The 63,470-nt window shown below is 38.6% G+C and overlaps 3 long non-coding RNA genes across 3 annotated transcripts; all 3 read right to left on the bottom strand.

Annotated features, from left to right (window-relative positions):
• Positions 1-13,766: 13,766 nt before the first annotated feature.
• LOC134163421 (uncharacterized) lies at positions 13,767-22,117 on the bottom strand. Its single transcript, XR_009964732.1, has 3 exons — positions 21,976-22,117; positions 21,739-21,834; positions 13,767-14,163 (listed from the first exon to the last, which is right to left on the bottom strand). It is a non-coding gene; the product is annotated as an uncharacterized LOC134163421 (long non-coding RNA).
• A 9,477-nt stretch (positions 22,118-31,594) lies between these two features.
• LOC134163388 (uncharacterized) lies at positions 31,595-34,430 on the bottom strand. The gene is made up of 2 exons (XR_009964713.1): positions 33,553-34,430; positions 31,595-33,259 (listed from the first exon to the last, which is right to left on the bottom strand). It is a non-coding gene; the product is annotated as an uncharacterized LOC134163388 (long non-coding RNA).
• A 17,452-nt stretch (positions 34,431-51,882) lies between these two features.
• Positions 51,883-52,703, bottom strand: LOC134163420 (uncharacterized). The gene is made up of 2 exons (XR_009964731.1): positions 52,387-52,703; positions 51,883-52,215 (listed from the first exon to the last, which is right to left on the bottom strand). It is a non-coding gene; the product is annotated as an uncharacterized LOC134163420 (long non-coding RNA).
• Positions 52,704-63,470: the final 10,767 nt, after the last annotated feature.

Genomic DNA, 63,470 nt, shown 5'->3' with positions numbered 1-63,470 from the left:
CTGAAGTACAAATATGGGGAGATGTCATGGTTTTCTGTTACCTTGTTGATCACATCTGTGGGGATCTGGCGACATCCATCTTGCCATTTAATTCCCCAAAACTGATTCTCCTGTGCAGGTCCCTTGACCTTACTCTGTTTTATGGCAAAACCGACTTTTAACAGAATTTGGATTATTTTCCTCCCTTTCTCAAAAAAATCTGCTGTATGTTGAGTACTTAAATTTTTCCCAAGATCTTAAGTAGATGATATCTTGGGGCATAGACAGGTAGCAGTTGTGGATTTGGACTTTTTGTGTACTTTTCTTCTGGATAAAAATTCTCACTGCTTTTTCAGGCATTTAAATAATTTGTTTTAAAGGCTATTTAGAAGGAAACGAAAACCTGAAAAAGTAGCCATGTTTTTGACTAGCCAGGATTGACTTGTAATTTGGTGCTACAATCGCTGAATGCATTCTTTATAAAACCCTCTGTTCTGGAAAACTAATTTGCTCTTTTGTTTTTTCAGCTAGTACATGTTGGAGTACATCCAGCAGCCTGGAGGCACATAGCGTTACTTTTCAGATAAAATGAGTAGGCCTGTTCCCTTTGCTAACAACAAAACAGGATTGCCTCAAGAAACCTGACAGATCTTGGTGACAGGGACTGCAGGAAGACTTAAGGTATGTGTAAAATGTTACGGAGGCTGCTGAAATTCTTGTTGTTGGGTTTCTTACAGTAAGTAGAGTTACTGCACAGTGTGCCCTCATCTGTGAGGCTAGTCCTGTGGGATTAGAAGTTTCATCTCCCAGCAACAAGGAATGAAGGTCAGGCCCTGTGTTCACCTCAGGAGGGGTCTGGTCTACGTACAAGGCAATTGGGTGAGGAGCGGAGAGCAGCATTCCAAAATCCTTGTGGCTTTAAGTGGGCTGTTTCTATTTGCTCTTACAAAGCCTTTTGCACGATTAGTTCCATGCCTCAATGCTTGATAAAGATCAAGCAGTAAAAGAATGCATTTCTAGACTACCTCTTAATAGAGAAATTACTTAACAGTGTAGCTAGAGAAACAAAGGGGCTAACACACATTGTTGCTGATATGAAATTATACATTTTTTAATGAAGATAATCTAGAAAACTTTTGATGTAAACATGCAACTACCAAAGAAATGTAGCTAACCAGCTACATTTTTATCTAGTAATAAAATAAAAACAAGCTGTGTTGTTCACCACCCAGAGGTGAAATCTAGGGTGTCTTTTGGACGAGCCCTTGTGGCACTGCACTATTGAAGTGTTATTCCTGGATATGTTACTGATTGTAGGTTGTTGTAACTGCAACTTGATAATGATAGTTTTGGGGAACGTGTTTGAAAGTAGGAATGGTTCTATTTCAAATTTCGTGTTAGTTTTGCCCAGCTTAATATGCAACACTATAATTACTCTACCATGGATAAGGATAATGTTAAACTAGTTAGGGGTTTGTGTTTTGTTTTTTTGTTGTTGTTGTTTTTCTGTGTTTTTGTTTTTGTTTTTAATTGCAAATAATGAATTTAACAGCATGCTCCCTGCAATTTGTTGCAGGCCAATGAAAGCAATTTATCTGTACGTCTGGTAAGGAAAATAATGGTTCCCCTTGTTTGCTCTGTATCATAGACATTTTCATATCATAACTGTAAACGCAGCTAATAGGCATTAATAAAAGTGTGATTTGGAGAAGAAGCAGTGTTTAAATGAGTGAACTAAATGCATTAATCTGCTCCTGCAAGCACAATGATGTGAAGATTGGATAGCATATTTAGATCCAAGTCCTCCAATATTGGAATAATATTGCACACATTTTTGCAGCAGTCTGTTTGGTTTAGGTTAGCTTGTTCTGCTTGGTGTTTGTTTTCTTTATTTCATAGTAATCCAGAGGAGCAATAGTCCAAAAGTCACACAATTCTCTTTCTCAAAAGTGGAATTATGGGCATTATGACTCTGACATAAAATATCTGAGGTTAAGCACTGACGTAAATAGAAGAAGAAATATTATTTTCTTCTTAGAACTTAAACCTTGGGTTGAAATACATCGTTTTGTGTTTTCTACTCTAGAACTCTTATTCCATATTCTTAAATTATGATGCTTGCTTATATTTGGAGGGGTTTTTGGTTTATTTTTTTGTTGTTGTTTTTCTTTTTCTTTTTTTTGATAACTTCTTTGTTTTTACAAGTAAAAACATTCATTTTTCACTTAAAACTAGTTTTTATTAAATGGATGAAAGGCAATATTTTAGCTGCTGTACTGGAATCTGTCATTCTTTCTGCTGAATGCTCATATTAAAGGACACCAGATTCCAGCTAGGAGAGCATGAATGTTCAGAGGTAAAAGTGAATAGTTTGAGGAGGCATTGCAAGTTTGCTCTGTGGCTTTTAGTTCTGTGGTTTCCCCACAATGGAAATCATTGTTAGTATGTTCAAGTAAGGGCATCTGGGTGGTATTGAGGTTCCACTAAATTAATCAGTCAGTAGAGGGAGCACGAGTCCACCCGCGAAAATACCCGAGTGGCACTTCAGTTAATTTGACAATCCACATTAATATATATTGTATTTTAATCAGGATAGGCTCACATGCACATATGTGTTCATGTTCACATGCGCGAATATGTTCATCAGCAGTGAGAACATCACTGTAACATTCACATCAGGTGCGTGTTGCAATTGTCTTAAAAATAATTCAACCCCCCCTACAAGTACATCATCTATAGAAACATTGATTAAATCCTTGAATTACAACAGACCAGTCATAAGGCAAGTGTTCAGGTACTTGGTCCTTGAGGCTAAACTTTATTTCCACTAATTCCAAGTGGGGTTGGGGGTTGTTTTTTGTTTGGTTGGTTGTTGTCTTGTTTTGTGGGTTTTGTGGGGGGCTTTTTTGTTTGTTCGTTTGGTTTGGTTTTGGTTTGGTTTTGGTTTAGTTTTGGGTTTGTTTTGTTTTGTTTTGTTGTTGTTTTTTTTTCTGTTTGTTTTGTTTTGTTTGCTTGGGTTTTTTTCCCCCAAGAAAGAATATATTCATCTAAACATTGAGGATGAGCTTTTTGGTACAGTTTTAGTCAAAGTGAGGTTCACTGTTCAGAGCTATAATTGTACTGAGAACTGAAAGTAAACTGTGCAAGCTTTGTGGTTTTGTCACATATCAATTGGTCATGCTGGTGGCGTCTGCTCTTTATTACCACAGGCTTAATAGTTCAGTATTGAACTAAGTGAGCTTCTCTTGGGGTTACAAAGCATGATGTGACATCAAAAAAAGGTTTTCCTTCTTCATATCTCTTGTGAGAGGTTAACCTTCAAAGAAATATTATTGCCAAATAAAACACAGGAAATTTAACTAAATCTCTGTCTCTATCCTGAAGAACTGACTCAAACTGCTACTGTCAGATCTCTTCAGCTGTTAGTCAGGTAACTGTCAGCCTGTTGTGTCTCACTGCATTAGTTAATTGCTGCTCAAGGACTTTACAGCCTCCTGGCCTGCACTACAGCCCCATGCTAACAGGCAGTGGGGCATCTACTAGGGTTTGGCTGCTTTGAGTCTGTGCTATTGGATCCTCCCAGTGCTTTGGCTGAAGCTCTAGAACAACTTGAAAGAAAGTTGACTGGGAGCCAAGCAATTGTGGAGAGGAAGCAAAATTATTGTGATTTCTATTTGGGTTAAGCAAAGTTAAGCTGGCACTTCGCTTCTCTTTTAGGAAAAAAAAAAAAAAAAGTATTTTTTTGCCTTCTGGTGAGCTTATTTAAATTAGAAACAAGCCAGAAGGGGAAAATGTGATCAACAAGCAATGCTTAAAGAGAGCCTTAGGCAGCAGACAAGTGGATCGTAAAGTTTACTTCCCGTTTCTCCCTGCAGACATTTTGCAGCCAGTGCTACAGGGCCTTGCTCTAGAATAGGTTGGTTAATTCAGACTCTGACTTCCCTCTGATCAGCCAAGATGCTGCCTGTAGAAACTTCTTTCTGCAGCCTATGAAGTGCACTAGAAACACACACCTTGCTCTCAGGAGGGGGTTTCTGAGCTCCAGTGGAGCCATTAACATGCTCTTTTCTGTTCTTGTTAAGTGTGCTTTGCTTCGTGCTCTCCTAAATGGCCTTTGTTGCTTTGAGGTGGCTCTTGCATCACTCTTCATGCTTCACAGTTCTGTGGCTTTTTTCTTAAAAACGATAGCAGTTTCAGTGCGTTACCGATTAAATCTTTGATTTCGGACGTGCAGAACCATGGTTCGCCAGAAGATGTCATCTGAGCTTTGCAAGAGGTCGACCTGTGTTGTGAACCTCTTCTGTATTGTTTATGTGGTGTTTATAGCTTAAATTTCAGGTGCTGCTGAAAATTTGAGTTTCAAAACCCCACAAATCACCTACACACATCTTAAAAATTCTATGTGATTTATTAGTACTCCCGATTTTGGTACTGTGTCTTCCACACACAGCACTGAGGGAATTCTCTCGTGGCAAGACGTGCTTTCAGCTGGGGGCATATGTGGGTGATCCTACAGTGCTATAAAAAAGCTTTTTCCAGCAATACAGTACAGCACAGCAAATAACAAAACTTCTGGAGTGCTGGGTGATACAGAGCGATTGCTTTGTCCTCATTGTTAACACAGGTAAGTGATGTAACCTCCTCGTATAACAACTTTACCTTTTAATCCCAAAATTCAGCCTATGTTTGAGTCTCTGTTTCTAAGCCACTGTCTATGAAAATGAAATAATCAGACAGTACTGGCAACTCAACTGAAAGATTAGAATGATAGGTGGTAGTGGGGCAGAATAAAGCTGATGTGTTTGTGTTACAGAGCTGATCCTCCATGGACCTTCTTCACACATGGGCTTGGGTCAGGTTCTGATTTCAAACCCATCTGTTATATTTGCTAATCAAATCGTTGCTGATCTATTAAATGTGAAATGTAGTCATCTGGCTGGATTTTCAGAGAAACTAGGTCATGAATAAAATCTTCCAGGGTTGGGGCTCACATTGCATCAGTTTTTTCAGACAAAACAGAATTGTCATGTCTTGCTGTTCTCAAGCACATGTAAAGCAGATAAAAGCTCTGCATCCATCCCCTGTTCTGATGGTGCCATGCTTTAAGAAACAGTGGCTTTCCCTGCTGTGCTATCCCCTGTGAACTCCTATGGCATGCATGTAGGTCCTCTCTCTCACTTGCAGAGCTATGGTTTTAAGTACAACATAATTCTGTACTTTCCAGACGGTGATAATAGTAGAGAGTAAATCCTGAATGACACTGCTCCTTTTTAAAAAACCCGTGTCTAACAGTGCTGAAAAGGTTAGTTTATTTTTACTATGACTTTGCTTACAGCAAGCCCTGTGTCTTTGGAATCTTTGGCTACAGCACAGCAGATTGCAGTAGTGAATAGCCTGAAAGTTTCCTTGGTGACTTGATGCAGAAGAGAATGCAAAACCCTCTGTAAAACCAGCAAAAAACTATGTACCATTGCTGCCCTTTGACATCCATGTTACTAAAAGCAAAAGGGGTTTCAATTTCATTTTGACATTTTTCCATGTAGTTTTCCAACCACCCAACATAAAAGTAGGTGTACTCAGGTATCTTCATTCCCTTTTCTGGAGTGCAAGTTAATTTTCTATTCTATTTTTTCCAGTCAGGCTTTTAGAAGCATTCTAGTGTCGTTTTCAGTGAATGCTGGTAATAAATATTTCTACCTTATTCACCTGCCAACTCATCTTTTATTCATCCTGCTGATGAAAACAATCTCCCATGAAACTTCCATTGCCAAAAGAGTTCAAAAACTTACCAACTATGAAAGTAATGGATCCTTTAGCAGCTTAGTGTGAATATTCTATGACCTTGTTACATACTTTTGAAGTTAGGAATTGTGAAGTTCTGATGTTAAAGCAAGAGAAAGTATGGAACATGGTCAATGTAGCGACATTTGAACCTGTTCTTACTACAGGGTATTATGTTCTTATTGCAAAAATGCCAACATTGTACCAAAATAAAGACTTGGCTGTTCTTCTACCCTTCTAACTTCAGAGGTGTGGATTGGTGCAGCTGGACCTCAAGTCCTTAGTCAACAGATGCTGGTGCTCTTGCTTTATGGCAGTGGAACCACACATGGCTACTTGTGAAGTTTTGTGTCTTGGGAATTGGAGCTGAGAATAAATTAATTGGCAGTGTTTATTAATGGAAAAAAGGAAGCACCCACAATACTGACTCTCTTCTTTCCGTCTAGGGTAAGAGTATGTTTATGTAGGAGCTTGGCGAGATGGACAACACTACTCAGTGGCATCCAGCACAATCAAGCAGAAAATTCAGTGGAAATTTAGCTAAGTGGTAATTCTTTCTTTACACTTGAGTGGAAATTGCTAGTTTATGCAAGCTATTGACAGCATGATCTCAGCTTTAATTGCCATACCTCTTTATTTAGGAACTAGCACATAACTTTTCTGTAATTCAAAAAAATCTTCCTTCAGTTGTATTTTGCAAATATGTTTTGTAAAAACTGTAAATTGTTGCAGGATTCTACATATCTACATAAAAATTTAACAACATTACCAAATACATCCGAAACAGGCTTTGAACCAGACCAACTCATTTATGCAGCTTTATACATTCTATATAAATGTATCTAAAAACCATCATTTGGCCTACATATGAAAAGCAGGAACTGTAGGCAAACTACTGTCCTGGAGAGTCATGAGTACAAGGATCCTGCTACTTTAAGCATATGTGTGTGATATGAAGATGTGATTTTTATGTTTTGTGAAGAGAAAGGAGAAGTATGAATATGCATCCAGTTAAACTTCTATCTGAAAAAGTTCTTTATACTTGACTAGATGAAAGTTCAGCTGCTTCAAGAGCTCTCCCATGACCTTAATCAGAGGCATGACTGCATGTTTCTGACACGTTCCTCAGGAACACGTCAAAGTCTGTCTCTGATTTTCAAGATAGTGTTGAATTAAAACCAATCATGTCAATGATGTAGCATTGCCTCTGAAGTCAGATCTCTAGGGGCACTGGTCAATAGGAACATTATCCTCTGAGTTCTGGCAGTGGATTAAAATGGTAGAGTAGAAAATAAGCAAATGTCCACCTCTGAAAAATTATGGAACATCTGATTCAGTGGCCTGGAATAGGAAATACACTGTCATGTTTTCCTTGAGCTCAAGTAAGTTTTCACTACCATAACATCCTGGGACTCAGTCCAGAGGCAATTGACCTGTCCTTGAAAACTTGGAAGGAGCAGAGACTGTGAACCCCTGGACGTGTACATTCTAATTGCAAATGAGATGCAGTTTTAGATGTGCAATGCCATGGCTGATGATTACAGATCTGTGTTCTTATAGCTGTGCAGGAGTATTTTGTCTATTAGCTGATACAGTGTATTTTGTTTATTGCTGACCAGTTTTTGAACTTTGCTCTTTGTTTCTGTAGCAGAAATAGGTTAGATCAATAACCTATTAATAACCTATTCAAGCTCAAAGTTCTATTCATCCTCACTGTCCAAACAAGAGGTATTTCCATTGTTCATTATTATGTGCCATTTCCATTTCAACCCCAACCTCATAAATCATAAATGAGCTTGAAGTATTCATTTCCCTCTTTCAGCGCTACCTTCATCTAGTATTTGCTGACATGGCTTGTTACAACTTATTTTATAGCACAGTCAGGCCTTGTTTTCTGAACAGATGAATTCGTTGTTGGACAGGACTCTAAAAATAGACTTTAGGGGCCACCAAAATGAGAAATTCCAGCTCATTAGGATCTCATCTGGAACAATGTGATCTGGTATAGAGAAGTTTTGAGCTGATGAAACAAAAGCAAAGACCTAGCTAATTGGTTCTAAACCTTTACATTATGAAAGGGTTATTTTTGTATTTCTGTTAAGGGTGATAGAAACCATCTGGAAAAGAGATTAAAGGCAGCATACATTGGAAAGAAAGGAGAAAAACTAGGGTAGTTAAAGAAAATATATGAAATGTATACATTGGGTAAACAAATGACTTCTGGTATCTTCTGGTATTCTGAGCTACCTTCTTCAGATAAAAATTAAAATCTTGTCAACCTCCACTATCTGGTTCATATGTAAGAGGCAGATGTGTCTCCTCTACCAGCACTTGATGCTGAAGTGGTGAAGTTAATTTATGGGTGTGCAACTCTATTTCAATATCTCAAGTAGAATTACTAATGGAAAATGCGTGAATCCTCAAACTATCTAGTGTCATGGAAGACTGAAGGCTTACTGCCTCAGCCAGAAATATGTCCTCTGAGAACACTGACAGTAACTGTGTGCATGTTCTGCTCTGAGTGTCTGGCATACCGTGCCTTTTGGAAGCTGGAACTCTGGTGTTGGGACATGCATGAAGACTTTGCCCTAATTCTTCCCTCAGTGGCGGGCTTCAAACGTGGTTGGATGCCAAGCTAAGTCAGTTTGTTTTGTTATCATGAAATAACATCCTAACTAATGTCTTTGCTTCCTCCTTCCTTACTGAGGAGCAAAGTACACTAGGTAGGAGAAGACGCTATGTGAGACACACTAAGTAACTTCGAAGTAGCTGTGGACAGTTTTTCTAGGATATTTGTTCTAGATATTTATTTATTTCACTATTTTCTACAGTTCTCCCAGGACACATTAATTTTAGATTTTTTTACTGTGTACTGAAACCAGTTGAGTTCATGTGTTGCCTCTAGAACCAACAGTTTATCACAGAAATTAATGGCATTATTTTCTTAATAACTTACATGTTTAAAATTATTGTGCTTTAAATAAGAAGCCTGTGAAATATAATGTTAGTGGATTAAATATAATAACACACATCCTTAAAAAGTATATACTGTGCTCACTGTCTCTAATCTAAGCTGCCAATCACCATTAGTTCATAATTTGATGTATTGATGTTGACCTGCCTCATTAGTTACCAGCAGTCGATATTGGGCTACCATTTGACTCATCCTGTGTTTAACTGCATACTGATGGATGAGTGGACTGTTTGAGATATAATAAGAAACTGCTTACAGATGTTGTTGTGTTGAACTAGGCCCTTTCACTTTGTGAACAAGCCTTGCTGACAAGTGTGATGCTGCACGGTCTAGGTGAAAGCACAGCTCTTTCCCAATGCATTACCAGAAGGCCTGTGCCCTTGTGAGTTGGCTAATCTCAAAGCCACACCAAAACAACTTGGTGCACATGAGACAAACACCAAGGGTAGCACTAACTATCTCTGGTCATGCAGTCGTTAACAGGGACAAGCTAGTGAGCCAATTTTAAGAAACTGTTATGTTTCATAGTCTTAAATCTTTTAGAAATGATGATTCACAACCTTTATTCATTAATGGGCATCTGATTCATAGCTGGTTACAGTGGAAATAGATTGTTATACTGTGGGATAATTGTTCATACTCCTTTGTAGAGACTGCAATTATTTCTATTATTGATGTCTACTTGGAGAATTTATAGCTTGTCTGTAAAAACCTATAACCTGTTAAGCTACAGCATTAGAGCACTCTCTAGATGAAGTGATTTAAAGTGGTCATTTTTAATTTATGAAAAGGTTTTCCTTAAAGATAAAGAAAAGGTTTCAAAGCATTCACAGCCTTTTCAGTAGCATATAGAACTATAGCTTTTATTTAAAAATAAAAAATTCAATAATTTTGTGTTCATTTAGATAAATGGAAAGGTTTTGTAGTCCCACATTTCAGCTTCACACACTAATTTTCACTCTATAAAAATCAGAATATTTGGAGGTAATCAACAAATTTTACAGGAAAATAAACCCTGTAATTATTTTTATTTTCCTCAGGGAAGGGATGAAAACTCTCAATTTCTATGAAAAAGCAATTCAGAACTTCCCTCAGCACTTTTTAAAGTTAGATGACTTATTCAGGGCCAGCTTAGATGAAATGAAGTATTAATTTATGAAGTTTCACAGTCTATAACTTAAGACCAGATTGAATCATGACAACACAATGCCATTAGTCTTTAAGGCCACGTTTGTTCCTTCTTACTTTGTGAAGAGCCTTGCTGCTTGTGCCCTAATTGGGTATGAAATGTGCTGCTTCCTTCCTGCACAGGAGAAGTTTGGTTCATTCCATATGGAAAGGTTGCTCACTTCAAATCCCTTTACGAATGGTCCCTAGTAGGTAATAGTGAGGGGGTTTGTGGGGAGACTGTTGTGGGGTTTTATGTGTTAGTGCCCATTTTACTGAATTGCCTGAGAATTCCAGGGGTCCGGCATAATGCTGAGAGAGCTGAGCTGATGAGTGGTGTCAGATTGTGAATGTTCTTCATCATCTCAAGCTTAGAGAAGCTGACTCAATTTGGGAAATTTTTATTCATAATAAGAAAACTGATAGTAAAAGCAAATCTGACATTTAGCACTTGTTATTCCCATAATTTGGTCCAAAATGCATTGTTAACTTTCAGGTAGTCTTTGGCAAGCAGGAACTATCAGTTCTCCTTTACTGAACAAACCTCTTTTGGAGACTGTGACTGCTGAGACAGATCTTAGCAATTTTGCAGAAGTCACTCTGTTCTTAGCTGATGGAATTTATACCAATGATACTGTGAAGTATTTATCTAAGAACAGATTTGTCCTGGTCACTAGGGCAGAAAGCTTTCCCTGTTGATATGAAATGATTGTTAGAAATTACTGTTTCTTCTTAGTTGCAATGTGTCGGAAGTGGGTGAAAAAACAATGTTAAAACATGGAATTTTTGTGGGTAAAAGTAAATCCATTATAAGCTTTCAGATACCGTGTCTTCAGGATGCACTTCTGTCCAAAGGCCATACAGTCAAGCTTAAAAAGTAGGTTATTCCCATCCTATTGTTGTAACCCTTAATACATAGTTACTTTAGCAGTAACTATGCCAGTAACTATGCAGTTACATCTTTCTAACTTTTTTCTCACAATCTTTTCTGCATTTCTTTTTATTTTATGTAAATACAGCTAATTGATATGAGATATTTCACCTTTCATTATTGTCTTCTGAAACAGTAATTGCTGTCAAGATGAAAGTGTTAGGAGGGTAGGAAAGAAAACAGGCTCATCTCTATTTATAAATATATATATATGTATTTTAAGCTATCTTTTATTGTTTGTCTTTGAATTGAGGCATTGTTTTCTCTGAGGACTCTGAAATGTTTACCGAAAAAGTTAGAGGGTAACGGGAGCAGTGAGTAGAACAAGACTGTTTTCTACCACACTTTAGACTGACCAAAAAGAACTGTTCTTATGTTTGTGTCCAGCTGGAACACACAGAATGTGAAGATCCCTGGTTTTAATTTGTACTTTACAGATGCTTTGGCAGTAAGCACAGCTTTGCTCCAATACTCTTAATATCAGACACCATTTACCAGCTGCTTTATTTCTGTGTTCTTTTATGGAGTGTTTCAGCTTCTTAGAGGGAGCACAACAGGATTAATGAGATAATCTTATCTTTTACAAGGTATTGGCAATGGCAAAGTAATAAGATGTACTAATAGTGCCTGTAACCTAATGTACAAATGATTTTAAACCTTAATTCTATAATAGGTTTTGGGTTGTTCTCATTATATTTAACTCAAAACTCAGTTTCAAATCAACAGGTGTCCAGAAAAAGTCAGGGAAAGGGAACAAACAGAAGATAATTTGTTTACAGTTCAGAAGGTATGTTTCAGTTAAAACCACAACTGGATGCATACAAACTTGTACTGATACAAAAAGGAACCATGTAAGTTATGGGTAGAGTCTCTAGGCTCTATGTGCTAATCAAAGGAAGAAAGCTGCACTGTCTGGGAACAAATGCATCTTTCCAGGTTTTAGCTTCAGGAAACAAGCAGGTTGCTTTGCCTCACAGCTCAGAGCATTTGGGCAAGAGAACTTGTTTGAAATGTGATGCTGAGCATTGTTTGCTTTACAGTAAAAATATCACAGCTCTTCCAGAAAAGAAGCGGTAAATCTACTACTACTGTTGAAATCTGGATGTAAGAGGAGCAGAGTTACTGTATTCAGAGATGTTTGTTACCAAGAAAAGCTAAAAATATTCTGGGTTTGCACCCTTTGCTGACAGTGTATAGGGCTTTATCTGCAGGACTTCTCTTGGCTGTTAGCAAGGGAAAACAAGGAAGGAGCCTTAATGAGAACTTTAACCAAAAATGTGTTTCTAGTGCATCTAATTTTTTTAGTACAGATTCTTTAGACTTTTATAGTACAGATACTTTCTGACTAAGGAAATACTTTAAACTGGGGAAGTTCACTGTGATTCCAGTCCTTATCTTGTGTGTTTAGAAATCTGCTAATCTCAACTGCATCCATGTCTGCTGAGAAGTCTATTTATGTCTGTTTCTGGAAAGGGAGGGTTTTTCTTCTGTGAGCTGAGAAAAGGTGAATGTCTTAAAGAGACCCCACCCACCTCTGACTGACAGCTGGTGTGCATATTACACAGATGACAAGAACTATTCAGCTCTCGGTAAACCGCCGAGCTATCTGCCTCTCACCAAATGGTAATTACACAAATGTCTGTGTCCGTCAAGTGTTCATGTTGGGATTGTAGAGCATTTGACTCAATGCTAGATGTGTACTTTATCTGGCCTGCTGTCAGCAGAGTCCTCATTTCCACCTAGCACATCAAACTGGGGATGAGAAAAGCCTCCCTAAGGATTATGTGCTTGACAATTTGCATGGGACAGTGGTGCTCGCATTTGACATCAAGGGTTTTAAAAAAATCTTAGAAGTAAACCAACAACATTTCTGGATAAAAACAGTCTAATATTGTCCTATGGTCTTTATAATTGATAGTTGTTTTGATTCTTCACCTTTAAAGACTAAATTACAAGGAGATTTCAGACATTAATTATGAGTTGCCTGTAGTTTGCATAATGGCATTCCCCCTTTTTGGCATTATTTCAGGCTTGAAATGAATTCAGAACAATTCCCCTCTACCTGGTAACATGCTGTCAACTGCAAGCTGTGTGCGTTGTTCTAATATTCTTACTGCTTATCTAACTCAGGCTGAGTAATGTAATCATAAACCTTATGTGTTTAAGATACGCAAATAGTGTTTCTAGTTAAAAACAGACAACCAAGCCAGTAGAAAAAGAAAAGAATTAAGGCTTTGACCTGTTGTTTGGGGATCAGTCTGGAAAATCCTTGGTATCACTGATCCACACAAGTGTAATGTGCAGCAGGTTATAACATCCTTTAAAGTGAGCATGTAGGCAGGTAAGCCAATAGTAAGATGAGTAGTTGTCTGAACTGAGTTTGTTTACAAAGTATATTACTGCACATCAACGGTAGGCATTGCCTGCTGGCTATTTTGCTATGGACAGTTCTACAATTAAAGGTGTTGTGCAGTGGAATACAACACCATTCACTGAATAATATATATACTAAACAAGTGACCAGCTCTGACTCCAAAGACAGCAAACAGTTACTGGAGTGCAATGCTGCTGCTTAGTTAAAAAAACTGTTGTTGGGACCTTTGTATAGTGCTGTGTTGGTATGACTGCTTGACTTTGTTTCTGGACAGAGCTTGCTGAAGGAGGTCTGCACCACCTTTCATTTTAAGGGGAAGGCAAAAAACTGTTTCTAATGCATCTGTTTCTTAGTACAGATTCTTTAGGGGAAGGCATCTTTTCAGCTGAGAGCGTCCTTGTCCATATGTATTGATTTTTCTTTTGGAAGTGTTTGCACACAGGAGGTAGTGAAAAATGGTAAGAAGTAATATTTCCTTACCCTGGCTTAGTGGTCATACTGTAGACAAGCCTCTTAGTCACTCCTCAGTCTGTCCTAGAAGAGCTCAACAAGACAGTTTTATCATACTTAAATTTTATAACTTTCAGATTTTATAAAAATGAGAGAGATCTGGTGTATGATAATGCAGCTCCTTTCTGATAATGACTGCATCTCTCAAGCTGTAATACTTAGTAGTATTTTAGCTTTTTTCTAATAGGTGTCAGAATTAAAAATCACTGTTACATTTCTAAGGTAAAGGAAGGGAACATTTTCCTACATAAAAGCAGCTAATTATTTTACTATATATTTTTCTGATGTCAGTATTCTGGTGGACAAGGTAAGTTATGACTCTTTATTAATTTTATTTGAGCCTGTTTTGTGTTGTTTTCTCAAATAAAGCAGTCTGGCAGATAAGGTATGAGAAAATGCATGTTCTTCCATGGGCTGTTTCCTGTAGTCAGACCTGGCTGTGGATACCTGAAAAAGGCCAAGAAGATATTGCTAAAGCATAGGTATATAGACATAAGCATTGTATGACAGCTTTTAGAAATAAACCTCACTTTTTTCACTTGCATCATCTAAAAGCATAGTAACTTGTCAATCCTTTTGTTTTCTTTTGTTCTTTTCATTTTAGTGTTTATAAGGAAAGCTTTCCATGGGAGCTTGTAGTCTCTCTTGCAGCATCTGAAATGGTCAAATGCTAAAGGAGAGGGATATTATGTACAGGGGGAGAAGAACAATTTACTAGTTGGATAAACATTAATGAATAAATTCATTAGCATGCCTTAGAGAGGAAAGTCTAAGGGACTGAATTTTTACTTAATGACTAGTGGATATCAACATCAGTGAGCAACTAAGCTAGATAGGTCTGTATTCAGCTGTAGCAATTGCTGCCCCGGCTTTGAATCTAATCTGGTCAGCTTTCAATCCTTTCAAAGTAATTGTGAAATGAATTGCCTTCAGTAGTCTTAAAAAGTGTACCTTGAGTATGCCATGCTAAAATAGGACAAGTTGGAATCATCCTACTTGCAGGCTTAAGCAGCCTTAATGCACTGGTATTTAGGACCATATTTATTTGCAGAAGAAATAAGTCTCTATTCACAGATTTCTTGTGAAATTATCTTTTAAAATTATTTCAAATATTGATAAAGTGCCCATGCACTGATTCCCCCTCCCCTCCCCTCCCCCCCCCCCATACTTTTATTACATAGATTTGCTGTTAAGTCACATTGACGAAAAAGGGAGCAGGAGCAAGAAACTTCAATGGAAATAAAGCATTAAAAGGAGATCTGGGGATCTGTTCCATTTTTTTTTTTTTGGATGATGGGCCATGGATTTGTTTTTATCTTCCCACTATTTATCTGGCCTGAATGATGCATAGGGACTTCTCTCTTCTAGTACAAGGGCTAGAGGCTGAACTGCAGGCATGAAAGAGTAGCAAACCATACCAGTAACTTGCACTACAGCTGAGTCTGAAGGCAAGATGAAAGCAAATCTTCAGTCCCATAGAACTGAAGCAGTGCTGAAATGGGACCTCATAAAACTTGGAATTTCTGACACAATTTAAAAAAGTGTTTGTTGGAAATCACCAGGTTTGGCAACCAACAGGTTTTAACAACAAAGGAACTACCGTAAGGCTGATGAGGGTCTTTGCCAGCTGAATTCATGGCCTTGGAGATTTTCAATCCTCTCTGGGTAATCTCTTACTTTTGTTAACCACCCTTGCTGTAAAGAATATTTGTCTTATGCCTTTCCCTTGTTGCAACCTGTGACTGCTGCTTTTTATGCTTTTGTGGCATTCCTTTGGATATAGTCTGTCACCATCTTCTGTATAAGCCCCACCTTTAGACAGCAGAAGACAACTCTTAAATTCCCTTATGGCCTTCTTTTCTCCAAGCTGAACAAACTCCATTCCATCACCCTCTTCTTACACATTATGTGTTCAAGGCCCAAAACTGGACACAATATGCCAGATATGGCTCCTCACACAGCTTCTTCTCTCTCTTCAAGTTGTCCTTCCACAGTGTCTACTTGTTTCTATCTCCCTGTATTATGTTTTCCTAGGTAAAAGTTGATAGTCTGGGCCTGTATTTAGTCAGCTGCAAATGACACCATTATCATGAAAATGGTAATGATTGTTTGAAAAATCCTACCAGTGATATTAAGATTTATAAGGATGGGAAAATTAAATTACCTTCCAGATTCTGTATGTACTGTGGTAAACTAGGTCTAATTTGTGAAGCATTTTTTAAGCTACAGAACATTTAGTAGCAATACACATTTCCCTGAGATTTGGCTCTGAGTACAATAGTAAATATCAGAAACACAATTCACTATAATGTTGATAGCAATGACAAAATTGGGTGGTGCTGCCAAAATGTTACTGTTCTGTTATGTAGTTGTACTGAATGATGTGAGGTAAAATAACAGGAGCTCTGCCTACACACTAGCTTCTGGCGCTGTTTATGGCTGGTAAAGTTGTGTTAGTGGGAAATCATGACTTGAAAAAAAAATGTTTGGATAAGCACATCTTCAATCTGCACTATGAATAAATAGCGAGCTTCTATCTGCCAGAGGGTGAATTTGGCATCTGCCATTAGTACCACATTTTCTTATTAAAATAAATAAATATATAACTTTTCTCCAGGTCATTAAATGAGGAAATGTATCAGAGTCATCCTATGGTTACATTTCACTTCTAGTTAATTCAATTAAAATTATTTTCAGTATCAGACCATCAGACATCTTAGAACTTCTTGAAGTGACAAGTCCTTAATACCCCTGCAATGATTTGGAGAACCTCACAGGATAACTCAGTCTCTATTTTCTAGGTCAGCTGTTCCTTTAGTGAGTACAAGTAGCCAGTAGAATAAACATATTCCCCTATCTCTAAGAAAAAACACAAGTCCTCTGACAGCACCTGAGCTATGTGCAAAAGTAGTCATGCAGGCTAAAGATCATCAAAGTTTCTCCAAGCCTCTGTGCCAAAAATAGCAAATGTTTGGTATCTTAAATCAAAGGGTTGCTATAAAAAGATGCTTCTAAGCCTGTGGAGTATCCATGTCATTCGACAGGATGGTTTATTTTTGGCATGAGCGTTGACACAGTCACTTACAATCAAGGCAGATAGAAAGTCACTGAACCGTGAGCTCTAGGAGCAACGTTGCACAAAGAGCACTGTGACTCTCACGTGAGGAAAGCCAGGGAACATCACTGTCTGTGAGCTGTGTATCTTAGAGGAGAAATTACAATTATATAACACAGAACTGTATCGTTGTTGCTGTAGTCTTCTAAGATCTGTGCTTCCCAAAACAGCTCAAAGGCCCTGCATGTGGTGACCCTTTCTGTAGGCTAAAAGGGAAAGATGCTGCATTGTTTATCAGTCAGCAGCGGCTGTTTAAGTGTCAGAAGACATGTTCATTACCCAAGAGGAGAGCTGGAAGGCTCTCTGTTATCACAGCCCTTTTTGACCCCCATACTTGAACTCTGGGACAGTTGTTTTTTTTTGATAGTTGAAGTAGAAAGCTCTGTTTCCAAAAAAAGTTGCCCACTTTTCTGCTCCTCAGTACTATTGTATTTGAGGGCTTTGCAATCTTACCCTCAAGAACCCCTGCAAATATTTTTCAGGCACATACAAGCCAATAACTTGTTCAAGGTCGCAGAAGAAATCCCTCATGGTGCAGGATGTGAAAGCAGATTTCCTAAGCGTGTCTGTCTCCTGCAGGACTGTCAGCGTCTGACAAAGGGTATCCTTTGGTAGAAGATTTTCTTCTGGCAGACAGGCCGAGTCAATTTATTTTACTGGACTTCTGTAGTGCAGTTGTACCCAAATGCCACCTTTTGGCCAGCACATGCTGCAAATGGCAAGATGCCATACCAGTGTGCTGGGGAAAAAGACCAAATGCTGCAAGAGAGCAGATTGCAGGCTGGCAGCTCAGACAGCAGTTCTTCCTGAGCACTGCTGCTTGCTGTGCTGCCTGGCAGAGTGTGCCTTGTAGGAAAGGACTTGTGGTGATCCCCAGTCCCTAATTTGCACAGGTGTAGTATGAGTTAGGATCTACACCTTAGTCCTTTTCTTCTTAATTGAAATTAATGAATTATCCAGCTTCAAATTCCAATTTCTTGCTGAGGCTAAGAAATGGCAAAACCCAGCTGATGTTGTTACAACAAATTCTTGGTCTTGCATATTAGCTGTATATATTCTGCTTTCAGGATACATAGTTGAATATAGTATTTGCGAAGTTTCATGACTTAATTTTATACACATTCTTGGGATCTCAGAGAGATTTGAGTCTTCTCATTAATTTACTGAGGCTATTTTCAGCTTCTGCAGGTAGTAATAAGTAACTCTGCTCCTGCTCTTTTTTTAATCTTCATAAGTTTTTTAAAAAGACTCTTTCCTAAAATAAGGCTTTCCCTGCTCCCATGTTTTTCCACTGGATACAGCATTCTGTGTCATTCAATGCATCTTTTCCGGACGCATGGTTTGATCTGGCAGCAGAAGTTGAAGAGCCTCCTGTTGATTACACAGACTGCCTGGGGGTCCTGCAAAGATCTTCAGTGGTTGGTCATGTTCAAGTTTCACCTCACTGTTTCTGGCAACAAGCCCATCATGCACAGACATTGTTGACAGGATGGAGGCTAAGGAAAACGTCAGAAAAATGTCAAGAAATGAAGCATGTGTATGACTTCCCTCTTTCCCGCAGATTATTAGAAGTAGAGGCATAGCTCTATGATCGAGTCCTGTCTTTCTGTAGGGTTCTGTTTCCATTTACAGCCACAATTCTATTGCTTCTGTTCCTCCAGGTTACATAAAATCCTTTTTAAACACTGGAAACATTTGCATCTGGTCCTTGCGTATATTACTCTGTGCTTGCCTCCAGTCTTGATGTTATCATCTTCAAAATTACATTAAAAGCTCAGTTTTTTTCCTTACAAAATGATTAAACAGACTAAAATGTATCTTAGTAGTGTGAATACAGCCTAATTCTAGTGCAAATGTGAAGTACCTGTACCGAAGTTAGTGACTTAAATGAATTAAAAATCAATTTACTCAAAGCAAAATTAGACAAATTTTCTGTTACAGGTTGGTAACAAATCTCCTTCTGCAGAAACACTGAAAAAAAATAAGCTTAAACCCAATACCATTAATTTGCCCCTGAATTCTTGTAAAATGAAAGCCCTGCCAAGTTTCCAGGGAATGTGTTTGATAAGGACTGGGCATTGCTGTGACCTTACTAAATGCTCTCCTAGTGTGGGAATATATCTTACACACTGTGCCCAGTAAGAATAGTAACATTGCTAACTTTGCAACAGATAGCTAAAACCAGACTACTTCACACTTTGTGTAAATTATTCCAGTATCTATGTGGATGATGTGCAAAAACTAACATGTGAGACCCAAGGTTTGATTTAAAACTGAAAGGGTATGAGAAGAGAGAGCTCAAATGATGACTTGGGTAATTAAAACTGTCTAATCTGGCTCCTTTCTGATTCTAGAGTTACGCATGAAGGTTTACATTGCGATTCACCCCATTAATGATGAATAATTGGATAGACAACTGTGGAGCTCACATCACCTTCTTTCCATGGTTTGTTGATGGAAAAATAGCACTTCAGTGGTTGAAATTCGAGTGACATGAGAAGTATAGGTGATATCACTAATGCTCTTCCACAGCACACTGGGGTCCAGAGATACCCCCCTCTCTTCTCTCCCTTCTTCCTATTTATTTTATGTTTTTAAGGGACTGAAACGCTGCAGAATCTGATACATAGGTAGAGGCCTGAATGCTGTGTTAACAAAGGCAACAGCATTATTACTTTGTTGACCTCCAGTTTCTAAGGGACTTTTGAAGGTAAGCTATTTAATTCTGGTTGAATAAACTCTGCTTTGTAACACATTAAACGCACTCCATAAAACTGCACAGTTAAGCCTAGGTATACTGCTCATTTAATCTATTTTTGAAGAAAACTTTGCAGACTTTCTCTATAGGTGTATTTTATTGTTATGTTCAATTTATAACAGGGCTTGGCAATTGTGTAGTAAACTAAAACATATATTGAAAGAGTACAGTGTGTTTTGGGATTGATTAGCTAGCCAGCACACCAGTTACCAGAGTTTAGAGTGAATCTGCTGTCTAAAATAGACTGGGACATCCAATCAATACATCCATTTTTCAAAACAGGGCAAGACTGTGAAGTCTGACAGAATGCACTGGCATGGAAGTGGTCCGTGCTGTTTGTATTTTTGAATAGTGTTAACACAAAGCTATGTATTTATTTGATGTTTCAATGAAAACCTGCTATGACTTGGTGATAATAAACTTTGTAATAACTTTATGAGTCTTCTTTGTTTAGCCATATTTTCAGAATGGCTATTACTGAGTCTGACTTTCAGAAATTCCTGTTCCATGCTTTAGGAGGGGTAACTCCTTTGAAAATTTAGAATAAACTTTGCCAGTTGGCCTATTTCAAAGTGTAAGACTACTTTAAGTTCACATGACGTATGAGGTGGGAGAAACTAAATAGATGCAGGTGTTTACAGTGTATTTGCACTCTATGTTCAATGATATATGTATTTTACTTCTATATCTGCGTGGCCTTCTGCTATGTTGTTTTTCTTAAATGTCTCTGAATATTTCCAGTTCCAATACTTATTTGTATTGGGAAATAATTTATTATTTGGCATTCTCAACATGAAAATTTAAGAAATTCATAATGTTTGCATCAAAAACCAAACTTTCACTGAAAGCTTCTATCCCATGTCTGAATGGATAGAAAAATACTGTATTCTGTCACAATTTTGAGAAGAAATTGACATTAAACTGTTAGAATTCAGATATTCTTGTCATACATTCCTTCATATTTTCTAAAATATATACTCTCTGAAACATCATAAAAATTTCACTTTTCAGCCAAGTGAACTATCTACCTTGGCTTTTCAGGCTTTTTCTATGCGATTACTGTTTCGTTTTTTTAAAAGATGAAGTTAATCAAAATGATTTGGCAAACAAAATCAAATGAATTGTAACTACCCTTTATTACCATGCTGTATCTTTCCAAATTTATCCCAGCTTTTCTGCAAGATGCTCATTTTGCTAACAATGAGATTTTAAAAATATTGCTTTATGCACTCTGTGCTCTGCAGATCTAATTTTCAACTAGAGTCTGCAGTGTTCTGGGAATCCTTGCATAATCTGGAATGTGCTATAAATAGAACATGCACTCAAAGGAAGGAAAGCGTGACTTATTTTGTAACTATATGCTTGCCACAGATCCAGCTTTCATCCAAAGTCAAATTGCTCTTGTCAGGGCTGCCAAGTTGTCAGTTAGGCAGAGAAATTTCCTGCAATGTGCAAGGTGACTTTTCAGACTAAAGGGAGTGGGGGAGGAAGGAGGTTTCCCTTCTGCTGAGTAACTGGTTTCAGTCCTTTTACTAGGCTGTTTATATCTTCAGTTGAAGATACTCACCCACAGTGAGATCAGACTGACTGTTCAAGAAGGTCTATGAGACACTGAGTTATGGTCTGTATTGGGTCCCTGTTGGTACCAGCAGATCTACTACTGAAAAGAGCTGAACATTTGCAACACGAAGTAATGAGGACATAAGTGAGAAATTGTACCTTCATCCCATTTCTGTTTGCCATTCACAGCTGCTGATCTGACAGAAGAGGTGGTTAGGTCTTCCACAGGAAGAAGCCATATGGAGACCACTGCAGCCCTCTTAAGACACTAGCTCTTAACAGGAGGTGCAGCTTGCAGTAAAGGGACTTCATTCCAGGAAGAGAGAGAAAACAGCAATGCAAGAATCAGTGTCTGAGTTCAGATTTCTGTCTGGTTGATTGCTTGCTTACTTGTGTGCCAATGTTTGAAGGGCACTCTGGAGGAAGAAGGTGGCTCTTACTCACTTTCTCAAATCTGTGATCTTACCATGTTTTGTGTCTTCCTTAGGTCTGTTCCTTTGAATCTTTCTGAATCCAGATGAACAACGTGATTTTGCTGTAACTATGGAAAGCTCTGAAATACATACCTATTTTGTGTCTTTCTACTCACTCTGTCTGTGAAAATCTATTCCTTCTTCTAATTGTATTCTGTGAATGCTCCTCAGTCAGGTCATCAAATAATTGCAACGACTCCATTCCCAATAAGCTGAAATGAAAAAATCAGTCTGTCTTATCCAATTTCCCCAAAACTCCAATATATCAAACTACCTAATCTTAAACACTGCAGAAATATTAATAAAATTGGAGGATGATAAAGAGATGGAAAAGCAGAAACTCATTCCTGTACCTTGGATTTCTGCGTATGTCACTGAAATGATTGAATTTTGAAATGGAGAAAAAGCAGATGGTGGTAATTTAGGGTTTCTGTCATCCTCATTGAATAAGGTAAAATGTTACTTTGTAGCTAAACCACTCCTACAAAACAGCCACTCTTGATGACTTAAGAAGTAATGGTGAGATCATCACAGCAGAGGGAATCCTCATGAGCCTGAAATTCACATTGCAGCTCCAGTGGACCCCTCTTCTTTCCTGCCAGGAAAATTTTGTGTGGCTACACCACTTGTCTTAACAATTTCTATTTATAATAACCCTCTTGGGTTTACTGACAGTTGGCATTACTGAAAGCAAACTTTACCCTACTGCACCCTGTGCTTGGGTGCACTTGGGCAATGTCCCACTCCAGAGTGAAGACCTTTTCTGTAAAGCTGCTCAGATGTGAGCCAGACTACAGTGACATTCTCGAATGATGTTACAAGATACGGGTAAACTCCGTTAAGTATGTTTGGGAACAGTTTCCAGGCACATGGTTCCGACTAGGAAGAATTTTGGTATTTTTCACAGCTTGGTGTTGTTTTGATCATGTGCACAGAGAATCAGCCACCAATTTCAAATGAAATCCCACCTCTAGAAGGAAGACCTTGTGTGTAAATCACCATTCTAAGCTACTAGGAAAGAGTCACTGTAGTGAAAGATGGAAAAGTTTGTCCCTAAATTGAGCATGATTTACAGTTTAAAATAAGAAATCAGTGAAATACTTGATGACTTTGAGGGTTTGGAAACCCCAAGAAACATTTGTTGAGCCATTATTAGGATTGTCAGCCCTGTTCTTTAAATCTAGCCTGTTCAAATCAGGAAATCCTAGTGGTCTTGCATTATCCCATTCTGTGTGGTCATAAAGTTAGCATAAAATATAACCTCAAACAAGCTATGTTATTGGAACTTCTTATTTTTCTTTTCTTACTAATTCTAGTAATTTTCTGCCACTTGCATTAAAAAAAAAATAAATTAAATCAGATGGGGACTCTGGTGTCAGAAACTTTTCTTCTTTTGCTTTTGGTAAGTGACTAGGAAGATTACTCTGTTTCTTAGTCATTGGTATTATGCTTTGAATTTGATCCAAAGTAACAAGGAGGAAAAATGTTGAGGTGTTCTAATAATGGAATTTGTGGTTCCAACTAAACTTTGAAAAGAGTATTATCTGAATTGCAGAGGAGCTCTAATGTTTTCAGTTCCCTTCACTGTTCTGAAACCTCATATATGGTAGCACTTTGCACAGCTGGACCTTTCCAGTGAATCTTCTTTGATGAGCTCATGCCCTCTCAGAAGTATCACAGCCTCTTTGGGAGGCAGGAAAACATTCCCATTGTACAAAAAGGGCAGGCTGAGGTACCGAGAAGGGAAATTCCCTGGTTGTGCACAGTAAGCCTCAGCTGCCTGGACTTCCATTCTACCTACAAAACATACCTGAAACAAAACTGGAAAGGCTTGTGAGAGCCCCTGGCATACTGTGTATTGCATTGAATCACGTAATGAAAAATGACTTCCTGTGAGGCTGAAGAGAAGGAATATGATATTAATGTGCAGCTTGGGTCATTCAGGGGATTAGAAAAAGTAAGTCATAAAACCGTTTAAGAAGAGATAAGAACAAAGTCTGTTTGAAGTTATGAAAGTAAGATACCAGGTAGGACACAAATGCTAATTGTAGGAGACATTTTTGAGGAGTCCAGTAAAAATAGCAGACAACAGGCGCTTGTTTGAGACTTGATAGTGTCAGGTACTATTCATTTTTTATATCTAACCAAACATTTTCTGGGGACTTTTAATCTGTTTTCTCACCTTTTACCAAGGAAAGGTAGAAAAGAAAAAAAGAACATGAGCTGGATCCAGAAAATCTTCACCAGGCCTTCCCACGGTACACACTGAACTTTTCCCTTCCATCTGTCTTTAGCTGGTGCCTCTGGAAAATCTACAGACAGCAGAAACATCTTACACTCAGAAGGTCACTGTCTCTGGAATCTGTTAGGCAAGGTGGTAAAAATGCTGTCTTTGAGGACAGTGACTTAAATCACTGGATATTCTCAGCCAAGGAAAGAAATGAGGCTACTGATGCTCTCCCAGATTTGCCTTCTGAGAGGAGGAATCAGATGAAGTGCTTGAACTCCACTGAGCACAGAGAAGTTCTAATCACAGCAGGTTTTGTCCATTCAGAATGTAGTTCCCATAATCAAACACCCAGTAAGTAAGTAAGTAAATAAATACATAAAATGGTGAGAACTACTCCCTTAGCCTGTTTCCTGTGCTCTCTGCCCACATCCCTGCTTTTTCCTTGTCTTCACAGACACTCTGAAGTTACTTCTGTTTTATGTTTGTTTAGAACTCCATGCTAAAGCAGATTCTTATATTCTGATGGTACAGAAGATTTATGCTTACAAGTCATTGGTATAAATATCACTAACTTCTGAAAAGCAGTGCCAGATTTATTCTGGGAAACAACTTTCTCCTAAAAGCACATTTCTTTAATGCTGACAATAATTTTCTTTATATCTTACCTTCTTATGAAAATGAGATGTACACCATCATCTTATTAGCAATTACACAGTCTTATGTCCCTGACAATGTTTTAAAACCCCTGGGATAATTTTAGCCAAATTTGACAAAACAAAACAAAACAAAACAACCAAAACCAACCAACCAAAAAAAGTCTAATTCATTATTAAGTTTCAATAAAACTGAAGTCTGTATAGAAGAGAAAATCTGCGCTAGTGCCCATCACTGAGGGAAGCAGAGGTGCACACACTCTGTGTAGCAGAGGCCAGCTAACCAATCTACAGGCAAGTGCTGTCTGAGGATGTTTCAGACATGCAGGGAGAGAAACTGTTAATACACTGATGTGTATTTGTAAGTATTTGTGGAGATGAAGAACACAAATTGATAGAAAGCAGGCCTCTCATTATTTCCAGCGCTCACACAAGAACTTGTCTTTGATCAGCAGAGTCTTATGAAGTTTGGAGACCTGGAAAGATGCTGGAATTCTTCCCTAGTGTTGTGCTTTGAGTTTTAGCAATAAATTAATATGGTCAAACAATAAAATGAAAAACTGCTTTTGAAACTTTGACCCCAAAGTTCATCCTTAGTAATTTAGGTTTTACTTCAGCAAGGCACATACATATATCCCGAAGTAAAACAAGCAGTAAACAATTGTTTAAGTACCTTGCTGAACTATATCCAAACATTATAAAAAGGCACACATAATATTCTTCACTAAAAAATAATTAACCTACTAAACGACTATAATCTTGATTCAAGTACCTTTACAGTAACAGTTTTTTAAGACCTTGGTAGAAAAACTGAAGTCCTTTTAACTCATATAAAGCTGTAGTCTTGAAAGAAGCCAATATCTTGACTTGACTTGGAATATTGGAAGTGTGATTCCCAAAATAGCATATGGCTGACAACAGGCTGTTATCTAAGTAGAACATACACTTTTCCATTTTATCCTGTGTATAATATTAAATGTGGTCAGTTGGTTGCTGTAACCACAAGAGAGATTTCCCACATGAAGCAGAAATGGACACTAAAAATTCATCAGTGCTAAAAGAGATAAGGGTTAATCAGGATTACTGAAACTAAGTCTCTCTTTTTAATGTTATTGTACCCAGCTTTGGAAGATCTCATCACATTCATTGTACACTGAGTATTTTTGTATTTTGCTGACAGTCTTTAGCAATGGTGTGCTCTTTATCAGTTCTGGCTGTACACATAGTAGTTCACTCAGGTTGTATTGGTAACAGGGCCCAAGCCGAAGTGAATTTCTTACTTTAGTCCATGAGCAATCATTGCTAGGAAGCTATTGTTTTATTTGGAATTACTGCTTGGCTAGTATAAAGAAAGAAAAGCCAGATCCTTGATTAGTAACCCAGTATTTCCTCCAGTTGTCTCTGCTTAGACCCATGAGCAGATCATAAACTACCCTTTTTTTTTTTTTATTTTTCGCAAGAATTTGGGTTTAACAGAAATCTCTAATGCACATGAGAAGTCAAAACCAAAATCCTGTGTGTTTTAACAGTCTTGATAGGACAAGAGGTAATGGGTTCAAACTTAAACAGGGGAAGTTTAGGTTAGATATAAGGAAGAAGTTCTTTACTGTGAGGGTGGTGAGGCACTGGGATGGGTTGCCCAAAGAAGTTGTGAATGCTCCATCCCTGGCAGTGTTCAAGGCCAGGTTGGACAGAGCCTTGGGTGACAATGGTTTAGTGTGAGGTGTCTCTGACCATGGCAGGGGATTGGAACTTGATGATCTTAAGGTCCTTTCCAACCCAAACCATTCTATGATTCTATGATTTGTACATTGTTTTTTCTCATCAACTCTTACTCGACTTTCATATGATATGTTCTACTCTCATAATTTGGAGGGAGTGTATGAAAAATGGCCAGGTACATTAAATTATCAGTGATATTTGTAATGTGCCTGTCTACTATCATGTAGCAGAAGGCAGCTATGAACTAGGTAAGGCAAAATGTGAGTAGTAGGGGAGCAATCACTTACTTGTGCATGCATGTGACTTTCAGACAAGGTGAAAGTCACAGAGCTGCTGAATGCACACAGAAAAAGGTTTTCAGATTGAGTGAATCAATTGCCCATAATTTACAGATTGCGTTATTACTTGGAAACATTAATATTTCAGTGTTAAACACTGTAACAAACCCCACTGAAAGCTTGGTTACTCTATTTGAGTAGCTTTAAAACAGACTTAGATGCACTTTCAGTAAATTCTCCTGAAATGAGCAACATGCATTTCAGTGAAGTGGGAGTCACTTCCTGAACTTTTCCTTATTTCTTTCAGCTTCCTGAAAAATATATCTTCTATGGGCTGATATACATTTGGAATACTTAGGGAGGGAATCCCTGGTGATATCACTGTACACACAGGTGCTGTGGCTTGAGCCAGCCGGTAACTCAGAACCATGCAGCTGCTCACTCACTTCCCTTCCCTTCTTTCCCCTTGCTCCTGGAGGGGTGGGGAGGAGAATGGGAAGAATGTAACTCGCAGGGGTTGAGATCAGAACAGTCTGGAAACTAAGGTATAACACAAACCACTGCTGCTGCCACCAATAATAATAATGAGACAGGAAATAACAAGGGAAGAAAATATAAAACTATAAGGGGAAAAGGAAATCAATAAGCAGAAGTGATGCACAATACAACTGTTCACCACCTGCCAACCAATACCCAGAGCAGTGAGCTGGGCCTGTGTGACTCCCCCCAGTTTCTGTACTGAGCATGACGTGCTGTGGCATGGAATACCCCATTGGCTACTCTGGGTCAGGTGTCCTGTCTCTGCTTTCTCCCGGCATCTTGTCCCCTCCTCCCTGGCACAGCATGAGAGACTGAAAAGTCCTTGATTGGGGTACGCATCGCTTAGCAACAACTAAAACCATCAGTGTGTTATCAGTGTTGTTCTCAGACTGAAGTTGAAAACACAGCATTGCACCAGCTACTAGGAAGGAGAAAAATAACCGTTACAGCTGAACCCAGGACAACAGACACTAAATGCAGCCTCAGACACCTCATTGCTTTCAATGTAATTGAAATTCTCCACAGAGTATTTAGTGAGAAAATCTAGATTAATAGGCAATTTATGAGGTTATCAGATATGGTCATAGAATCATAGAAAAGTTTGTGTTGGAACGGACCTTAAGATCATCTAGATCCACCCTGCCCTGGCCAGGGACTCCTCACACTAGATCATTTCACCCAAGGCTCTGTCCAACCTGCCAGGGATGGAGCATTTACCACTTCTTTGGGCAACATGTTCCAGTGCACCACCCTCACAATAAAGAACTTCTTCCTTATATCTAACCTAAACTTCCTCTGTTTAAGTCTGAACCCCTTGATGATAAACATATAGTAAGCACATAAATAGACTATTTTATAATTAACAGAGTTCTGGTTTTCTGAAAGATTGCTTTGAAAAATAAAACCAGAAAGAGTTTACTTTGTTAAATCAGTGTTTCTTGATGTATAGAACAATTTCATATTGGAAATGAAAGAATTATTAAGTTGCTATATGGTGCATTTACAGACATGTCACTGTCTTTATTGCACATTCCTGATAAGAAAGAGCAAAAGACATAATTTTAGGTTAAATTCAAGAAGGTATCTAACACAGAGAGAGCTTTTTGAGGGATATTGTACTAGCATGAACCTTTTCAACTTTTTTTTTTTTCCTGGTATTATTAAGAAGTAAAGTTTTCAAGGAATATTCTGTGCAGCTGCAACACTGCTTTTATCTGTTTTGCATAATATAAGGGGAAATTGTCAGCTTTGACTTCAGGGAAAAGCTCTGCCACTTGAGGCTTGATCCATTTATGAGATTATTAGTTCAAGGAGAGTATGTTTCAAGTAAACTCACAACATAAACAGAAATGTTGCAGTGTTTCCTTTCTCGCCTAAATAACAAGGGGTTATTGCTTTAAAACATTTATGCGACTTGTTCTTTGTGTCTGTTTAAATTCACAACATATTAACATCCAAATATCTTTACAAGCAGCTCCATTGGCTTTATGTCCACTTTGTTCCGTTATGAAGGGTAATTTATGTTTTTACAATCAATATATTGGATAATTCTTCTCCATTATCCTGAAATAAGATAAAGATTGTAATGAAAGATAACACATTTTAAATAAAGCCATTAGGAAGAGATTTTGTCTTTAACAGAACATTAAGTGTTAAGAATGGTAGATGGGTGAAACTTCGTAGTTTAAACTGCACTGAAATGAGATGCTAAAATTGTCTGGAGGGAGGTAAGAAATAGCTTTCAATGTTTCTTGTGAAAGCACAGAGAACGCACTCAGCGGCCATGGCAGATCAATGCTATTCTTTCTAGGGTGGTCCAACAACACCATCTAGACCAAACTCATTGACCATGCCAATGATCAGCCCACAAGCATGGCATGACTGTCAGGCACCCTCTGAATTACACAGGGGCATGACTTATTCAAGTATGCCCAGCAGCTTAACAAGGCTGGTAGCCTGTCTGGCATGCCTGGCCCTGCAGTAGCGTGCAGATCTACTCTTCTTGAGTTTCACTATTATCATTGGGAAGCTTTTCTAATATCTAACCTGAACTTTTTTTTGGTTCTTATCCTGTCCATCCTGGGCAGGATTTCACTGCTTTTCCAGTTTTCAATGCAAGCCCATTTTGTTCATTCTTGCATAGAAACTAAAAGAAGCCTCATGTGGCCCTCTGAATTTTCTTAATCTCAGCAACAGCATTTTTGAAGAATGGCCTCAAAACTGAGGCCCCAAATGTATTCCAGCCAAAGTTGCACCACTGCAGAATAAAAGGATGCTTTATGTATGTCTTTTAGACTACATTTTCATTTAAACCTCTCAGTGTCTTATCTTCCATTTTTTGTGACTGCATTAACAGGGTTGACTCATGTCCAACTTCTGAGTCACTTAGACTCCCAGGTTCAGCATTCATGTTTCCTTATCATTTATTCCCCATCTTTTATTTCTGCAGTTGGCTATTTCTGTTTAGAACATTATAGCACTTACCCCATCGACCTGTATGTCTTTTCAGACGGCTTTCCAAATTTGTACTACGCATTTTCAGTCTCTCCCAGCTTGCTAGCATCTGCAAATTTAATAAGCACAGTCTCTATTCTGTCTTCCAAGACACTGCTGAGAACAGTGAGCAGCACTTGCGCAGGACAGACTACTGCAGAATCTAGCAAGGCAAGTCCTTCAGTTTTCATGAGCAATCATTGATGATTGCAATCTCAATATAGTTTCCAAGGAGCCCTGCACCCTTCCTACAGCAGTTTCATCCAGAGGACACTTCCTTCTGTGTATGTTACATATGAGACAACAGCCAAGGCTTTACTGGACGTGAGATATTTGACTCCTACTGCTTCTTCAGAGGGCCAGTTACCTTCAACAGAATGGAATTTGATTGACTTGACAGAATTTGTTCTCAATAAATATGTCTGTGAATCTTTGGGGTTTCCAATGTGCTCTTACATAATGTTTTGGAAAATACTTCAGTATTTTTCCAGGAATTTTAATTAAGAGCTGTGCTTCGTAATTTCCCAGATGCTACCTGCTTCACTTTTTCTTAGAATAGGCACTACATTTCTTTTTCCTTTTTCATTTTGTACCTTTGTGTACCATTTTTTTAAAAAAGAGCTATTATGAGCTGCAGAACTGCTTCAGTTACTTTTTTCAAATATCCTAGGGTGACAAAGTTCACCCAGCCCAGTTAATATGAAAACTCCCTAATCTGTATTTTATTTCTTCTAGGTCAAGATCTTATCTATCCCTTGCTGGTACTAATTATGTTAGGCTCATGCTATTGTCACTGATCTTTTTTAAAAGGGTGATGAAAAAAAGATAATAAACACTTCAGTCTTCTCCAGAACTGCCATTTGTTGATCTCTTCCAAGAAAAGTACTTGAAAAGTACTAAGCCTTCCCTTAGATTTTTATTTTTCTTTTAAAAACAGCGTGTGGTTATACTGCCAAACACTGATACAAAAACCATCTCCTATTCCGGAAGATTCTGTTCTGGAAAATGTTTCTATTGCTGTCGTCCAGATTTCTTACAATGCAGATATAAGAAGCATTTCCTTTTGTCCTACAGAGCTGAAGCAATAATGTTTTGAAAATCTCTTTGGCCCATCCTAACAAAGCTCATTCAAGATGAAAAATTAATATAATTTTGAAAAAGCGGCTGTATATTAAGCTACAGATACTTAATTGTGTAGACCTCAGGTTACAGACAAACAATTTTTCAGAGAAAATAAGCAATCAGAAATTAGGACATTATCTTTACAGAGATCATGAATTTAATCACAGGATTGCTCACAAGAACACAGATGCTCAAGTAGGAGTCACGTGGAGGATGGAAACATACCCATCACTAGGCGAATAGCATCTTTAATTGCTGTCCTCACTTAGAGACAAAATTGAACCAGTGGAGAGAATTACAATTTACTTCTGTTTATAGTGTGAGCAAATCTGGATAATTTTTTAGCTATTTTAAAAAAGATAAGCTCCTACGAGAATATATCCTAGGAGATTTATACTATATTCTCCTATATATTGCAGAATAGAAACTGCAATTATATTCTATCTGGGGCAGGGAATGACTCATTTAGATCTATGTCCCTTGATTTTTACATGTATGTAGCATTATGGAATTAGTACATGAGTGATCAAAAAAGCTCTAGCTTTGCTTAGACAACCCCCCTTATAACTGCAAACCAGTACAACAGAAATGGTGCATTATAACACAGCCTGAGACACTGCTTATTTCTATTGAGTCTTACCCAGCTCATTATGAAGTCTTATGGGAATAGATGACCAAGTTATCAAATGATAGCCCTTTATCAGATATCCCATGAGAGCTTCAACCTGTGTGGAATTGTGACTGGCCTTGAAGGATTTGTGTAACAAATCTATTCCTGAAGTTTAAGTGGTTGTTTTCAGGAGTTGACTTCAAAATCCAGTGCTATAGGAGAATTTGGAAGAGCAAGCAGAAGAGATCTGAAGACCTGCATGCTGACAGAAAGCTGTGTGCTGATTTCTAGGGAAGTAGTGGATACAAGCTGCATCTTACACTCTGAGTTGCAAGAAATTTTATTCTCTATACTCAGGAGGCTCTCTGTCCATTCAGATTCTACGGCTTTGATTTCTCTTCCAAATGATGCCACTTTTGCCCATTCACTCACAGAGCAGAGTAGGCCTTCCTTTTTTATCTTGAGAGGTTCCTTCAGAGGAAATGTATTGGTGGTATCTCCTTTTCTGGTAAAGGCAGTTGCTCAGGAAATGAGTGTTATTCATCCTTTTTGCTTAAAATATGTCAGAGTTAAAGAGCTGAAGACTGATTTCCATATTCTCTATGCTACAGAGTTCTTCTATCTTTATGACTCTATCAGAAAAGCAAGGAAAATTATAACTAAAAATGTCAGGCATCTCCAGATGGTTAAAAAAATTCAAAATCACTGTTTTGGAGCTGGCTTTCAAATTAAGCCTAAGTCTTATTTTAGGTACCAAAGGCCTGGATCCTCAGAAATTCATCTTCCTAAAACCCATCTGACTTCACTGAGAGTTAAGTGCCTCAAATACTCTGACACTAAAATACTAAAATACTAAAATACTCTCATAAATCCAGGCAAAATCCAGGCAAATGAAGTCTTTGATTTGCTCTATCCCTCAGTTTGAGCAAAAGATACTTGGCATTTTGCTAGATCACTCCTGGAGTGGCAAGAAATATGTGCTTTGTCTTCCCTATTTGATTACCTATTACAATTTTTCTTCAGTTATATGAGTTACATGTTCTTCAGTTATAGGAGAATACCCTGCATCTGGAACTTGACTGTTTCAGTGTACGGGGAATAGCTGAGGTTACTGGTTCCCTTCTGAGTTGTTTATGTGCTCTTCCTTTGTCTTTGCTGTTGGGCAAATGCTAAAAATAAGAATTTGCTTATCTAATTTGTATGGATCTTCACAGTGTATGTGATTTCACTGTCTCCTTTCCCCTCAAGCAGTGGACAGATTTTCCAGACCTTATGACTATGGACTATGCATTCATTGCTGTCACAAGTCAATGGATTCTTCTTTTCAGCACTGACATGCCAATTTAAGATACACCCAAGTTTTCCATAAGGAATAGTTAAGAGATAACAGTTTCTGTTTGTTCCATTTGGGCTCTGGATTTACTAACTCCAATCTGAGTACATTTATTTCCAGTCCTGGAAATCTAGTTAACACCTTGTAAATTGTTTACTGCTAGCATGCCTAAATATGTGCTTTTATCTATGAACTGATCTTTATTTAGATTAGATAGGTAAATTATATTTTGTGTCAGATTAATAGCTTGTATGACAGAAGAATAATCAGGGTAAGCTTCCCTTTGTTGTCAGGCCCTATGCTAAAAGCTTCACTAGAGATGGCATTTTGGAGAAAGATCACGTTATTCTGCCTTCAAGCCTGTCCTGTCACTTACCTTATCTGTGTATCTGCTCTTATTAACTCAGATCAGCAAAAAAAGTTGCATACCCTTAGAAGCTTACAGATGGTAGGAGGGATGAAAAATGCACTTTCTCCTCTTTCTGTACACATCATTCTTTTTTTGAAGTTGAACTGAGGAATGACAACAGAGCAGTTATGTTTTGCTAACCTGAAACGTCTTTGTATCCTAGCTTTACGTGTAGAGTCAGCAAGCACAGCAAAGCAGAGCAACAGGAGTGATCAGGTTGCAGTGGTGGCTTGCAAGGGGCACAGGGCTGTGATGGTCAGGGCCAAAAAAGAGAAAGAAATTCCTTCTGAACATAATAAAGTCATCTGGGGGACCAGCCAAGGACAAAAGTTATGGGCTACACAAGAGAAATAAACTGTGATATGTAAGAGAAAATAATCAGGGCTGAGGGAAAAAAAGGAGGGTCCTGGAAGACCCTAACTTAAACCCAAATAAACAAAAAACCCCCAAAACAACAGTGATAGTGCAAGTATTTTGCGTTTTTTTAGAACTGTATTGTTAAGTGACTTAACAAGTATATGTGTCGACCTATTTACTTACATGATTATGTTCTCTCATGGTTGGAATTTTGCCTCTGGAGGAGCAGAACTGACACTGTGTTTAAATAACAAGGTTTTGCTCAGCAAATGCACTAGAGATGTCATGAACATCTCCATGCACAAATACGTACCTGGAGCCTACCTGAGCCAAAAGGAATTTAAGAGCATAGGAGCTTAATATACAGGGGACCAGTTTAGCATATAGTTTAGTAACCAGCTGGCAAAACTTTTAGTTTGAGAGCAGACAGACCTTTATCCACATTCTGACCCCAGCTGCACCACCAGTATGAATACAAGTTAATTAACTTGTATGAATACAAGTTAATTTCCAGCTCTGTTTGAATTTGCCCAGTAAATACATTGCCCCTGAAAACTCAATTTGATCCTTCCTGTGCAACCTCAGTTTTATTATGGGACAGGTCAGGTTCCTTGAGGGAATAATGAAACATCTAAGACATCTGGCAAATCTCCTCTCTGACAATGATACAGTGGTAAAATAGGTCAGTGCAGTTTAGGGTTGCTTTTGAAGCTAAGTGATAGGAGACTTTTCTAATACAGGAGGCTGAATCCTAGGGACAGTGAGATTAGTTTTTACAGGGAAGATGTAGAAAGATTTAAAAGAGCTCTGAAAAAAAGAAATTCAAGAGGTTTTAAGGCTGCAAAACCAGACAAGATTAAACTAATTAAATACTTCTAATTCAATACAGCATTGGCTGTTATTTACAAGTGCTTGAAAGGTAGTACAATTCCGATGAATCAGTATAGTACAGTATATAGAATCATAGAATGGTTTGGATTGGAAAGGACCTTAAGATCATATAGTACTAACCTCTCCGCCACAGGCAGGGACTCTCAACTATACCATGTCAGCCAAGGCTCTGTCCAGCCTGGCCTTGAACCTGCAGCGTTGGAGCATTTACCACTTCTTTGGGCAACCTGTTCCAGTGCCGCACCACTCTCACAGTAAAGAACTTCTTCCTTATAGCTATCCTGAACTTCTGTTCCATTATGAACCCATTACTTCTTGTCCTACCACTAGTCCCTCCCCAGTATCCCTGTAGGCCCCCTTCAGATACCAAAAGGCTGCTCTGAGGTCTCCACGCAGCCTTCTCTTCTCCAGGCTGAACAGCCCCAATTTTCTCAGCCTATCTTCATACAGGAGGTGCTCCAGCCCCCTGATCGTCCTCGTGGTCTCCTCTGGACTTGCTCTGACAGCTCCATGTCTTTCTTATATAAAGGACACCAGAACTGCACACAGTACTCCAGGTAGGGTCTCACAAGGCAGGATCACCTCCTTCAGCCTGCTATACAGGTAGGATGTGTATTAGCATAGTATACAACAGACAAGCTTACACACTTCTTCTGGACGCATGAGTATACTTAAATGTAGTAATGAAAAAAATTAAAAGCAAAGGAGGGTTTGGTTTTTTTTTTAAGATTAAAACTAAGTATCCTGTCCTGAGAGTAACATTTGGAGTTGTTTGCAAACAGATACAGCTTTAAGTATTAAACACATGGTAGATAAAACACCATTCTTAGCAACATGAGTTTTTCTTTTTAGGTAAAGAATTCTGGTTCCAGCAAACTTAGGGGCAACTTTTGAAGCTATCTGAAATTACCCATAGCTTACAAGAATAATTTCTGAAGGTGCATATGTCTAACGGAAGTATGTAGCCTATTTGCATGGCACACTCAGATATTTTAAAAAAAAAAATCTGTTTAATGAAAGACTACAAGAAAAATAACAAGTAGCTGGAATTAGGTCAAGGCCTACAACAGAATATTTAATTTGGCTTCAATGAAGGGGCCTGGATTTATCATTTGCTGTTAATCTGGGCACTCTGTTTGTCCTCATTTATCTTCCCTTCAGAGCTACTGAGAAGAGCTTCAGAAATACATTTCAGCACATTGTGGAAACAGCCTCTGCTCACAGCTAGTAATGAAGAAATAATGTAATTAATTGCTGTTATGTAATGACACTTGGTAAATTAATGTGGACTGCTACACAGTAAATAAAAACTAGCGCTATTTCTGGAATACCAGTTAGAAACATCTTGACCAAAGGCCTGGAGCATCGAAACATTTGACTGATAATTTTTTACACAGAAAACATTGACTGTTGGCTAAAGGTGTTGTAAGGGGGACTCTAGAGATTAAGAGCTCCTGTATCACTGCTGAGTAAGGACAGCACAGCCTGTGTACTTCACCCAGCTGCCTCTGTCACAGTCCTGCAGCTCCTTAGTTCCTGTCATCTCTGCTAAGCTGGCAATGGCATTCTGTTAATTCCGTCAGCTCCTGGGGACGAAGTGATGTGGTTTAAAACAAAGCCACATGGTGTGCTGCATAGGGAAGCATAAAGTACAAAATGCTACTTTCTACTGACACACATTCCCAGAGAGAGCCAAGAAGCTCTTGTGGGTGGATATTAGGAATCACCTTTTGAAGTTAATAATCTAGGATTTTTTAATGTGTACTCCTTTCCTACACTGTATGGGAAGTTTAACCATAGCCACAGTATCTAAGACGGCACAGTCCATGAGGGCCATGCAAGGACTCCTGAACAAATGCAAGCAAACACACGGTAGAGCATTTCCTCTGCGAGGCCTTACACCCACGAAGACACAGCCTGTTGACAGAAAAACTGTAGTAAGCATGCTTGGTAAAGGAAGCTGCTGAGGGAGTGCTCCCTTTGAGAGGATCTGTGGGTGGGATGGAATCGGAAAGGCTGCCAGGCTACCCTGTGACTCAGAGAGGGAACTCCCACCTACATGGGGGGAATTCAGAGCCAACAGGCAGAAAAGCTGAAGCACAAATTGTGGGTGGCTTAACTGGCTTCTGTCACACCCTGTACTAGTAGAGCCTGATGAGAGCCCTTGCTTGTTATCATCCCTATCTTTGTCCTGAAATCTGAACCAAAATTAATAGTTTTTATTTTTGCAAAGGGGCTGACAAAACAGTATCTCTTCACCCTAATGACTAAGAGACGCAAAGTAACCTCTTGGCCTTGGTTTGGGAAAGTTAAGAGCAGGTTAAATTATCTGTTGCTATCACACATACTTTCATCTATTTAGTTTGTGATGCATTTTGAGGGGATGGCTTTTTTTTTTTTTTTAATCAAGGCTCATACATTTCCAACATACTATTTTAAAATTTCTCATCTGCCCATTTACTTTGATTTTCAAATTCTTTCTTTCCTTTCCCATTTGAATAACAAATCCCAAATAACAAATTTAAACTGCTATTTATAAAATGCAGTGGGTGAATTGGGGCTTTTGCTGATTACAGTTAAAAATTTACCCAGTTTTGAACCTTCATGTTTAACCAGTAACTGTTTCTTTCCTGTTAATCCTATTGTGAATAGAAAACAAACTGCATTGATAAGAAAATCAATAGGGCAAATCTGATTTTATACTGGGAATCCACTAACCTGTAATTTGATGTCTGATTGTTTGGTTTTGACTCTTTTCTGTTTTATTCTTAGTGTTTCCTTCAGGCTTCTTTGAAGCTGCTCACCAGAAATCCCATGAATGCCTCATAAAGCCTTAATACCTGAATATTCAGTTCAGCCACTCTGGTGCTGGCAGTCCTCCCAGGCTCAAGACTGCTGAGGGGATGGCCATGTGCAGTGGATCTGGACCGAGGGATGGCCACCACTGCCTGGGCATGGGCTGCCTTCCTCGTCCCTGTGCCCTGGAGGAAGAGGGGCTGAAGGATGTACTGGGCCACAGACAAAAACCACAGACAACAACCCAAGTGCTGCCAGCATGGAGGAAGACAGCTGTCTTTTCCCTGCTCTGTGCCCTGCCTGTGGCTGTGCAGGCTAACCAGGGCAGCCCAGCACCAAGGCCCACCACCACTCTGCGAGGTGAGGTGGCCATTTTCCCTGCCGGTGCCCCGACACGAGGCAGGTGTTAGCACAGCCTGTGTGACCCCTCCCTCCAGGCCAGGCAGCCATCTCCCCCTCAGCACCCTACCATGGGGTAGCAGAGCTTGTGAGCACTACTTGACAGACAGCTGTCAGCATCCTGAGGCACGAATGGGGGTGACCAACCTGAGGGCTCCAGCCTCACCCTGGCACTCCATTTAACCTCACATATGCGCTGTCACCTCCCGCTAAGCTGTGAGGTGCTAGTGGTGGTCTCTAGCCCAGTCATTGGCTGTGTCTGCTGCGGTCTTGTTCATCTGCACCTTCACCTCCGACTTTCTGCCGTGGCCTCGGACCTTCCTCCTCTCTATGGAGCTGCCTGGTGAGGCTGTTCTTCCAGCCAGCCCCTGACCCTGGGGAGGCAGAGACCGCCTCGGCGGCTACCCCGGAGCCACGGCGCTGCTCGGCGGCAGCTGACTCCGCGGGCTGCGGAGGGCGCTGCCTGACGCACTGCGCCCGGCCTGAGGCAGCTGGCGGCCCCCCCCAGCGGCGCCGGGCCCTCCGCAGTGCCGGGTATGCCAACAAGGCAGCAGGTTGGTGCGTAACTTTGATACCCAAATGTTAAAACCCCACCTAGCCAAAGGCTGTTTTCTGCCATTATTTATAGTTTTTTCCTCTCAAGGAGACTATTTGCGTGTCAGAATGTTTCTGTGACACAGTAATGCTGCCTTTGCGAAAAGGTTTCAGCATACGGAGGCAACCAAAACGGCAAGGTTTGAACTAGCCTAACCGTCGGTTGTCATCTCGACTGTTTTGCTACAGCTCTGGTGCCCTTTCTGTGAGTGACAGGGAGCCGTGGCGAGCAGCAAAGTTAATCTTACAGTTACCTTTTCAATGCCTTCCCAATTTAGCTTTCTTTTTTAAAAGAAGCTCTACGTGTACTTGGCCAAAGGACAGGATGAAGAGAAGGAAGAAGGGCAGGCTTTCCTAATTGGGGTTTGCTAATTATAGCTATCTGTAGGGTTGCTCTTCTTACTGTGAAAAAAAAGAGTCTGCTCGAGCTGGCCAATCACCCAGTTTTAGAGATATACTTCAGTTTCTAACTTCCGGGCTTTTCCTTGATCTTTGAGATTTTATTTATTTCTATATTTCTAAATTTGAAAGCATAAGTGAATTCAGCTTTTGGTTCCTGTAGCATTGGTGCATTTTTGCATTCAACTCTCCTAGAACCATAGAATCGTTAGAGTTGGAAAGGACCTTAAGATCATCAAGTTCCAGCCCCCTGCCATGGTCAGGGACTCCTCACACTAAACCATGTTTCTCAAGGCTCTGTCCAACCTGGCCTTGATGACTGCCAGGGATGTTTAAGGGGTCAATGGATTCAAACTTAAACAGGGGAAGTTTAGATTGGATATAAGGAGGAAATTCTTTCCTGTTAGGGTGGTGAGGCACTGGAATGGGTTGCCCAGGGAAGTTGCGAATGCTCCATCCCTGGCAGTGTTCAAAGCCAGTTTGGATGGGGGTCTTGGGTGATACGGTTTAGTGTGAGGAGTCCCTGCCCATGGCAGGCGGTTTGGAACTGGATGATCTTAAGGTCCTTTCCAACCCTAACCATTCTAATTCTAAAACGCATTTGCCTGCCTCAAAGTTTAAAGTATCTTACTGTCTTTGCTGCTTCACTTTACTCTTTTCCTTTTCATGCTTGTCATACTTAATGTAGAGAAATGTTTCATCTTTCAAACCTGTTAATTGTCATCACTTTTATGTGGGCACCAGTGAAGGACTCCTTTGGAATAAACTGTGACCACCTAAAACAAATGTTTATTTTTAATGTTATTTTAAGATGGATTGGTTCCCTGATCTTCTTCATGACACATTTGGCACATCAGTGGTGCTGGCATAGTGGAAGGAGCAATGTGGATGCATTTGAGAGCAGGAACTGTTTAGGTTGGCAGCATTTGCAAGTAAATAGCATGAGGAACCCAATTAGGGTATGTGGACCCAATCTGGATGCTTGAAACAGTTGGCTCTGCCTAGTAAGGCAAGTAAGTGGTGGAAGCAGTCAAAAAGTGTGATGTCTGACTGTCAGAGAGACTGCCAGGACTCAGGAAAAAGAGGAAGTTCAAGCCCAGGTGGAAAAGATCCTTTCTCTGAAGCAGACTTACACTTTTGTTGCTGATCTTGATCACTGCTTGTCTGTGAATGGTTCCACTACACAACAAAAGGGAACTGTTTGGAAGACTTGTTATTTCAGTGACAATGCAATTTTATTGAAGTCTAAAATAAGCTTTAGGTTGCACATCATAAATGTAGTTTTTTTCTTTGCAATCAATAGTGAATTCTCTTTGTGCAAATTGTTCTCCATCCCAGGCACAAATGGTGGGGAAGATGGTAATAAAAGGTACCTTGTACTTGAAAGGCAGTATTCAACTGAGTGAGAAATAATACAGGACATCTAAAAACGTCTTTAACAGAAACAAGTAGTGCTACTCACTGGAGGACAGTAATGTAACTTGGTTGTCTAATTGTTTCTTTCCTGTGGTTAATGGACTTTAAGTGAACTATACAAGGCTGAAACTTGATGTGAATCCATGCTATACAGCAGGGAAATGGCATAGGAAGAGCTGAATGTTCACTTAGAAAGGTGGTGTCTGTGCTTATTAGACACCAGAAAATCTACATGGGAGATAAATATAGATGAGGGACTATGTGTAGCTGAAAATAATGACTTACAGACCTCCTTTTTTATAGTTCCTCATAAATCTGTCCTCCACAGGGTTCTTCTACGTATAAAAAAGGATGTCAGTCATTTTCCCTACTTTCTCTACTTTTCTGCTATCTATTTTTATGGAAACTGTAGGGCATGTGCTGAATTCCAGCTGGGGAGACCCAGATGACATTAGTTTTATAAATTAATGTGTTTATAACGCAAAGCCTCCTCATCTCACTATATCTTCAGCTCTCCTACATTCCTGTAACCTTCACTGCAATTTCTCAGATCTTTCTCATATTTCCTATGGTTTTCTGCTACTCTTCATTAGGTTTTTACTGCAGTACGCTATATTGTCCCATGTTTTCCACATGTCTCTTTGGCCAGCTGGCTGAGTTGCACACGGTACCATAGCTGATCTGAAGCCATTGTGATTGAACAGCCTGGTGTCTAGAGGTTATATGTTTTTTATTCTACTGGACACAGGCGTCATAAATTTAACTTAGGAACAGTATGATGTTTCTGTAACAGCCCTGCAAATCATGTGAAATTTTTCACTAAATTAAAATTTTGTTTTGAGACTGACAGATACATAAATACTTAAGTGCATAGGTGCATAAGTTTCAGTTCTTCAGAAAATCAGTCTATATATATGTGACTTAAAAGAAGCTTTTTCATTTTACAGAAGAGCAAGATTTGATGTTATATGGTGGTTCTACAGGGTAAGTTATACTTTCAACCGTTATGCTCCTTCTAAAACCTCAGTACTGAGTACCCCAAGTCATTTGTGCACGTCTAACCTTAGACTTAGGTCCTTATTCTCTTTCTCATTATATGAAGCCCTTCTGGCAGTGTTATGGCCCACATGAGTAACTGCAGAGTAACAGCTACCACACTCCAGCTAAGCAGTGGCAGTGGTCCTTGGTGCATGCTGTTTTCCTGCAGCATGTATGAGGTAATGCAAATGACGTGAAGTTTTGTTAGATGGGTGGAGTAGGAGTCCCAGGTACTTTTGTCAAAGAAATCATAGAGGTTGGAAAAGATCCTTTAGATAATAGAGTCCAACATATATGAAATCTTGCAAACTCCTTGGTGCTGGAGAATATACTTCAGGGATATTCCTACATGCAGCCGTATTGTAATTTTCCCAGGTCACTTGGCCCAGTGAACGTGTTATTTGACCTCATACAGCTGTTCTTTTCCCCACAAGCTTCCTGGGAGGGAAGCAAGGTGAGATATTACAACTACACAAATTACTACTAAACAATTCAGAGAAAAAATACATTCTCAGGAAATGTCATTATTTCCTTGAAAGCTATAGGTTAAATAAAAATGAAAGCTATGGTTAAATAAAAATGTTAGAGTGCATATATATGTAGAATGGACAAATGGATTGGACAGCAGTCTTATTCCTGTGTTTACTAGCAATCTGTATGGCTACATGTATATTCAGGGTGATTGTGCATTTTAGTGACTGAAATATGGAATTAGTGATGTTTCTAGAGGTGGAAAAAGCTGTACATTTCTGAAAATTAAGAGAAAGCTTCCAAGGGAACATTATTGCCTCTTGAAACAGGTACTTCAGAAGGAGATTTTTCTGATTTTCTTTCCCTAACTGATTACAAGAATAAAATTATTTAAATGTATAGCATTTCCACTTAAAATTGTTGCCTTTTACTTGCGTATGACACTATATATCAAAGCTTGAATGTTACTTCTGTTGTATACAAACAAGAAGAATATTGCCCAGGTTTAATCTTTGTTTTACCATTATTATAGGAACTTTGCCCACTAAGTAATAGGATTAGAAGTAGTAGAAACATTTTTATGTTAGTTTCATATGGAAATGCTTTTCATATGGAAATGCTTCAATTGAGCTTGTAAGCCTTGTTGGGTTCTCAGCTGCACGAACAAAAAGAGCAATCATTGATCTAAATAGGTGACAATCCAATAGCCTGACTTTTCGTTTAAACTAGGAGGAGATACATTTACCAGAGGAGTAGAGAATGTATTTTGTTATCACTTGAGTGTAGTTACTAGGCTAATTAGTCTTATCTTTGTGAAATGGGAACTTGAATATGTGTATTTTTGTAGGTACATGCAAAATGGTAATGTGTATCCATGTGTACACCTAGCAATATATCCCTGTCTCTATGAATTGGATACTAATGGTTCATTACTGGTTTACTGAGCAGATTAGACTAACAGAAGTTTGTCAATATAGGTGCATTTGTACATCAATTGAAAAGATCAAGATGGTGCTTACAAGCCTCTGTTTCAGTTCCAGAGCAAACATTTGCCTTGTTTAAGGTGTTGCACCATTCTGGGGATGGAAAAAACGTTTAAAAATATACTTCATGTTTACATTCCTTGTACACTAGTGGCTCTATTCTCATTTTTGGTTCGTTTATTTAATCATTCATTGCTCATTTTTAAACTGCTTTTGGACTGGAAACTTGTCTCATTTGGCCCCTTTTTAGCTTGTGTTATTTCTGGGTCTGAATAAGTATTACACATATCCACCGTGAAAGCAAAAATTATGTATGGGAAATTGAGAGGACCTGTCAGAATCATCAGCATGTCACTATAAACATCTGACATTTGAACTGTCAGGCTTTAGATTTTAACAAATGCAATTTCACCTCCCCTGCCTGCTTGCTGCTTGAATATTAAGGTAATTCTGGCAGAATATGCTTTCTGGACTGCTAAAAATAGAAACTTAATCTTAATGACTTCAGTAGATTGCTCATGTCCTAGAGACACATTGGTAAAGCAGTTTAGGTGACTTCTGTTACATTTGTATAAACAACACCTGGCTGCCCAAAGCAAATGTCATAGGCTTAATCATAGAATCATAGAATCATAGAATAGTTAGGGTTGGAAAGGACCTTAAGATCATCTAGTTCCAACCCCCCTGCCATGGGCAGGGACACCTCACACTAAACCATCTCACTGAAGGCTTCGTCCAACCTGGCCTTGAACACTGCCAGGGATAGAGCATTCACAACCTCCATGGGCAACCCATTCCAGTGCCTCACCACCCTAACAGGAAAGAATTTCCTCCTTATACCCAATCTAAACTTCCCCTGCTTAAGTTTTAACCAGTTACCCCTTGTCCTACCACTACAGTCCCTAATGAAGAGTCCCTCCCCAGCATCCTTATAGGCCCCCTTCCGATACTGGAAGGCTGCTCTGAGGTCTAATCAGTGTGCTTCAACTAAATCTAGACCCATGAGCATATCTATTGTTGGATAATATCATCTCTATTTCATCAGATTCTTCAGTTGAGGACCTGTGGAACAGTTCTTTACATTATGTGTAGAAAGAATCTTGTTTTGGAAACAAAGACCTAACTTCTTACCTGCTACTAACCTCTTATCTATCACACAGTTTTGGTTTGTTTCTTTTTTTTTTTAATCTGTTGTGACAAATTAGGGATTGTTGTTCATTGCAACAATTCAAGCTGTGGAATTTAATAACACAGGCTAATGTTCACAGATAAACACATTAATACCCTTGCACTGATGCTTCTTGCAAAGAAGGAAATCCTTGCAAGTCTGCAAGGAACAGTGGATCTGAATAGCTCCTGAGGATACTTCTCTCAGATTGTAGCTAAACAAAATGGTGTTCTCCAGAGGGCTCTATGTAAAATATTTGCCAAATATCAGCGAGAGACTTGGTTCATTTGGAGATTTTACCATTTTAAGGAAATGAATAATCGCAAGAAAGAAGGAATCTCTGAAATCTGTTAGGTTATCCAGCTGCATTGGAAGAGTTGACAAAGCACCCTAGTGATAGGTTTGCTGGGAAATACTAATTTTCCTGGAATAAATTTAAAAATAAACTTTTGAAGGAAGCTAATCAGATGGACTAATTGCCTGACATGTAGCATATTCAGAATCCTGTGCCATGAAAAGATGCTAGTATCTTCTGCATTCTTCTGAACATTTAACTCCTACTTGGCAGAAATATGTGCTAGAAACAAGTTAAAACTGTCTTCAAGTCATTAAAAGAGACAAAAATGATAGGTTGTTTTTCAAAGGCTAAGAAAGCTGGATGGTTTCCAGGTGGGGAAGGGAGTGTTCTTGCTCTGAATGCTCTCTATTTAAACTTAGTCCTTTTCTCAGTAATTAAAATATATATTTCATTAAAGTTTCTTCTTTTCAAGCTTGTGTCTGCTTTGCAGAACTTTTTTATTCAAGGTGTTAGTTCCTTCTACCCCATATAAGCTCACTAGATGAATTTAAGTTTCTAGCTAGTAACTCATTTTAGCTCCTCCTCTACTGCATTATTTTTCTGGAAACCTTTTGGGGCAGAGCAGTACTTCAAGCTTCCACAGGTTTATAAATTTTTTTTTCCCACAGTATTTCTACCTAATTTCAGTAATCTTCTTTTTTTTTTTTTTTTTCCTTTTTCTAGATGGTATTTTTCAGTTCCAAAAACAACTGAAAAATGTCACTATGTCACTTTCACTTTACATGTTTTTTTATTGGTTTGCAGTTTGATTTCTATGCAGTGTTTAGTACTAAGCCTAAACAGAACATGCTGTACTGCATGACCTTGGGTACACTTCCACTTACCTGTCTGCCCTATCAGCTGCTGTATTTCAACTGTATTTCTAGGTAAGAGTGACTAAAAATGGCTACAAAGGTACAGGTGCTGGTTTTAATTATTTTACAAGTTCAAAACTGTGAAATCAAGCTCAATTATAGGAAAACTGCCCTCCTGTCATTACAAACCAAGGCAAAATCCCTTATATGAAATTCCCGTGTTGCAGAAGTACAAAATAACTCTCAGCCACTCAAGGTGGGTATTTATTTTCTATAAATTCTAAATCAGAGGTCTAAATGGGCAAAAGCAGTCTCAGCTGAATGACTGTGTTTCAGTTTCCAAAGAGGATCATCCAGACCTTTTTTACTAGGTTGCTATATGAGTTTCATGCCACTAGTCTTCAGTGCCACTGTAAGCATAGGCCGCATTTATTTAAAGTAATTTCCATCAGGCAGTAAAACTAACATTTCTGCTGTAATGCATAGATAGCAGTTTTACAGAAAGCTGTTGATTATGTTCAACTTTGGGGTTAGCTACTGGGAAGATGCTTACTGCTTCAGGGTGGGGGGTGAAATAGGTGTTTGACTTCCTGCTGCTCAACTCAAGATGAGTTCTCACTGTACACTTCCCTCTTATATTGTGAATATGTAGTTGCTGGTTTCTGGCACAGAAACTAGCTTTGTTCTGAGTAGTTAATGCAAAGTATTTCCTACCTTGGACTAATAAGATAGCATGTTCAGATCTGATTAAGGAAGCTGAAAGTAGCAAGTGACAAAACCAGTGTAATTTTAGTGGATACAAGGGAAAGTGATTAACAGGTACAGAATATAAACAAAACTCTTCAGCTGTCCAAAGTGGAAGGGAATAGGAAGACTGGCATGTAAGCTAGTTGGCCTCTTACTTTCACAATAGGAAGTGTATAAGACTCCCTTAATTTTTACTCTTCCCCAAAGAGTGATAATTCTTGCTGGTTTGTGTCATTTGAAAAGCCTGATTCATGTACATGTAGCTGAAAAATTGACCTCCCATAAACTGAATCTTGTTTAAAGGTACTTGGTAGAGCCTTTTCAGAAATACGTACACTTACATTTTCCACCAAAACACAAGTTTTTCTTGGATCCAGAGGGTGTTTGACATCTGCATGTGAATTACAGCAAAGTCACATTTTCTTCAAAGCACTTACATGGTTTTGGAGAGTAATTCTTCCTTTCTGCAAGCTTAGGTGTGTAGGATACAATTAAACAGTTGCAAAGATGCAGTTTGTCCGAGGATTTACAGTCCATCAGTTGATGTGCACCACGCCTACCCCAAACTACCTTACTGCAAAGCAGAATGGCTAGCTTAACCTTGCCAGCTTTTCTTGGCAGTTAGGATAGACAAAGTATTTATGTTGTTCCAGATGACAGGCAGGATCTTTGATGACAGAGTGTGAGCAAGCCTATAGAGGTCTAGTACCAAAACAGGGATTTCAATTACAGAAGAGGTTCATTGGCCATTTAAACATTTGTATGAGTACATGGCCCCAGTAAATTCATGTTTCCGTGCTTCTTGGTGGTTTGCCTGTTGACGTTTTATAGCTGTAGCGAGCAATAGTACTTTCTTCTTGCTGGGTTTAATTTTTTAAGAATAAGGGTATGAAATGAGTGATAATGCAACTGCTTTAACTTCTTATGATGCTTATTCATTGTCTGTCATGCCATGGGGACAGTTTAGGAGTAGCTAGGGAAAGTCTTTAGTGAACAGTTTATTACCTAGTTTATCATATAAAACCAAAAAGTCATTTAATTGCAATATTGAATAAACTTTATTGGATTTTATACAGTTTATAGAACAATAAAACTTATAAGCTCTAATTACAAGTTACTGTTTAATTCCTCTGTGTCCCATAAATTTACAGTGGCAACGAAGTTGTTAAAAAGCTTCCTAGACAAATCTGTAGCACTTTAATATATTTTTTTATTAAAGCAAATGCCTTCATTTCCTACTTTTACTAGACTATGGAGCATAAGAGTTTTTTGTTGTTTTTTTTTTTTCCAAGCTTTGTGCCTTGTCAGTTGATAACTAGAAGCAAGAGGCTAGGGGGTAGAGAGGAGAAATTCCAATTTGAGGAAATGGATGAAATCTTTTTTAGCAGTATTGGTTGTTTAAGAATGCAGTCAGTAATAAAGTGGAGAAGTCCAGTGAATTATCCACAGACAATGTGATCAGGATGTTCTGTTTTATTACCAGACACAATAATGCTACTTTTCTCATCAGGGGCACAAGGCTATTTTCTAATAATAGGTACCCTATGTGGGAAAAGGGGGAACAAATTCTACCTAATTAGGCTGCCATGGAGACCAGACTAACTTCTACTTTTTGCTGCTTCTCTCTGGCCTGAGTATACTTTCATCCAAGTTGAGAGGAGCCTTACCTTTGACTTAAGTGGAATGGAGTGAAACCTTCTCTTTTGTACTTTCTGGGGTCTGACCCCTGAATAAAAGAGTGGCATTTCTTGTAGTGAAGATAGTGTAAACACCAGCACCCAAACTCAGGCTCTTTCTGGCTGTTTCCTTGTTACTTTTAAAACCAACTCAAACTTTCAAACTAGGATGACAGGTAATTACAGTTCTAATCGTTGCTTTGCCTTAAGGAAATTTCTTGATGATATCTAACTTTGAGTTTAGCTTTTTAATTTTGCATGTCCCAGTAACACACTTATGTACTGAAGTGGATACAGCACAGTTTTTCTGGTCCATCCATTCACAAGCATCGTTTGTAAAATTATCTGTCTACCTCAGTTTGCCAAAGCATACTCTGGACTGTGACAGCATTGTCTCATGAGCTTTTTATTTACTCCCAAGACCAAATGAACAAAGATAATTAGTATAAGTAAACCTGCTGGGGGAATAAAATTAAAAAGAGTTACATATTTAAAGATACTTAATTCAGGTTAAAACTTTTGTTTGTAAAAGTCCTCACTGTTTTTCATTTAAGTATTTTTTAAATTAAGGGAGAAAAGGGGAAGTAAACAGAACTGGATGTTGACATTTTCAGCAATGAAATATTATTAGCTGTAAAATAAGCGATACAGGTTTTCTGATGGAAAAATAGGTTTAGATTTTTGGTTTTACAGACAGTTACATTCCTACAGTTTGAGTGATACCAACAGTGATGCCAGAATCACTGCAGAATCACTGCAGGGCTTGCCTTCCGTCCTCCCAGCTGCTTATTTGCATTGTCTGTGCTTAGTACACAAGTGAAGAGTCACTGAGACCAAGGGACCAAAGCACTCTTTCCTCCAAAGGAGAGGTGAGTCTGTCATGGACAGATACATTAAATAGGAAGAACACAAGATCAAATTGCCTCATGTGAGTACTGCTTTCAGCTCTGAGGGTCTCCAACCCACGAAGGATATGGGTTGTTAGAGCGAGTCCAGAGAAGGGGCACAGAGGTGGTCTGAGGGCCAGAGGACCTCTTCTGTGGAAACAGGCCAAGAGGGTTGGGCTTGTTCAGCCTGGAGAACAGAAGGCTCCAGGGAGACCTCAGAGCAGCTCCAGTGTCTAAAGGGGGTCTGCAAGAAATCAGAAGAGCTGCTTTTTATAAGGGCATGTAGTGACAGAGCAAAGGAGAATGATTTTAAACTGACAGAGGGGAGATTTAGATTAGATCTTAGGAAGAAGTTCTTGCCTGTGAGGGTGGTGGGGCACTGCCACAGGTTGCCCAGAGAAGCTGTGGCTGCCCCATCCCTGGCAGTGTTCAAGGCCAGGTTGGATGGGGCTTGGAGCAACCTGGTCTAGTGGAAAGTGTCCTTGCCCATGGCTGGGGATTGGAACCAAATGAGCTCTAAGATCCCTTCCAACCCAAACCATTCTATGATTATTTATGGAAGCACTTTCTTATCTAAAAACCAGAAGACTAAATTCCAGTTCTGCAATGAGACCTGAGCCAATATGTAGAGCTGTAGCTCTTAACTGAAACATGTCCCACTTGAGAATGTCGTGATATTAAAAATTAATATTGACCAAAACCTTCTAGCCTTTTTCTTGTCATTAGCATGCAGCAAGATAGTTAGTTACACTTCCTTCACCAATTTTGGGAGTAGAGTGAAAGAAAATGTGTGGAAGTGTTTTGGAAAATCCAGAGCAGGAAATCTTGAGCTGACAGCTAAATTCAGTTTTGCTTTCTTTGTCTTCTGGAAATTGGTGAGAGAGAATAATCAAGCACAAGTGAAGACTTGAGTATATAGATATGATTTAGCGGTGGAGTTGGCAGTGGTGGTTTAATGGTTGGACTGAATGACCTTAAAGGTCTTTTCCAACCTAAACAATTCTGTGATTCTATTAACAGCTTTAGATGGATTAAACTCTAAAGGATAGGTAAGGCTAGATCAACTTGCACTCTACTGAAGGAGGAGAAGGAAAGTAGCTGCCATATGACTGTCACATGAGGTGATGTGGGTGCATCCCTGTCTTCTGGGGTGGATATACAGTCTTCTCGGTGCTCTTAGACCTTTATTAGCAAACTAAGAATTTGTTTTATCTTTAGAATAATTTTTGTGGATATCTTTGCCCATGTTTCTTCAACCTTGTTCCTAGCCAAATAGGTGAATGGACATACAGAATGTCAGCTGTGAAAACCTCTAATCATCTCGCTGCTCTTGCTTACTGCTCTGGGGAGAAAGGAAAAAATATTCTGTGTATTTTTAGCTATGACCAGCAATGTGACAGTGAGAGATACACCAAAGAAATAGCTGGTAAAGTTGCTTTAAAATAGTAAGGAACTTCTTCAGCAATAACAACTTTCAGTCCCCACTTAGCACAGTCAGCTGTATAAACTAACATTTTTTAAGCAAGAGCTTGGATTAGGCTCAATTTTATATTTAGCAGCCAAGTTTAAGTTCTGAGAATGAATGTTTAACCCTAATATGGGATACTACTAGGCACTGTTAAAAGTAGGTGAACAACTTGAAACAATTAAATGGTGAATTTTAGTTCATATATTGTCTGCAAATGTCTGCACTTATAAATACTTATTGTCAATCAAAAAAGTTAGGCAAATGTTTTGTATGAGGAAAAAATAGCTCTGTTACACTCTTCAACATCTATAGGGGAATTATAAATATATCTGTTAACTTTAACAGCATAGAAACAGTCTTTCAGCATTCAGTTAGAGACCCAAGTTGTGCCAGAAGTTGAATACCTGTAAGTTTTACAAATGCACTGATCAGTTTATCTGTGTCAGCCTGACACAAAATGCTAATTAATGATGAATCCCTTTTAGCATCTAGCACAATGGATCCTGATCCTTGAAATTTAAGGATTGTCAACTTAGATTTAAAAAGGGACTAGATCTGTGTATGTGTAAGAAGTTATACTCATTGGCACTGAAACAATTCTAATTGGCATGTTCAGTATCCTAGTTCAAAGCTTGCAGAAGTGTCCACCAGAGACGCTCCTAGAATGGCATCAAACACAAAGCTGTGACTATCACTTAGGGTTGCTGCTGTAGAGTCCTATGCCCCTGTGTGTGGACCCTGTGAACAGCAATTCCAGTCAGTTTCTGAGTTGCTATTGGATGAAGTACAGCTCTGATTTGGTAAAATATGAATGTTCATATCAATAGATTTATTACTCACAGAATTAATATCAGTATCTTGCCTGCTGTCTTTTGAGGCTGTATTTTGACAACAGCCTGGTTTCTGCAGCAAAGCCTATTCAAGGAGATCGTATGCTGTATTTCACTGCCCCTTTATGCTAGCACAAGGAGCAATGATTAGGTTTGTCCTGTAACCCCGCAAGCAGTTGTGTATGCATTAATACTGGGTGAAGCAAGACCTAGAGGAGCTCTGTAGAGTAGTGTCACTGCCAGAACATATGAACTACACCTTCAGGATCTACCAGAAACAGGACCAACAGGCTGATGCAACCTGAAATCACTTCAGATGCAGCTATGGCTCAAGAAAGCACACTGTAAAATAGTTGCCTGAAGGTAGAGGAGTCTTTTCTTTGGTATTCCTTTTTTCAATATTGTTTCAGCAGACTTTCAGTATTTTAAATGTGCTAGAATTGTGCCTCTAGATTGCTTATCTTTAAATCATCACCTGCGTTAATTATTGCTACATTTTACTACTTTTACTCCTGTCCTCTTAAAATAAGAGCTATAGGACAGTGATCTGATTTTACGTGACTGAGACACAGTAAAATAGCACAGCATAAATATTAAACATTTCCATTTATTTTTTCAGAGCATTCACACTTAGGATGTTCCACTTAACAACCCTTAAAATAGCCACTTTAAACTATTCCCTTTCAAACAAAGGAGATACATGCAAATAAATCACTGCTGCATTTTTTATGACAAACATCAAAACATTATAGGGAGCATTGCTCCCTATATATATACTATATATATATAGTATATATATACATACACACTATATATATATCCAATCATATACTGAATCATAATCTCTTTAAAATAAGTGTCTACTGACCTTATAAGATATAATTGGGCTTTTGAAACATCTTATGGACTCAGCTGAAACACGCAGCAGTGCATTAGCTATTAAAAAAACCCAGCTCATTAAACTGGCAAATTGTGTGTTTGACCATCATGCCATTTCTTTGGTTTCCAGATCATGTACAAGCGGGAAACAGGGTCAGGACCTTAGTGCTGAAGAAATCTCGTGAAATAATGCAATAATGAAGCTAATGTATCCTTACTGTAGACCAGGCACCGAGTAATTACTGTGCTTTTTCAGTGTTTTGCATTCACTTTAGTGTCCTTATCCACTGATATCCACAACCAGTACTGCCAGATCATGCCATAGCTGTCCACACAAGGCTCAATATATAACTTACTTTCAGGTTTGTCAACAAAGAGCTGACATTTGATGCTGCAGCCCACTTATTAAAAAGAGATATACCATTGGAGGCACATCACACAGGCATGTGATTGTTATAGCTAGGAGTTGCAAACCAAGGAAGGAAGCTTAAACTGCTCTTTAAATCCAATCTGTGTGTGCTGCCCTGGGTTGAATAATTACTGTTTGGTCATGCTTATTTACTTCATGTCATACTTGCTCTTTATGATAAATAAACTTGCTGTTTATGATCAAGCTACAAACTGAGCTGATTTTCAAGGAGGTACTGAAAGCTTGGGCACTTTAGACAAATACCCTCCACATTATGTACAATTCAGTCTGATGCAAGCATGGGAGTAGGAATCGAAGAGAAGCTTTATTTTTGGCATATTATATACTCACTGAATAAAAGTGCCAGACAGTACTAGTGGGAGCTTAATATGACCTAAAAGATACCAGTTCTGATTTACTGCAGTTAAACACAGTGGCCATAACACCTTATTTGAAGAGGGAAAAGTCTGCCTCATTCCAACAGGAATTCTACGTCTCATGAGTAGGTAAATGGCATCAGCCTCAGAGGTGTCACAGAGAACTTCACGATGTTGGGGGCAATCAGAGAGAGTAGACTCCATGACTGGCACATTTCTGTGAACTGTTTCAGATGTGGAGAAACCAAGCAGTAATAAGCAATATTCTGGAAATAAGGAAAGGAGAACATAGAAATAATATTGGAAATAACATTTTAGATGGACAATACTCAGTCTGCCCTGAACAGTTGTTGTGGTTATGTAGTATTCTATTCTCTAGATTCAAATTAAAATTAATCTATCTGGCAGCCCTTCTTAATTTTACACTTTAATCTTACCTTCAGTAGAAGCAGGTCTAAGCTCTTAATCAAGGACAATCGAGGAAGCTCTGCACAGATGCCAGTTGACTAATAAAAGAGCAAAGCGGGTCACTGTCCTCTTCTCTGGGTGGAAATAATTTTCTTCAGCTGTGCTGCAGCAGTAACAGTCCTTGGCCTTTCCACACTGGTGAATAAGGGCCTGGAGAAACTTGTGAGCAATATTTATAAATGGATCTTGTAGGTCACCGACAACAGCCGGAAAAAAGCATGTTGGCAATCTGTTCTTAATTCTATTTTAAGATGCCATGACTTTCTCAATGACAGGTACAACTTAGACCTGCAAAGCTAGAGGCAAAGATCAGTATATGGTATATATTGAAGGCCATTTGCCTCAGGCTCATGATACAAATGCTGAAAATTACTGTGGAGCAGGTCCAGATGATGACCCATTCCATACTTCTTATATGACTTCTTTTAGTGTTATTTGCTCAGTACTGTCACTGTTGCTACCTTCACTTACTAACCCACTAGGCTCCAAGGCAGCAGGTGTCCTTTCACGAATGTGGATTATGTTATTTCCTGCCTTGTTCAGCCTCTTGTGTCCTCTGGATTAGCCATACCATAAATTTCACAAAAATTTCATAAAAACCTGTCAAAACAAGATTTACTATTTATGTAGACTTGTTTTAAGCAGCTCATATTTCTTTTTAGTTTTGTGATTTCATCTCTTATTCATGTATGAAGGATCTAGCCAGCAACAGTAAGCAGACTCTTGATTTCTCCTTTTTTGCTTATTTAGTAAATCACCTCTCTTCTACAGTCCCCCTCTGAAAGTGCTGGAAACCTTTGCAATTATGCCACCAATTTCTTCCAAATACACTTGAGCTGCCTTTCCACCCAGTTATCACCCTATGTACTTGAGTCTATAGTATGGAAGACAGTTTTAGGAAACTGTTTGCCAGTGAATGATTGAGCATAAATAGTTTTCATTATTAAAATGTGTTTTTCAGTTAAAATACAGTGTCTGAACAGATCATTAGAATGGTGTACTGTTAGGACATTGAGTGCACTTGATCTAGGTTGGAGGTGCAAGGGAAAACACATTCTTGGACAAGGTTTGTTCTCTCCAGTTATTTCCTGGATTACAGGTAGTAAAACAGAAACAGGGACAAGCAAACAATTCACTGTCTGTATCCTGCTGCAGTTGCAGGTAACCTACCAAATACAGAGGTAACTGCTCAGCAGCAAAACAGAAACTTAAAGAGTTTTTGTTCTTCGCACAAAGCAAAAGATAGCTTTCATGTACGTGTTGTCAGACTAACAGAACTGCTTTTGCTAAAAATGGGGAACAGTTGGCAAGAAGTATTATTTAGAGTAAGGTAGCAAAATAGCATCATTGAGAACGCATGGAGTAACCTGAATGTAAGTCTGCTAGGAAGTCAGTGATATAATACGCAATTCTCTGAAAAATAGTTTTGGGGGAAGGAGAGAAGGGGGGTTGTGCTGGATGGTTTTGTTTTGGTTTATTGGTTGGTTTTTTTGTTTGTTTTTTTTTTTTGCTAAGTATGTAAACACATACATACCTAAATATTTCTCACCTTTTGGGGAATTAAGTGGGAAAATATTTTCTTTTAATCTTGTTTTGGAATGTGGACATTGGGAAGCTTAGGATGAGTTGACAAATCAGGCAATCAGTGAAATGCTGTGAATACCCCTCTAATTTTATAGATATATAGATTATCAAATCAAAAAACACTATTCTGATCATCAGTCTGATGGTGCCCTAAATCTTTATGAGCAGCTGCAGGCGAATCAGGGAGGACAAGGGAAGAGAGTTCGTCAAATTAGCAGTCTCCTGTCAGTATCCTAATACACCTCTGGACATGAATTATATATGGTATAGACCAATACTTAGCTTACCCACTTTTATCTCAAACTTTTCTCTTTTTCTTCTTTGTTCTTTAAGAACAAAGCTGCACAATGTATAGGTTGTGTGAAGGTGTTCCAAGAACTTCTGCCTGTAATTACAGTTATGGTGAGATCCTAATAAGATCACTTACTAGGGTAGGGAACAACATGATTTCTTCTTCCCCCTTGCCTACAGACTGTGGACCAGTGAGTCCTAAGAATTCTACTGGTCTTGCTGGTCCACACTATCTGACTCCATCAGCGCATTTCCTAGAGACCCTTCTTGAATCCTCTTGTCTTCAGGACAGATGAATGTACTAGCTGTACTATTTGCAACTAAATACGATTGGGAAACCTCTCTGGGTTTTAATTTCTCTTTTTATAATCTTATCTCTTCACAGTCTTTTCTATTTCCCAAAGATGATGTCTAGTTGAGGTAACAGGACAACAGGGTTGTTTAAAATTTTTCTGATACTGATCTTCAAGAAGCAAAATCCCTCCCTGTGACCTTGCTGAGCTTCCAGAATGCTGGAAGGCAAATTTCACTCACAAATGGTTGTCTCTGAAGATGTCCTTAAAAATTAAGATCTAAAGTCTGAGGGCTGCTCTGCAATGATAAATAACAAAAATGACCTTAAAGTAGAAGCATATTAGTGGGTCTTAGCCATTATTGGTGGAGTGGAGAAAACTGGAAAGCAAATGCTTTCTTACTGTCTATGTGTTAGGCCTGAGGTGGAGTTCTCTGTTTTGGGATAGCGGGAACAATGCGTGCTTTGGGTTCCAGCTGGGTGTTTCCCAGCGTTAGATCCACATGCACGTCTGTAGGAGAGCCATGCAGAAAGTACCAATATCCACAGAGAAAGTGAATGTCCAAGAATTTGGAATGCTCAGACAACTTTAAAGCACATCCTATTTCTTCTAGCTTTTAGTAGAAAATTGTGTGCTTTTGAGGGATTGGCCACCTGTGGTGTACTCATCTGTTTGTAACTGAAGATGTCAAAAAGACAAGTACTGTTTCTAAGTTCTTGTGCCTGTAAGGTGCATTGTATTCTAAGGCATTAAGTCCCAAATACTTTTGCTGTGTTTTAATTGATTACTTACGTAAGGGGAGTGAGGGGTGTGGGGTGGAATTCTGTGCAGTTTTGGTCTGCAACTAATTATAAACTGTAACATGGTTAAGTGGCATTGTTTATAGTAAGGGGCGGATATGTAGCGATGTGAAAGAAATTAGGATAAATGGGAACATGTCTACTGTAATGTTTCAGATTAGAAGCCAGTTGGTGTTATATGAAGTCCTAGACCACACAAACCAGTGCTAATGATGGAAGAGAGTTCAAATCATTCTCTCTTAGAGGACCTTAACAGTGGTAGGAAGCATTATATATTTATTATACAGAATATGTAGAACTTTGTGGCATCTTCATTTCTAAAGATATTTGGAACTCAACCATATAAGGCCCTAGAAACTAGATTCAACTTAGAAATTAGGCTTCTTGAAGTTAGTTAACTTTGAAATTATTCGTCAGAAGATGACCTCCTGAGAACCCTTCCAACTTAAATTGTTCTATGAATTTGAAGTTTTGTATTCAAAAAGACTTAATCCCTTTCCTGATAAGGGAATCAATGAAGACTTTCTAGAAGAGACTTTCAACTGTTCTTTGATTATTTAAAACTGTAGATCATGTGCATTCAAGGAAAATACTTGCAACAGTCTTTTAGAGAATACCAAGTTTGTGAGAATGCATCCTTACTTGCATATGAGTGATATTTTGTAAGCATAGATTTAGAAGGAACAGCTGAAAATGGAGTCTCTGCTGTGTCATTGCAACATCACTAAAAAGAAAACTTGCAATTCTATATGACTCATGTCTCAGGTGATACCATGTGATGTGTGGAAAATAGAGATTTTTGAAGCAGAATCAACATAATGTTTTTTTTGTGTTCCATTGATTCAACCTCATTAAAGAAATATGCATAATTCTAGCCTCCCACAAAAAACAAACAAAAAAACAACCAACCAACCAAAAAAAAAACCAAAAAAACCCACCAAAAAAAAACCAAAACAAAACAAAAAAAAAAGAAAAATAAAACCCAACACAACACCCCCACAGCAAACTTTTATTAAATCAGAAAGTAGAAATAAGGTCACAGAAAGGATGATCAGGATTACACGGGAAGTCTCAGCCATGTGAGTCTGTGACTTCCAAGGTATTTGATCAGTATGTGTAATTGGTGTTAGTATTTCTCAAATTACAGATATAAGTTATGTAGTTAGGAAATCTCTACAAAGATAATGGACAAAACAAGCCATGAATTCTTCTTACTTGACATGAACAAATGGTGGAAGGAGTAATATACTGCTTACCTTTGAACCTCAAACTGTGATTAGTCTTTCAAGCAAACAGTTGTGGATTAGTGAAAGTAACAAACCGGTATGTGTGAGGCCCATGTGCATAATCCTGCTCCCAGCACCCAAAATTGTGAGTGGACTCTTGGAGACAGGCTGGGAAAGCAGCCCCTTTGACAACAGTGAACCTGAACCTAAGGCCAGGCTGGACAGAGCTTTGGGTGACATGATTTAGTATGAGGTGTCCCTGCCCATGGCAGGGGGGGTGGATGATCTTAAGGTCCTTTCCAGCCCTAACTATTCTATGATTCTAAGACATCAATGTCTAATAGTAGAAGCCTAATGAATTTTTCATATGAGAGGCTAAACTTCTTCCAGCCCTGATTTTGGAATTGTTTAGGATTGGGCTTTTGGAGTGGTTCATACTATTTAGGAATGAATCACCCCATTTGCTTCTCACTGTAATTGTCCATAAAGAAATGTGATCACAGTCATCTTGTTGACCTTACCCTGTTTAATACATTCAGTGATTTACCATTCAGCAGTTGTCTCTGGCTCAAGGCGATTTGAGTGCCAACCTTCATCCACTGCAGCCAGCTCACTACAGCCTTGTGTCACAGATGAATGTTTAAATTACAGCACTTGCTTTCACATATGGCTCTTTCATTCACAATGACAAGAGTAGATTCCCCATCTGCTGTCAGAGCTAGGTGTGATTCAGACAGAGGCTAAAAAAGAAACATTCCTGTCCAACTTACTTGGATGTTTTTTTAGGTAAATGGGTTGGTGACGTCACCAAAGCGTGAATCACTGCAGAGAAGTGGTTTCTAGAGCAATAAATGGCTGATGCCTCCGTGCTGCTGTGCTTCAGTTAACAGCTCTGGTCCTTACAAATAGCCTGCTATTTTTTACAATTAGATTGCTTCCCAGTGTCTGCTGATTTCAAGGTAGTTTTTGAGGAAGAAATGTCAGAGTAAAATTTTGATGGTTATGACGTGCAGTGTAAACTGGATTATCTGGTTGCCAGACCCCTTGACATATACAAAACTGACACAACTTTTAAGTCTACCTCCACACAAGGCTGCACTGTATGCATTTTGGAAGCAGGGTGCATTGCTACAAATGCCTTAAGCCCAGCAAGAGCCATTTAGGTGTTCATTAGGTGCATTCATATTGTTTTTAATGAGACAGTTTTGTGACAATAAGGGGTAAGGTCTCAATTTGGTTATGAAACAGCTAACTTGATTTTTAAAACAAAAGAAAAGACTGCAGGAAAATACTTGTTTTGCATGAAAGAAAAGGTTTTTCATCACATTGCCTTAATAGGTTTCAGTAAATTTTCTCTGCTGTAATCAGCAATAGAATTTTGCAGGAATAAACCACCACATCAAAGGCTTCTAATAATCCTGCAGCATTCACTCTGTGCCACAGAATCCCATTCGCAGGTCCAAATGTGCTGGTAATCTGCCCTTTCAGTAATACATGACCCACAAAAGAAGAGTTTTATTGAAAGAGTATTTAATACTAGGCAAGAAGGTCCTCTCAATTTTGGTAATTCAGTCTAAAGACAGGAATTTGAGGCCAGAAATCTCTATCTTCAGGTTGCCTTCAAAACTAATAGGATCATAGGAGTTTCAAAGGTGCACTTTTAAAAATATAAACAGTTTCCATGGACAAGTGTGGAGCCAGAGATTACCTAACACACAAGTATGTTTTCTGCTAGTCATTTTTCCTACTTACTCATCTACCAAAGTGCAACTTACATCCATGCATGACACCTCAGAATTTGGTGTGCTGTCTGCTTTGCTGGTCCTAAAAGATGGACAGGAAGATGCTGGTTTTGGCGGCAAACCCAAAATCCATTCTTACCTTGATCCTGAGCAATGACCTGCATTGTGTAACTGCCCTGTCCAGCCCCTCCATGGCTTGAATTATCCATAGTGTCCATTGATGGCAAACCACTTCTGCAACTCATATCTTGCAGGGCAGCTGTAAAGTGAAATGTAGTGGTGAATTATACTGAAGTTTGTTTAATATTTTAAGGAGTGGATGAAGGGATATAACCCAGCCAGGGCTGACATGCCAAAGACAGGTAGTGAAAAATTCAGAAAGGAATGTACCTGTTAGGGCTTCCTGATGTTTTTCATTTGTAAGATACAATTTTTCAGCTGCCTATAAGTTTGCCTTAATTTTAAGAAAAGTATCATCTTCCTTGTCTACATCAAAGCAGTTTATTTCTTGGGATTGTTTCTATTTTTATAGTCATGTCCAGGTATAAGTCTAAGCAATGACAATGTTTGGGCTTTGTGTACGGAATTCCAGTTATCTTTTGTTTGAACTGCTACTGTACCTTGGAGCCATGATGACTGAAATGGAGCAGAGGCTTGAGAATAAGGAATGCTGGGACAGGACTTGTGTAGTTTACTGTCAGGGCAGAATTGTATTCTTGGCCATTGGTTTTTAGTTTGATTTTAAAAAATGTCCTAGCTTTTTAAATACTTTTGCACTGTGTATGTTGTGATGTTGAAAGCTGGTTATGTGTAATACATGCTTTAAAACAATCTTAGAATTTGGTTGTTTGCAGATGAAATAACTTTTACAGTTCTTGGAAGGTTTTGCACTGGCAAATGACTGTGAAGGGCTACAACTTCATCACAGCAGGTAGCTGTGCTGTGCAGGAGGGATGCCTACCTCTTTTACTTGCAACTTAGGCATCCAGTGTATGTAGGATGGTAGAGAATAATAAATCAGTGACTTACGAGGCTTGAAAAGTAAGGAGCTGTTCTAACCAATCTAGGAAAAGAAACATCAACACTAACAAACTTTGTGTCTGAGTTAGCATGCAGATGTGGTGGAACTTACATGGAAAGATGTGCTTTGAGCATTGGCTGAAAATAAAAATTGAGATTTTTATGTTTCTTCTTATAGTATTCCCTTGTATTCAGTCCTATTAACCAGTGGTTCATCTACTTTGAAAAGTATCTGTGCTCCTGTGTTACTGTTGTTTGGGTACACATTACCAAGGCAAATAAAAAATAATTTGAATTGTAGACTGTGCTTTGAAAGAAATCCTGATTAGCTCATTAGTGCTTGTGTGATGCTGGCAGGGTGACAAAGCATCTACAACTTATTTACTGCCTCAGTTTGAATCAGAATTCTAGACTCCTGCATTTACAACATGGGCAACATTTTTACTCTTGCCCTGGATGTTCCTTAAATAATTGCAGTGTCCATTTTAGGTTCTGAATAAAAAATGAAATACCGATCTGCTATGCCATCCAAAACTCTGTAGGTTTTAGAGTTGATCACAGATGACTTAATCATTTTCAAAGCATCCACATCTTTTTCATACACTTTCCTCATATGGTAGCATTCAGCTGCTATGGTATCAGTTGGTTTTCTTGTGTTAATTTGACAAGCTCTACAGCATCATCAAGGAAACAAAGTTCACATGTCCTTTTGAACAAAATTATTTATCAACTACCTTTCCTCATAGATTTTGGCTTTTTATTTGAGAGTGAAGCATATAAATATGAGTATAACTAAGAGTAAATAATGTGTCAGTGATACCAGCTACAGTTTATAATTTCTGTATTACAATTCTTGCAGGACAGCCTTTATGAAGAATGTTTTGGATTTGGATCTAATTTTTTTATTTCGCTATCTCTTGATACAAGGCTGAAACTTTCCAAGAGTTTGAAATAGGTATATAGTTTTGACTAGAAATATAATGAATGAATAACATAAAGCTGACAAATTTCAGCCAGCACCCACTTCAGTTATAAGATGTGGTTGCCACCAAACTTGCACAAAAGCTGATTTGATTTTCTAAGGGAACAATTTGAGATTTTGCAACCAAAACTCTGAAGTTTGTTTTGTTGTTTTTTTTTTTTTCTCTTTCTTTGTGGGTGAGTTTTTTTGTTTGGGGTTTTCTTTGTCGATTTGTTGTTTTTTTTTTTTCTTCTTTTTTCTTTGGACTTTATCTAGTATTTAGAATTATTTTTCTTTGATTAAATTTGAGGTTCACTCATTAAATTTCTCAGCAATAGAGCTTATAACTAAGATCTAGTGAGATTCCTAGTTTCTTGGCCAAATGCAAATCCTGACCTAAATTCACTGGGACACCAGCCTATTTCTTGGTGCTTTCTTTTGCTTTGCCTCTTGGTATTTTCTGTTCTTGGTATTGATAAATCTTTCCATAGTCCATACTGTTAGGCACACAACAAGAATCACTCAGATACTCCAGACTATGTTGTAAGGAATTCCTGTTACATTAATCAGCAGCTGTGTTGAAAACATCCTTTGCAGGACAGCAAGCACAGCAGGCACAGCTCAGATTTAAATGCAAGACTTCACTGGGGGTGGAAATCTCCTTTTCCCCCTATTTGCCCAGGGCACAGTTCCCAGTGCTTTCTGCGAAGCGTGTGCATTGCTTTCTCCTGCTAAGAACTTCCTAATTTGGTCTGCAAATAGTAAATGGAGCCTGTGGAGGTTTTGGCATGTGGCTTCTTTAATAATGAAGATCTGACAAAATTGTTAAAAAGAAGATGCATTTTCACCACAGTGCCTTCAAGAAGTCAGAAGACTGAAATTTAATGATGTTTTATTCACTCAGAGAAAAAGAATCTGAGACTCACTAGGTGAGTTTAGTAGATAGAGCTATCCTCAATTCTCAAAGGGTAAAATTGAAGCAGGACACAGTTACAGAGAGCAACCAAGGTTATAGTCACTTTTTTTTTTTTTTTTTTGCTTGGGCCCTTTTTCTTAATTTCTGGATGTAGTTTACGCTTCTGGTAATTCATTTGATTTAGTATTTTCTCAAATAATTTAGCACAATTAAGGATTGAAAACTTCAAATTGAGTTAAACACCTTCATTACCTCCATCTAGCCTGCATCCTCCCCAGCTTTATGTTCCTCTGAAGTAAAAACAGTAAATCAATTGGATGAGTATCTCCTACCTAAGCAAAACTTTGGCTACAAATACCACAATAATTCGATGGACACTTAAATTACCAGCTGTCTTGGATGTCGTGACTTCCAGACATGCCTGGCTTGCGTCAGGACACTACACAAACCACAGTGCGTTGTAGATACAGAGTAGAATTATTAGTAACTTTGATGACTTACCAAACACCAAACCAAAGTCAGCATTTATCTCCAAAGATTTAAAATGAGATTATAATAATGTAATCATCATCACTCTTTAAGGGCTACTCTATAAACGCAGAGCAAATAAACACATTCATGTTCTGAAGCAGTACCCTGTGCTGCGCTTAGTAGCTGTGGTCTCTCTGGAGTGATTATATTTCTAATTACCTGTAATCATCTTGGGTTTTGAGTCTCTTTGGAAAATAGATTTATGAAAGACTAGAAAAGAATCACTTGTTTACTTCTGTAGTTAGTTTATCAATAATTTTAACAGCAGTTACATGAGCGCTTGTGTTTTCTGTGTACCTCTTTCTTTTGAACTAATCTCTGCAATCTTTTAAATTAACAGCTGTGGGTACAGAGGCTTCAGAATAACAAGCACTGTAGTGCTGGGGATCCCTGTTACAGGCAGTGTGAGAACTTGGGTTATCCCTGTTTGTGGGCTTGAAACTCTTCACCTCTTGTCCAGGAACACAGGAATTAATTTCTGTAGCTTTCAGCGGCAGATGAGCTGAATGCATTTCCGCTATGGAACTTTTTCCCAGCAATGTGATTGATGTGTTGATCAGAGGGAGGAAACTGACTGTCCATTTCTTAGTAAGTTTAGAATTTACCCTTTGAATTCTGCACTTCAGAAATCTGAGCCAGGCTCATTGAAATCAGAGGAATTAAGCACTCTGAAGAGTATGACCATATTAGTCTGGTTTAGAAGAGATCTATGCATTTGTTCCTCAGACTTCGGGACCTAATTATCTAAATTCCACTCAGGAATTTGCCTCATTAAACCCCAGCATTTTTTTGATCAGTCTTACATTATTTGTGAGTGTTTGTTACATAATTTATGAGTATTTTGTTGTTTTTTTAAAACAGCTTAGTCTTTTCCCTTTGTTTCAAAGTTTTCAGACTGTGGCTACACATCTTCCACTGCCATTATGTTAAGTCCCTTTAGATTCAATATGTCTAGACTTGCACTGTATAAAAATAGAATCTGCTAGTGAGCTCGCTCCACCATTGTTTTCTCTAGATGCTTTTGTATGGAGTGGAACTAAGTGGTGGTACTTGCTGCTCCCCAGACATGCTCATGATGTGAAAGAGAGAGAGCCAACAAGGGAAGATGGAAGCCAGGAGTGGCATCTGTACTCAGAGAGATTAAAGCCTGCAGAACCCAACAAAGTGCAGGTAGCCCCTGCTTTTGAGGACTTTGAAGAGCACAGGCCCATGTGGAAACAGAAACACTGGATAAAAATAGATCTGCAATTTTTATCCACAAGGTTTTCAGAGTTCAACATTTGTCCCTCAAATATAACGCTGCATATTACTCTTGTTACACTTCAGTCTTTTCTGCAGTCTCTGCTGGGGTGCAGTAAGTTACATTATGTGTTAAGACAAAATGTCTTTTTAGATGGCAATACCAATCTCCTTACTTTCATAAATTGAACCTGGGATAAAACACTGTTTGAACTTTTTCTTTTAAACATATAATCTTAAAGCCCAATTCTGAATTAACATCTTCCATTTCTGTTTTGGACAGAGTTTGTGCTAAAATTTGTTTGCTGATAGTGGTCAGCCTTGTCCAAGTCTGTATGTATTAGGTTATTGACTGAGAACTTGCTGGCTACCAAGGTTTGAATATAGTGATTTACCTTATGTCAGTTTTGTCAGAAGCTAGAATTTCCTTGCAAGTGACAGGCAATTACT

This window comes from Pezoporus occidentalis, unplaced genomic scaffold, assembly GCF_034315485.1.
Source record: "Pezoporus occidentalis ecotype Australia unplaced genomic scaffold, CSIRO_AGI_Poc_V1 ctg20, whole genome shotgun sequence".
In the NCBI taxonomy this organism is placed as follows: Eukaryota; Metazoa; Chordata; class Aves; order Psittaciformes; family Psittacidae; genus Pezoporus; species Pezoporus occidentalis.
Note: the sequence above shows the minus strand (reverse complement) of the source record. Positions and strands in the feature narration are given on the sequence as shown.